Genomic DNA, 60,948 nt, shown 5'->3' with positions numbered 1-60,948 from the left:
GTCCCTTTTTTCAGAATGATTGGAAACTTTGCTTTCCCACTGTACCTTTCAAGTAATATGTTAAAGAAATTGTATGCTCTTGTATAGGCATTCCAACATATCTAGAAACTTCTTAAATTAATATTGACATAGTTTTATACAGTGGAAGCCTTGTGGGTTTGGCACACTTTAATAATTACGTGACCCACTATTCATCTTTGTACCTAACTTCATACAGATTATTTTCTTAGACTTGCACGACTTTATATTTCTTGGCTATTCCTCTTGAGGATCATTGAGCTCCACATTCTCTTAGAAAAAGTCAACATTGAATGTTCACTACATTTTATTAACCATTTAAGTTACAGATCATTTCTCACTAACACTTTGCCATACCACATTTCCTTTCATTACTTTATAAATGGTCAAATTGCCCACCTCTTACTATCATATCTCGACATTTCTTAATAACTCTTGCACTGGCAAATTACAACCAACATTGGTGTTCCACCATTTGAAAATTGTTGGAAAAATTTAACTTTTTGCTAAAATGAAACATTAGGCACTTTGGTTGCTTGTTTGTAGGAATCATGTAAACTGGGCTGGCAGCAAGAGTTTCCTCTTATTCCACTTGATCAATAAATTTCTACATCACTTTTCCTATGCTGCAGACATTATTTTTTCATACAAAAGAGGCTGCCACTGATCTAAATACATTTAGCCAAGATGAAGTTTGAGCTTGCAGAGAGAATAAATCTGTCATTGGCTGTTTACAAATTTAGGGGTGCCAGCCAGATAGACAATGACTCTTCCCACAAAACAATATTGGAAAAAATGAGTAAAAAAAAAAAAAAGTCTCTATGATCCCTTTTCATTTGCGACAATTCGAAAGACGATTTAAAATCAATCATTTTGTTCATGGCAATGTCAGCTGGATATTACGCTTACATTGTCATGAACAAAATTTTATATTTTTCCTTCTTGGACTGCCTTAAAAGACGTGTCGATTTTTCTTGGCTCCACTTTGTTTTTTCCGTTGTCATTTTGTGGAAAAATCAATTTTTTTTTTTTTTTTTTTTTTGCTTCACTAAGTACAGTATTACAACGGTTAATGGCTACTCCACAAAGCTCAAACTTATTGGTTAGTATGATCAGTGGCAGCCTGTTTTGTACAGGAAAATTTTTATTTTACTTTCTCGTTTTACAAATTTTTACCTTTACGAATTATAATTTTTCTTTAAAATAATATATTAGTTATTGCTTTTTAAATGCTTCACAGATATTTAAACTGCACCATGACAATACAGAAATGTCTTGTAAATAAATGCAAGTCTTGATTCACTGCAAATGCTATTCTAATGTCACAATGACATCCACCACTAAACAGTTTTCCTGCCCCCATCTTGCACTTAAACCTATCACAAGCTTCCTTTTATAAACTTTATAGAAACATCTTATTTAATGAAATGCACAACTAAGTACCTCCTTTACATCAAATGACAGTGTGATGGATAGATATATACAAAGGTGACCCCAGCCATCTGGACACGCTGTACTTCAAATGTTGCATCCTCAGCACATCATTACCATCAGAATCACGAAACCCCATAGTCTTCGGCATTACAGAAGACTTACACTTGGGCACTGCTTGCCTGTTTTAACTCCTACCATTTCCCTAACCTTCATCTATATGACAGTCATCAAAAATGTTCACATCTTTACAGTATCATTTAAATATCTATTGCAACTATTTTCTTGTTAACCTTATTTCTTCTGTAACAATATGACTACTGTTCAGCCTTAACACATGCTTGACATTAAGATATGATTAGAAAAGGTTGTAAACATTGCCACCCTCTCAATGTTCTCAGGGAAATACAGAAATTGGAAGTTTAAAGTGAGAGACTAAGATATACAACTATGGAAGGCATTGGGTCTTGAATACTCTTTATTCTACCTTTTGAGCTAAAACTGTCTTTGGCAGTGTTATAATTACTCTTATAATTATTAACCCCCCAAAAAAATTACATTAAAATTTTGTAAAGAAAACTCCTTGTCATTTATTAATTTTTAACCTATAAATTGACAAGCCTACACAATGGCAAAGCTTTCAAGTTTGTGTGTGCAGTGCAGCTAATTTATAAATCTATGTACTGAACAGTGCATGTACACGCATCTGAGACCAACACATTTCTATATCAATTAACATACACTTCACCAACCCTCTCATAATTACAGCCCCTGAGTTCAACATACCATTAACTTTACAGTGCTAAAGCCAGCAAGTTTCTCCTTCTGACAATTCACTAAGCTACTAACACAACTGCTACAGAAAACCAGACCAATTTCAGATGTCAAGAACATGGGTAAACAAAATAATGGAGAACTGTGCAGCAGATATATTGTTGAAGGTGCTTGGTGCTGGAGTAACTAAATGAAGCAAGTATTGCAATCAAATTAGAGAAACTTAACCAAGAGCAAAATTAGTAGTGTTTTAGATGCAAGAATCAATTTACAGTACAGTATAACCTACAGTTTTCTATAAAAATGCACTAATATAAAAATATGCATTTATTTTCATTAAACATTCAGCACAACTGGATTTCACAACTTAATTACTTACAGTTAATGCTGCAAGTATGAAAAGAAAGTAAAAAGCCAGTATGGCTGTATAGCACTGCAATATTTTAAAACAAAACCATGGACTGCAACATACAACACAAGTTAGCCAATATGCTCCAAGTGGGTGACATTAACACATGGCTCTTAACATACACAACCACCTCTGCTTCAACTCCAATATTGTGATTATTAGCTTAACGGTGCCTTTAAGTCTAAATAACATGTCGGTATATTCTCGTGTCACAAAAACTTTCTAAAAAGATTTGAGGACGGGAGAAACAGACGAACAAAAGTCAAGCACACTGACAAATTAATCAACACCTTATATATGCATAAGAATAAATTAGTAAAAAAAATTCATGAAACACTTTCATTGGGCAATTTATGCAAAAGTTAAGTTTGTTGATATGTGACAGTGTCAGCATCACAATAATACATTAAAATTACAGAGCACACATTATTTTTACATATGTAAATCACTCAAAATTAACATGCATGCAAACTTTTAACTTAAAATAAAGTTTATGCATATACTTGAGGCCAATGTGCAATTATGCATTATTATATACATCTATGTATTAGTTAAGATTTAATCTCAATAAAATTTTAAACAAGAACAAAAAATTATACCGGTATTACCTGTAATTTAACAAATATTGACAATTTGTAACTGACCATACCATACACATGGGTGTATGTTACTGATCATACCATACACAAAGGTATATGTTACTAATCATACCATACACACAGGTGTATGTTACTGATCATACCATACACACAGGTGTATGTTACTGATCATACCATACACACAGGTGTATGTTACTGATCATACCATACACACAGGTGTATGTTACTGATCATACCATACACACAGGTGTATGTTACTGATCATACCATACACACAGGTGTATGTTACTGATCATACCATACACACAGGTGTATGTTACTGACCATACCATACACACAGGTGTATGTTACTGATCATACCATACACACAGGTGTATGTTACTGATCATACCATACACACAGGTGTATGTTACTGATCATACCATACACACAGGTGTATGTTACTGATCATACCATACACACAGGTGTATGTTACTGATCATACCATACACACAGGTGTATGTTACTGATCATACCATACACACAGGTGTATGTTACTGACCATACCATACACACAGGTGTATGTTACTGATCATACCATACACACAGGTGTATGTTACTGATCATACCATACACACAGGTGTATGTAACAGTTTTGTTTCATAAAAACATGAGAATAAATAGCATTTCCATATGTATTATAAAATATTAATTAAACCAATTAGTTATTAATAGAAAATGCGATGATAATGTAAAATATGCAGTTCAAACTGTCATTATTGCTACAGAACACGACACTTAACCTTGTTACTATTGCCAGGACCGCATTTACTACCCTTAGCCACTAAAATGCAACAACACTCGTACGAGCTAACGCTACCATTCCTCACAAGCAATCTTCTCTACCTATGTTAGCTAGTACACTTCTCACAAGTAAACCAGGATAGCTAAGCATTTTATCAACTGGTTCCTCTCTAAAAATATTAACTTGTATTATACATACATTCATATTTGTACCACAATGTATGTTTGTTAAGAGATATCAAGAGTGAATGAGATACTACCGATGTTTAAATACTGGCTACTCGCACACTCAACCATTATGAAGATGGATGGCACTACCGATTACGGTGTTCCTCAAGCATTAACAAACATTTAATAAGCTGAAGGAATGGAACTTCCGACGATCACAATGCCCCTCCCGTTTGTGCAATACCAAAATTTTACATAAATAATTCCTCTTTAGTGACCTCAGATTAGCTCCCTAGTAGAAGATAAAAAGATGTGATTTATAAATTAAGGGCAATGTTATCTAAACATTTATGGATACATTACTTCAATGAACATTATTTCATTGGCCTGTTTAATACAGCATTAAAATCATTTTTTATCATTAACCACACACAAATTCCCATTACTACTGGAAGATGGTGACATTACTTTGAGGAGATGTATATGACAAATATTGGAAATCTTTAAACATCTGATTCCTTGAAAACATAAGAGTCTGAATATCTAAGGAAACGGTGAAAAGACAAACATTGTATAAATGCCACATATTGTCAAAAATCACATATGGTTATTTTAAAATAACTGCATTTCATTGCAGAAAAATAGCTTTATGCATAATTTGTTAAATATAGCAGAGTACATAGTGTATATGTACGCAACCCCTAGTTCTTCATGCAGGTCCTTACATGGTCCCATGACCAAAATTATATCTTCATAATTTTTAATAAATGTGTTACTACAAATACTACTGTCACTTTCACACACTTTTTAGTAGTGTTATAACCAGCTGAAGTGCTAAACCCTTTGTATGTTCTATATATAAATACCTTATTGCTGTACATTACAGCACAATGTGAGTGAGTAAATACTTGGAAAAATCTTACATTTCATGGCTAATTACTCTTCATAAACTTAATGTAGACAAATCAATCAGTGCTTTACCTTAGGCAAGTCTGAAAAACTTAAGTTGCCTATTATTACATTTAACTTTGTGACAGTTATGATGGAATAAACTCCAAATCCAATCTTAAAGAAAAACATTTTTTCTTTGCAAATGAGATATTCAATCATACTCAAATTTATATCTGCAGTACACATTCAGTTATCAGTGGCCCTCTTACGGCGCTTACTAAGTAGGGAATTATTAGCATGGTCTAAAGTTTTAATTTGGAGTGTGTCGTAATCAACACGCATGGTAGCAAGAGATCGAGTCATCTCGTCCTGAACTTCCTGCCACAAGTCTCCCTCCTCACGAAGAATCCTGGAGGTGTGAAGTGGTGTCTGCGGTACCTCGGAGTATTGCTACAAGGAAAGTGGAGAAAGTAAATCAGCTGGATATAGTAAAGTACAATGAGCAACACTAGAGAAAAACATAGCAAACAAGCTAAATATGTGACACTGGTAATGAAGGGGATGGATGAGAATAATGAGAGGGAAGGTTGGTGAAAGGGAAAAAAAAAGGAAATGAGGTTAGTGAGATGGGAAACTGAAGAGAGGGAAGTTAAGAGGCTGGTACAAATTGGAACTGGGAAGGTTGGTAGACACGGGGGGGGGGGGGGGGAGGGGGGGAGAGAACCAGCGTTGAATGTAATTAAATGCCAGTTTCTGGGTGAGCCCCGGAGGTTCTCTGAAGCTATTCGTAATGATGTAGTACTATATTATTGGGGTCATCAATCGACTTGAGAATGGTCCAGGATGGACCGAAACGTCGTCGTCCCTTCACCTTCTAGTGTGTGGTCTGGTCAACATACTTTAGCCACGTTATTGTGACTCATCACCTGCACACAGAGTTCTTGTTGGAACACTATCTTGGAAACAAATCATGGGCTCTATAGGCCCTCATGGATACGAGGGACTCAGTACCCATGGACAACCATGGGTACTGCATACTGTATCAACTTACAGCATTGCTGTAGCTTGTGCCCCAACATCACTTAATTATGAAGAAATAAACAAATAACTGCAATTACTTTATAATGATAGTGTCATAGAACATCCTGTGATAATGACTATGTACAAGATTCAGATAAGAGCAAACACAATGCTGGTTCTGTTGTTCACAGCACACAGCCACGGTCTCATGCATTTATGCATTATAAAATGTGACCACATGTTCATATGGAAAGTCAACGTGTAGACAATTACTCATATTCATAATTTAATGTCCAGAAATCTGATAATAATAGTAGTGTGTGTGTCTAGAATTAGCGATGTGCATAGTATATCATGATGCATTTTGCTCCATCAGGTTGTGTCGTCTGCTGGCATCGTCTGTGGTAGTGTTTGTGTGGATTTCATTATCACACCCACCAAAACTGCTTAATGGTTTATCATGGTGCATAAAAATGTAGTTATATTTGACATGTGAATATAGTGTAATAACAACATAAACTGTGGTTTATTGTTCAGAGAATATAATATGGTGCACACATTAGTGATATAAAAATATCTGTGCATACTGATGATCTATATGTTCTGTGATACAAATAACATTACTCACAACCCACTACATCATTGCACTTTTAAAAGCCATGGTAAAATGTTAGAAATACAAAGAAAATGTTGTATATTCAATGCAAGCAGTTATTATTTTGCACAAAATATGCGCAGCTAGCCTGAACTCTGATAACTTGTTATGAGGTTATCACACCCATCAGACTGGCTTAGTGGTTCATAATCGTGCATGAAAATGTAAACAGTTATATAAAAAATGTGTATATAGTGTAATAACAGCAAAGACAGTATGTTTTATTGTTCTAGGCAAATAATATAGTGCGCATCTTAGTGACACGAATATACTTGAACATTCTGATGTACCACACATTTTATTATTTAAATTCCTTAAAATACAGACTATTGAATAATATTACTGCAAAAAACAAAACAAAAATAAACAAAAAACAACACAAATTGACTACAATGAAATAAATATGTAAAAATATCTTCGCTGTAATTCCTGCCTTATGGCTGGCTTGGGGTAGCCACCCTGGGGCTGCTCAATATAAGTCATGAATCATGACATCATCACAAGACTTCACCACAGCCAAAGTAGGTCGCATACATTTGTATTATTTTTCTTGTGATCATTTTAACAATTTCAGAAAGAGAGAGTTGTTGAATTTGTTCTTGTGAATTGGGGATGTCAACTACACTAGGGGGCACAGCCTAGGGGTTAAGAACCATTAGTCTCAATACACCAAATTTTTTAAGATACATTCAGACTAATTTTAAAATTACAATGTACTGTACTGAAGAACAAAACATTGTCAACAAAAAGTAGCAACAATCCATTTGTAAACAAAACAAGACTAAATATGGATAAAAATTTTAATGTTACAACCAAGGAAGGGTATCTCTGGTCCCTATGTTAGGTACTTGTCAGAGTACACGTATTATAAGGAAGGGTATCTCTGGTCCCTGTGTTAGGTACTTGTCAGAGTACATGTATTATAAGGAAGGTAGCCCTGGTCCCTGTGTTAGGTACTTGTCAGAGTACATGTATTATAAGGAAGGTAGCCCTGGTCCCTGTGTTAGGTACTTGTCAGAGTACACGTATTATAAGGAAGGTAGCCCTGGTCCCTGTGTTAGGTACTTGTCAGAGTACACGTATTATAAGGAAGGTAGCCCTGGTCCCTGTGTTAGGTACTTGTCAGAGTACACGTATTATAAGGAAGGTAGCCCTGGTCCCTGTGTCGAGTGTCTCACAGTATGAACACTATTATAAGCAGCCATGGTGATCATGGGGAGCATTATTAAGGTAATGCAGCACACTATGATCCATCAATACAGTAACCTCCTGGGTTGATGTGGGCTTGAATGGAGAAATTCTTATCTCTGTGATGTCTTGCATCTCTCACTGCCTCAAGACAAATAGTAGGTGGAAAATATTGCATTTACACAGCATTCACATCAAATTAACCAATTCAGCCTATCCAGCATAAATACAGTACAATTAGATTAATGCAAGAATTAAAAAAAATAAGGCCTGGAAAGTTAGTGTATACAGAACAAAATCATTGCTGGGTATTAGGGAAGGGGGAAGGTCTGCTAGCTTTTGTCTTACTTTAATCAGCATATATGGGGTCGAGGGAAAGTTTGTAGAGTTCTTTTAATCATGTTACCTAAGTCATCCAACTAGACAGTCGTAATGATGGTTTGTTCAGTGTATCTCCATATATTTACATACAAAACATGTAAGAATACTGTGTGTGAGCCATACACACAATCTAAACAAGAATATACAAAAAATCAAGTTGCAATATTGCAAAAATTTAAATGAAAAAAGTAAAAAAAATGTGATGAAATTTCAATGTCCAAAAAGCTTCTGCAATCTCATCAGTACTTTCTAAAAGATGTTTAAACAGTTACACAATTCTTAAAACATTCTGTAAACTTACCACAATCCATTTGTTCTTCATAACATCAAAGATTGTGAGACGCTCCTCGGGGTCAGTACGGAGCATACCCTTAATCAGGTCTTTGGCATCTTGGCTTACATTGGCCCACTCTGGATTAGGAAATGTATATTGGCCTGTGCGAATGCGCTTCTTCATTCCTGGTGATATTGCATGACCATGATTACTGTAGAAGGGTGGGAACCCACAAAGCCTGTAAACAATGGGAAATGTATTGTAATTTGCAAACTTACTTGTTTTGCTTTAATAAGCTAATTTCTCCTGGGTGATATGAAAGTACTCGCATTATACATTGTACTAGTAGAGTTCATCATCATACAATGGAGTAACAATTCTACCTATCATCATTTCTAAAATGAAAAAGAATGTCTAAAGAAAATCCTCCAAATGGTTAAGCGCTAGCTTAATGAGCAACATAGTGGGAGCCGGTCGGCCGAGCGGACAGCACGCTGGACTTGTGATCCTGTGGTCCTGGGTTCGATCCCAGGTGCCGGCGAGAAACAATGGGCAGAGTTTCTTTCACCCTATGCCCCTGTTACCTAGCAGTAAAATAGGTACCTGGGTGTTAGTCAGCTGTCACGGGCTGCTTCCTGGGGGTGGAGGCCTGGTCGAGGACCGGGCCGCGGGGACACTAGAGCCCCGAAATCATCTCAAGATAACCTCAAGATAACATTCCTCACAAATCACAATAAACATACCACTAGTTTTAGTGAATAGAGAAATTCTAGATGTTGTTAATCAGTTTCAATATCTGAGCTGTGCAACTGACAAGACACAAACTTGTGCAAGTGGAAGGAGGAGTTTATTACAAGGAAAGTGGTACAAGATAGTTGTGGGTAGAGGGGTAGCATGAGGGTGTGGCAGTGCCTACCCTCGTGCACCATGTGTCATACTGGTGTGGTATGACCAGGACAAAATCAAGAATTAAGAGCAGTAAAAATGGATGACCTGAAAACCATCTGTGATGTGACAAAAATATAATAAGAACCTCAAATGAATGAACTCATCATCTTTAATAAGTATTCAAGTGAATTTAGAGGGACGGAGCAAAAAATAGCTATAATGATGATGGGCAGACTTGAGACGTGTTTGAAAAAATGGAGACAAATTGTGGTGAACAGTAGCAGGAAACAAGGTCAGGTAGCAACAGGAGCTGTATTGTTAAATAAAACATACATTGAGGTAAAAATATTCATATGTAATATATAACTCTTTCTCTAAACAACTTAGGTGATGAACTTCAGAGGCATCCACAGCCTGCAGCTGGTGGGTGGGTGGCATGAGTGAGTGCATAAAAGTGTGTATGTAATTATAGGATGAGAGCTATGCTAGTGGTGTTCCGTTTCTCTATAATTTTTGTCACGTGACTCGGAAATTGCTGATGGTTCTGACATCCAACACTATCTCACTTTTCATGTTTTATTTTCTTTACTTTCCAAGCTTGAATATGTGACACCTTGTTCTTGACATTGCCGATTTAAAAAATATGAACCCTGTCAACTTTGTCGTTTCCTGTCACGATTTTTAATGTGTACGTATGTATCATGCAACATAACACTTTGTATTATCTGGGGCTATAATTTTATACTCATAATTATCAGTCAATATGAAAAAAAATTATGCCATTTATGAGTTAGCCATTGCAAATATACTCACAAAATGTACATTATAACACCTAACGACCAGATGTCACAGCTCTTGTCGTACTTCTCTGGCCCCAGCACCTCAGGAGCTGAAATAATAACTCTCAATTAGAAAACAAACAAAAATAATATCAACACATTTATTAACACTATACAGTATATTAGCTTTAAATAATAGTTATGCAGTAATGAAATGCATTATTATACATAAGATAATTGTGGGTCATATGAAAGCCCTTATAACTTCGATGGCCTTGCAGTCGGGAAAGGGCGCCACATATAACAGGAGATGCCTCGACCATGCCAACGTGAAAAGGTCCACCTCTGGGAGCCTGTACGTCTGGCAGAGTCAACTGAACAAGTCAGCGTCGACCGTCCATTCCGTGGACAGGGCAATGAATCCTGACAGGCCATCTGCCAGGACATTGGACACCCCCCTGGAATGTGAATGCCCAGGAGAGCCAAACCCCGAGAACCCATCAGACGAGTCAACCGAAGTGACCAGCCCCAAAGGGCCAAGGAACACATCGAACCCCTTCGGTTCAGGCAATGAACCACCGGGAAGCAGTCCGAATGGAGCTGGATCGTTGATCCGTGAGTAACCCGAACCCTCCAAAGCGACCTCCTTAATACAGCGAACTCCCACACCGTGCTGTGGGCCCGACGGAAGGACGGACCCCACCATCCCTGGCTGGCCTGGCAAGCACTGGTCACAAAGCCCCAGCCAAGAGACGACGTATCCGTGAACACATCGAGAGGGCTCAGGTAGGGGCCAAGGTACTGAACCCAAAAAAAAACCAAAGAGGAAGTTTGCAACGCAGTAGCCTATGTAAGGGACCAAGAGGCCAAACCCAGTGATCACGAGAGGGGTGGGACATCATCGAAGGGACCAGAACTGCCGACAAAGCCAAACCCGACCCGGCGGGTAGACCACCATGGCAAAGTTCAGACTCCCGCACAAACCCTTGAGTAACCGCTCGTGACCCAGGAGCCCCCCAGAAACAGGCAAAGGCAGGCCCGCAACAACAGCAGAGCCTCCAGAGGGAGAGACAAGGAAGCTCTTCAAGAGTCCCCTCACAAGACCCAGCCAAGACCGAATCTGAGAGGGACCCAGATGGGACTACCTCTAGTTCACCAGGAATCCGACCCTGGCGAGCAGGGAAAGAACCAAATCCCTGGCACCTGAACTCCTAAGAGATGCAGACGGGCCACCACGACCCGGGTAAGGCTTGTGAACATGCGAGGCGCCAGATTCAAGCAGTGTAGAAGGCAACGAAAGAGATAAGCCTGACGCCCCACAACAAAACGGAGCCAATCCCTGAACTCCAGATGAATCGGGACATGCCAATACGCATCTCAGAAGTCCAGGGACTGGACTGGACACTGGACAGCACCTAGGGAAGGGAACCCTAGGCGCATGCATCCCGAGTACAAGTGAAAATACTTCTGGCTTGCGCACCATCACAGGACAAGATCACACCACAAGGCACAGCACTGGAACAAGTCTGGAGCCAGAGTCGCACAATTGCCAGGTCTCACATCAGCCACAGAACTGAGGGTGTGGATAGCTGGCTCAGAGGTCTGGGGGTTTCCCCTTCCCCATTCCCCCTTCCGGGGATCAGGGACCTGCAAGACAGCGGCACGGTGACGGTTGTGACGTCATGCTCGTTTGCTCGTTTTTCATTTGGGGGAGTTCTGTCCAACAGTTCGGCTTTCAGTGGCAATATTTTAACCAGATAGGGTTTGTTTTGGGGAGCCTACCTTTCTGGGTGCCTGACCCGGACGATGGCAAACATAGAATGCTTCCAACCACACCGGGGTTTCTATAGGCCATTGCTCCTTGTGCCTCTCTGAGGGGGCCCACGTTCTGTCTCATGGTCCCCGGCAGGCCTAAGAACTCAATTTGCTTTGACTGATGCCAGGGTCTAATACACATTCATATCAGCCCGGATAGCTCCGGGAAGCCGAAGGGGATCCCCCAGAAAAGGTGTTCAAAAGCTTGTACAGATGTAAAGAGTATGCTAGAAAATTTTATCATAAATTCTTAAACAAAATAGGCAGGCAGACATATCCTTACCAACATAATATGGAGTGTAACAAGGGGTCTGCAAAGATTCCTTCGAGAACGTTTCCTTGGCAAACCCAAAATCAGTTAACTTAAGTATAGCATCATTACCTGTAAAATATATATGTTTATAATCATCATAACTTTAACTATACTGTAATATCAAAAGATAAAATAAACAAGGCCTGTTTTAATGCAGCAAAAGTTATTTTTTTCAAAATGACAAAAGTTCACCAGGGATGTATGCACCAATTATCAAAATACATAGAATAAAATACTCTTCTTGGGTCTTTTGATATATACTGTACAACAAATTATTATTAGTAACCATGAAATGCTACAAATATATTAACAGAGTTTACACTTTAAAATTATGTTGCTTACTAATATTAACTTCCAGAGGTTTACTGATTTACTATGTACATTATAACTAAATATATCATCGTTACGTCATTCCCGCTTTTATGGAACCAGAAAGACTATGCTCAGAAAAAATACAGTATTCATCTATTTGTCCCATTTGTACACACTCCAGTCTCATGCAGACACACGCACCACACCACACTACACCACACCACATCCACAGCAGCAGTTCACCACTTTAAACCTTTGCATTATATATATAATCCTTTACAAACAAGTATGTTTGGAAAGTGGGGCCAGAAGCCTCTGTAATGACACCAAGGTGAATATATTCGTGCATAAGTACAGGAATCCACACACCCCCTCCCATCCCTTCACACACACATATTACAATACTGTACTGTAAATGTAAACAGCAATCAAGATGAACTTAGGTGATGAGTTTGGGAAAATCACCTCACAATACATAAAATTTTGTATATTTTTCATAATAAAGTGATTGTAAAAATGACTTCCAAGTTACTACACAGCCCATCATCAACACGAAGCTCAGTTTTATTATCAAAAGTAAATCTACAGGTCTCACAGCAATATGATGAGGCATTATTGAGTCAATGCAAATAGACTAAGAAAAGTGTAAAAGTTATGTAAGAGATTACATAAGTGTAAAGTGTAATCACCTTACCTTGTGATGGTTTCGGGACATAGGGTCCCTGTGGCCCGGTCATTGCCCAGGCCTCCTGGTTGCTGGACTGGTCAACCAGGCTGTTGGATGCGGCTCACACACACACACACATTTCCCTGGGTTCTTTTCTTGCCAGTGTGATTAGATCCACCTTCCTACTGAACGCTTCAGTCGTTCAAATTAATCAGGGACTGAACGCACAATGACCTTAGTGTTATCAGTGGCATTCTGCCAATGTGGCCTTTCCAGAGACCCAACATAGCAGACCTTATCCATAACTTAAGATTTTAGGTCTATGCAGTATGTTGCCGTACACTCTAGCTTTCCCAAGCTGATTTCCTAACCATCATGATCTCAATTTATACAACTATGTCAGCTGTGGAAATCCATTCTCTCAAAATTAAATTATGACTTGTAACATTTACAAAGATTAATTAAAGTGTCAATAAATAAATTTGACTGAAGCCAATCTCCTGGATATAGATTATACTGTATTAGCTTTTAACAGTAACCTTCATTTGCTATCACATGGGAGTAAACCTGGTAAATGCCATTTTAACAATTCCATTTACAGACACATTTCATTTATATATTTCAATTTCTAAAACAAATTATTTATTTCAATGGATACACAATAAAGAACTAGGTTAGCACAACAAGCAAATAAAGCTAACCTTGAACAGCTCTGAGTCACAAGTCACCTACCCAAACTGGTATAGAGCAGATTTTCTGGCTTAAGATCTCTGTGAGCTATATTGAGAAGATGTAGATGTTGAACTGCCACACAAATTTCTCGCATGATACAGGCTGCTTCACGTTCAGTAAATGCACCATCAGCTCGATCCTGAATTCTCTGGAATAGTTCTCCACCTTCCATGCTGAAAACAACAGTAATCCTAATGAGAATTATAATACAGTACAGGTATTAATAGTCATAACAAAAGTTACTGATTGATTGAATCAAGGCAACAGAGGGAGCTACCTGGTTTTCCAAAATACCAGCATTGAATGTAATGAAATATCAATTTCTGGGTGCTCCCTTAAGGTAGTATTCTGTATGGTGCCAGACTACATGGTGCCATCAGTCGCGGAGTTCTCATTGACCTACCGGTGACCACGAGCCAGAACCTGGACCCCCTCAGAGAGGAGCAGTGGGCAATGACACTATGAAAAATTTTATGTAAATTTATTCACATCTGCCACCACCAAGGGAAGGCACCCAGAAAGTCAGCAAAACAAAACAGACGACTGCTTGGTTGACAGCAGCCTCAAAACAGCTAAAAGAACTCCCCCAACAAATTAAACAAACTCACAAAAATTCATGAAACTAGCGCAAGCTAGTTCGCCCCACCTTTCCCCCTTGTTTGGGGGAGGAGGAAGGCAGACCGGGTCAGCCAGCTGCTCCACCAACAGTTCTTATGGTGTTGAAGACCACCCTGATGCCCTGGGGGAAGGAGTCAGGGAGCCACTGGGGCTCACGTAGCAGTAGCCAGACCCTCTTTAGGTTATCTTGAGATGATTTCGGGGCTTAGCGTTCCCGCAGCCCGCTCCTCGACCAGGCTTCCTTTTTGTTACACACCCCCCCAGGAAGCAGCTGTAGCAGCTGTCTAATCCCCATTAAAATACGTTTTGAGAGCTTTGAGACAGTTCTAATACTTTAGGTGGTTTATTGTGCCCATGTGTGTGGTATATGTTCTCTGTATTCTGTCTATTTGAGGAATTCCCCCCTGCTCTAAAAGGGAAAGTGAGTATCGAGCAGTACTCAAGGCAGGACAGCACAAGTGATTTGAACAGCATGAGCATTGTGATGGGATTCCTGGATTTGAATGTACTCATAATCCATCCCATAATTTTTCTAGCCGACACTATAGAGTATTTGCTTGGTTTTGCTATACTATATACTCATAATGGCTTGGTGCTTTCTCCTGATATTACCCTTCCCGGGTAATATCCGGTCGGCCGAGCGGACAGCACGCTGGACTTGTGATCCTGTGGTCCCGGGTTCGATCCCGGGCGCCGGCGAGAAACAATGGGCAGAGTTTCTTTCACCCTATGCCCCTGTTACCTAGCAGTAAAATAGGTACCCGAGTGTTAGCTGTCACGGGCTGCTTCCTGGGGGTGGAGGCCTGGTCGAAGACTTGGCCGCGGGGACACTAAAGCCCCGAAATCATCTCAAGATAAACTCAAGATAACCTCCCCTTCTCATCTGCCCACACACCAGTCAGCCACCACTCTGTACAAACCTGCCCGCTCACCCACCTGCCTGCCTACCAGCCAGCCAATTATCCTGCCCATCCACCTTCCATCCTGTCGCCCTCACAAATATAACTAAAAAGTTACCAATATTTTAATACTGTACCTCGGTATTTAGTGGAGCCCCAGATTTAACAATCTAGGTAGAGCCCCTTATAGGTCGTTAAATCGAATGGATACTGTACTTAAGTGCCTGGGATTTATCACTGTTAAATATTATGTTATTTCCTGCTGCCCAATCAAAATCCTTTTATAACACCAGCCTGCAGTTTTCCAATGTCTTCTACACAAGTAATTTTCATGTTGATTTGAGTGCAGTCTGCAAAAAAATGACACGAAGCTGTGAGTTGTATTTTTGTCTACATCTCATATGAGAATAAGAAAAAGCAGTAGTGCAAGGACTGTGCTTGGACTTGATTTTGACTGACTTACTTTCTGCATTGTATTTGACAGGAAATCAAATATACATTGCCCTACTTTACCTGTTATTCCTGTTGATCTGATTTTATGTGCTATCATTCCATAGTTGCATTTATCAAATGCCTTTGCAAAGTCAGTTTACACCATATCTGCATTTAACTGTTTTTCTAATGCTTCCATGATCATGCAAAAGGCACAATCTTCCCCGCTCTAAATCCATATTGACCTGGGTTGTGAAGGAGATTGTTCTCCATAAAACTGAAGATCTGACTCCTGATCACTCTTTCAAAACTTTCACTACATGTGAAGTTAATGCGGCTGGTCTATAATTTTTAGCCAACGCTTTACTCCCTCCCTTGTGTAGGAGTGCCATACCTGTTGATTTAAGTGCTACCGGTATCTCACCTGTATCCATGTGTCTCCTCCACACTAAACTGAGTGCTTATACTACTGGCCTTTTACATGTCTTTATAAATAAAGAATTCCATGAGTCTGCACCTGGGGCTGAGAGCATAGGCATAGCCTATGTACAATAAGAGATGCTAGCATTTCACATGCATAAATCAAGAATTTGTTGTGGAAATGGACAATCCAAGATGCATATGTGGTATTAGGACAGAGCAATAAATAAACATGTCATGAAGAGATGTGGGATTGTAAAAAGTATTTAAATCATAACAATGAGAAGAGTGAATCAAGATACAGTAAGTGGTGAGCATTCAAACTGAAATAGAGGGTATGAGGTGAGATTGATCAAGAGGATGGACATACATAGCAAGTGTATGAGATGAGAATTGCATGTGAACAGCATATGAGATGTAGGGGGAGAGCAAATCTAAGTCAAATCACTTGTTAAGGAATGATTATTTAACATATTTTTTTATATGACAAAAGACTAGAAGCACTCAACATCTAGTGATACAAATAAGTAGGAAACAGTTGTGGAGGCTTGGCTGGAAAGTTATTGTACTAAGTCTACATAAAACTGGTTAGTGTGGAAGATACGGTGAATGTACCAGTGTGATTTTTTATAGCTTTAACCTTTATGTCTGTACACTGTTCTACTACCTTTCTCTGGGCTATTGTCTACCCATCCCACAAAACTATTATAATAAGCCATTTATGTTAGAAGTTAATATTACACAACATTCTGCACGGAAACCTCCCATGAATGATAAAATACTTCTCAGAGATTAAATGTGCAACAATCTATGCTACTGACTAAATAAACACAACTATAGTAATGCAGTTACAAAAATAAAATAAATTAATGGGCCACATGCTCCAGTATCTCAAGACTGATCCTCACAAAATACAATTTTTTTTTTGTATTCTTTGTTTTACCAAGATACACACCAGGCAGTAGAATGCAACTATTCTTATGGTGGGTGGCATAATTTATGATGAGGGTCTGATGCATAGTTTTTTGTTGTTTTTTTGAGAAGTAAATAATCAGTGTCTTTCACAATTTTTCTTTGAAGCATTCCTCAAATAGTAACGTAAAATCAAAACATGAAAGACTTTAACTTCGTATAAAAATTTGTGAAACATTGGGTCTTAATCAGGAAATGTAGCACATCAATATTCCAGCTCCCACCTCAATAGTACTGTACAGTACTGGAAAGAGGTAATACAAGATGCTTCAAGAGCATCCCATATTTTGGCACAATACAGTCCAGGAACCTACCGATCACACTTCCTGGATAACAAACAGGATGGAAAATAATAAGACAATTATATTATATAAATATTCTCAAGAGTACCTACCACTCCATAACAACTAATAAACACTTCTGATTGTTGTAAACATTTTCATAGACATCAATTATTGCTACAACATGTGGGCAAGTTGAACCCCGACAGTGCAGGTCCACCTCTCGTCTAGACTTTGAGCTGTCACGCAGAACCTATGGAAGGATTTTAAGCCTGTTATGCCAATTGAAAATAAAGAAATACATGAACAAGAGTATAAGATTGGGGAACACTAGGCACCAATGGGATATGATCCTCTACATAATTCATACAACTCACTTTGCTTACAATTGACTATGAAAAGATGCCCATATAAATTAATGAAGAAATGAATAATGACCATAACTAATAGGGCTTGATCAGCTTACTCTTTCTCAATTAGCATTAGTAAACCACATCTTCAAACAGTGAAGATTAGCTTGATACAATGAAGCTTCCATAAGCAACTGTGCTGCCATTGCTGGTCACATGGTAACAGGGGCCTCACAGCTGAGTGGACAGCGCATCAGATTCGTAGTCCAGAGGTTCCGGGTTCGATCCCTGGTGGAGGCAGGAACAAATAGGCAGAGTTTCTTTCACTCTGATGGCCCTGTTACCTAGCAGTAAATAGGTACCTGGGAGTTAGACAGCTGCTACGGGCAGCGCCTGACAGCTGGGTGGACAACGCTTCGAATTCTTAGTCCTGAGGTTCCGGGTTCGATCCCGGGTGGAGGCGGAGACAAATGGCCAAAATGTTTCTTTCACCCTGATGCCCCTGTTACCTATCAGTAAATAGGTACCTGGAAGTTAGACAGCTGCTACAGGCTGCTTCCTGGGGGTGGAGGCCTGGTCGAAGATCAGGCCGCGGGAATGCTAATCCCCAAAATCATCTTAAGATAATCTCAAGATAACAAACTGGGAGACTAAACTTGGTAATGTGGTAAACATCATCCCAGGAGTACAAACATTTCTTCACAAAACTCTAAGCCTCTATAATACTAACTAGCTCATGCTAACTAAACAAGTCACAACTAAAAGGATTAACAATCCTTGGCTCACTAAAGGAATATTTAAATATATCAATAAAATGCATGAATATGAGAAAAAATATAGAACTGGGGTCATTTCCAAAGAATTGTTTAAGAGGTATAATAAAAAAAAAACAAAAAAAAAAACAATGTTATCTATGATAATATAAAGAGCCAAAACAAGCTACTGGCAAAATAAATGTAATCAAATAAAGGGTAGCATAAATATTTTAGGATCAAAGAACAACTAAAAAACCAGCGTTGAATGTAATGAAATGCCATTTTCTGGGCGAGTCCAGGAGGCTCCCCAGCAACTCCAACTTTCTGGGGGGAGGCGTAGGGGCTCCCCCAATAAAAAAAGCAACATTCGTAGTTGGTAACAAGTGAAATCCCATCAGCCACTGACTGGCACAGCTACTAAATTCAAGTTTCTTCTCATCCGCTGGCACATCTCTTGCAAATGATATCGTAGCATCCCAAACATTGGTTTGGGATGTTAGGATCAGGCAAGCTTTCATCGGGACCAATGGGGTTTGTCCTTTGATATGCCGTCAGCGTCCTGTCCTCATCAAGGCCACCAGAGACAGTGGCCCTCAGGTAAACTTGGTTATACTGTACTTAGTTTTTACAATTAGAAGAGTTTTGGCTGAACTTTTGTGTATGATTTGATTGTTCCCAACAGTCTGACGGTGTTGTTGTTTGAGATTTAGCTACTCAGAACAAAAGCTCCAAGTAGCACGGGCTATGGTGAGCCCGTAGTGGACTTACCAGGCACAGGAGCAGGGCTGTGGCTGGTGGAGGGTAAACCTTAGTCCTCCACCAGACACACAGCCCCGCTCCTGTGCCAGGTAAGTCAAATCTTTACAATGGTTTGTTCCTTAGGCCTACCCCAACCCTGAACAAATGCGTAGGCCTACCTTGAGGGCATACTTCTTGTGGTCTCTCTTACTGAAGCACTCGACCACCTTGCCATTGATGCCCAGACCCAGCACGGTGCTGGAGATGACATAGTCCTCCAGGATGGGTTTAGACTTGGTGTTGAGGACACACACACCAGCACGGCTCCTGCTCCCGTCCTCCGCCTCCTCCACCATCATCGGCTCTTCCATCATGGTGGGAGAGGCAACCACAACTATGAGAGGTGTATGGGGCTCACATGTCACTAGAGCTTGGTGTGGATACTGCAGGAGAGGAGATCACTGGCCAGGAGACGAGACAGGAGATGCAGCCTCCACCACCACAACATCCAATAGCTAGTTCAAAAAAGGTCCAAAAATTATCCCGTTCAACGTCACAGATTTCCTTAAAACAAATATATTCTATCCTATCCTTACCTAATCAACCTATATCTTACCTATATGCTAATCTATCCTATCCTAATATTTTGTATCTTAATCTAATCTAACCTATCTTCATAAAAATAAAATATATATTTTTGCCTTTTTATGTATATGTTGTAAGTGCGAGGAGTGTGACGTCATTGTGACGTCATCGGTTTGCCTTCCGGGGATCTTTTTGGATTTAACATCAATGGCCAGGTGATGAGTCCACCATACTATTTAGGAATCTCAACTCAATGCCCTTGATTTTTTTTCTCAAACCATTTGGCAATACAGCCATTGAGGCGGAGCTCAGTTATCTGCTTCAGTATATTGAACTCTCACTCATAATTGAGATATCTTCTTTTGATGTAAATCTAAGTAAACTCAACTCACCTCCCCACCCTCTATATATTGCAGTCAATCAGTATATTTTAACTTTATTTTAAATATAAAATAATTGCTCATATTCACATATATGCTAAATTAAAAAATAAGCAATGATAGTTAAAATAAAAGTAAACTAGATTTTTATTAACAATTCCTAGCATTGAGAATTTTCATGAATATTAAAGAGGAGGCCACACCTAAAGTTAAAATTCACATTCACCTTCATTGTTCACGTCATTAATACCATATATGTTTATTTATTTATTTATTTATATATATACAAGAAGGTACATTGAGTATGTGAGGATACATAGCATGGTGTTTACATTCTTGTAAAGCCACTAGTACGCGCAGCGTTTCGGGTCCTTAATCTACTAGATAATTTTAGATAGGTAAAGTCTAGCAAAATTTATAAAATGTTAACAGGTACATTGCAAGAATGAGAGAGATTAGTAGGTACGTCGATAGCTCTGATTGATAGCATTGACAGCTTGATTGATAATTTAACAAAGATTAATAGGCACAATACAGCATATTGATAACACATATAAGACGACAGCAATGATCACAATGGTAAAGTTGTTTGGATTAGGTAAATAAATATTGGGGGATTGGCAGTATACACGGTTCTAACAAATTGCCCGAAACCTCGTGCGTACTATAGTGGCATTACAAGAATGTAAACACATCATGCTATGTACTCTCTCAAACCCAATGTACCTTCTTGTATATAAATAAATAAATAAATGAATAAATAAATAAATAAATAAATAAATAAAACAGAAAACGAGTTTCGTCGAATCGTCTCGTATCCGAAACGACCATACCTGCCTATAGGCGGCCTTCCCCCCCCCCCCTTCCCTAATAAAAAAAAATAAAATAAAATGTTTATTCAGTTTATTGGATACTCTAAGACTGATCTCATGTAGGCAGTGTAAAGCGCCCTAAAAGCCTCCTTACTTAGGATTCGACTTTTGCCAGTGTAGAGTTCGCTACTGATGATGATGATTGATGAAGATTAAACCACCCAAAAGGTGGCACGGGCATGAATAGCCCGTAAGTGCCATCACCAGTATCAATGGATGATACTGGAGATCTGTGGAGGTGCGACTGCACCCTGCGTGACGGGAGATGTCTCCCGTGTGAGTAGTACGCTACTGTTACCTGGTACCTGGTTGATGGGGTTCTGGGAGTTCTTCTACTCCCCAAGCCCGGCCCGAGGCCAGGCTCGACTTGTGAGAGTTTGGTCCACCAGGCTGTTGCTTGGAGCGGCCCGCAGGCCCACATACCCACCACAGCCCGGTTGGTCCGGCACTCCTTGGAGGAATAAACTGTCGTTATCCTATATTTATATATGCCTCAGGAGTCAGATTAGGTGTTGCGTCCACTCCCAGGTTTCTTTCTCGAATCGTCACAGGTAGGCAGTTCCCCTTCATCGTGTACTGCCCCTTTAGTTTCCTATTACCTGATCCCATTTTCATAACTTTACATTTGTTCGTGTTGAACTCCGGTAGCCATTTCTCCGACCGTCTCTGTAACCTGTTCAAGTCCTCATGGAGGATCCTACAATCCTAATCTGTCACAACCCTCTCATTATTGTGTGTGTGTGTACTCACCTAGTTGTGATTGCAGGGGTTGAGTTCTGGCTCTTTGGTCCCGCCTCTTAACTGTCAAACAACTGGTGTACAGATTCCTGAGCCTACTGAGCTCTATTATATCTACATTTGAAACTGTGTATGGAGTTTCCTTATGTACTCTACCACATCACTGCATAATGCATTCCATCTGTTAACTACTCTGACACTGAGAAAGTTCTTTCTAACGTGCCTGTGACTCATTTGGGTACTCAGTTTCCACTTGTGTCCCCTTGTTTGCGTACCAACCGTGTTAAACAGTTTATCTTTATCTACCCTGTCAATTCCTCTGAGAATTTTGTAGGTAGTGATCATGTCTCCCCTTACTCTTCTGTCTTCCAGTGTCGTAAGGTGCATTTCATGCAGCCTTTCCTCATACCTCATGCCTCTTAGTTCTGGGACTAGCCTAGTGGCATACCTCTGAACTTTTTCCAGTTTCGTCTTGTGCTTGACAAGGTACGGGCTCCATGCTGGGGCTGCATACTCCAGGATTGGTTTTACATATGTGGTATACAAGGTTCTGAATGATTCCTTACACAGGTTCCTGAAGGCAGTTCTGATGCCAGCCTTGCATACGCCGCAGGTGTTATTATTTTTATATGGGTTTCAGGAGACTGATTTGGTGTGATATCAACTCCTAGATCCTTCTCTCTATCTGTTTCGTGAAGTACTTCATCTCCCATTCGGTATGCTGTGTCTGGCCTCTGTTTCCTCTTTTAGTTTTATTACATCATTCATGTGTGTGTGAGGGGGAGGGGGAGGGGGAGGGGGAGCGGGAGGGAATAGTTACTAGTAGTTAGTAACAGTTGATTGATTGATTGATTGACAGATGAGAGGCGAACCGAAAAAGCCGAGCGCAACCCTTGGCAACACAACTAGGTGAGTACAAGAGGGGAATTGACAGGGTGGACAAGGATGGATTATTTAACACGGGTGGCACACGCACAAGGGGACACAGGTGGAAGCTGAGTACCCAAATGAGCCACAGAGACATTAGAAAGAACTTTTTCAGTGTCAGAGTGGGTAGTAAATGGAATGCACTAGGAAGTGATGTGGTGGAGGCTGACTCCATACATGTAGATATGATAGAGCCCAGTAGGCTCAGGAATCTGTACATCAGTTGATTGACGGTTGAGAGGCGGGACCAAAGAGCCAGAGCTCAACCCTGCAAGCACATATACTGTATTGTATATAAGTGAGGTGACGCATGTGTGTGTACTGGCGTGGCTGGGTGCTCCCTCTAGCGTGTATATGGTGTGAGGTGTTCAGTACACCGTGAGGCCCCGCGGGTGGTGGTAACGTCCCTCTCTCACACACCTGTCGCACTACCCCTGCACCACCACACCTCCCTCTAGTCGGTAATCATATACCAGGCCACATTGTTGTGACTTCTCAGTTCTGTGGTGTGTTGGGAGGCAGTGGAGGCCACACTAGTGGTGGGAGGCAGTGGAGGCCACACTAGTGGTGGGAGGCAGTGGAGCCACACTAGTGGTGGGAGGCAGTGGAGGCCACACTAGTGGTGGGAGGCAGTGGAGGCCACACTAGTGGTGGGAGGCAGTGGAGGCCACACTAGTGGTGGGAGGCAGTGGAGGCCACACTAGTGGTGGGAGGCAGTGGAGGCCACACTAGTGGTGGGAGGCAGTGGAGGCCACACTAGTGGTGGGAGGCAGTGGAGGCCACACTAGTGGTGGGAGGCAGTGGAGGCCACACTAGTGGTGGGAGGCAGTGGAGGCCACACTAGTGGTGGGAGGCAGTGGAGGCCACACTAGTGGTGGGAGGCAGTGGAGGCCACACTAGTGGTGGGAGGCAGTGGAGGCCACACTAGTGGTGGGAGGCAGTGGAGGCCACACTAGTGGTGGGAGGCAGTGGAGGCCACACTAGTAGCCTCCACTGACCAGATATAGCACAATATAGACCAGACCCAGCACCACAGATTACTTGTATAACTAGCATATTTTTTGTCCTGTGTAATTAATACAATTTTGTTATGTTTATACATGTACAAAGTAACAATGTTGATGTGTAAATAACATTCTTGCATAGCCACTAACACCATTGCTTTGTTCTCTGGGCACTGTTGAGATGTGACCCATGTACAAAAGGGTCTTTTACACCATTGTTAGAGTTGGAAAGCTTGGAAGGGTTATTGTCGTTCACGTAGCCAAGTATGAGGCTATTTGGCAGCTATCCTAACTCTCTACTCCTTTAACCAGTTAGCCCAACAGACATTATATCGATCGCTTAAAAGCAAAGCTGGGAACATTAGTAAAATACCACCTATGGTATATGAGAGGGCCGATTATGCCTTTGCACCACCCATATCTCTGCTATTCAACAAATCTCTAGTGTCATATTCTTCCTGAGATCCTTAAAAAAGAAAGAGTAATGCCAGTTCATAATGGAGGTGATATAGCAGATAAACAATTGCAGACCAATATCATATACCAATACTATCACAAATAATTGAAAATGTTATTTATAAACAGCTCTATTCCTATGTTGTAAAATTCAACATATCAAATCCTTGCCAGTTTGGCTTCCATTCCCCAAAAAGTACCAATACTGCTATTATTAGTCTGCTTGATGTAATCTACACAGTAAACAGTAATTAATTCACTTTTGTAAACAGAGTGGTAGACAGTTGGAACATGTTAGGTGAGAAGGTGGTGGAGGCCAAAACTGTCGGTAATTTCAAAGTGTTATATGACAGAGTGCTGGGAAGACGGGACACCACGAGCGTAACTCTTATCCTGTAACTACACTTAGGTAATTACCAGCATTATGTACTCTCACAGCCCACTGTACTTTCTTGTATATAAATAAATAATCACCCAGTGAAACCAGTTACTGCCTATACCGAGCAGTGCTTCACTATTTTATACCCTAAACACTTTGCATACAGGTGGCTTTATGAAATACAGTATGCATTTTATGTAACCACTATTCAATCACTGTACCATGTTCTTGTGTCTATTTTTTTTTAATACAGTGGAACCTTGGTTGACGACTGGCCTAGAACACAAAATTTTTGGTACACGTCAAATTCATTGTAAAATTTGAATTGGTGCACGGCGGTTTACTTGGAAGAGGACGTCTGTTCATGCGCGTATGGGTCAAATGAGTGCTGGGGGCGAGGCACTCTGTTTACAAGTCTATCTCGCGTAGTGACGACTGAGACCATGCTTTGAATTCTTTGTTCTTGCCTGCTTTTTTTAAACATAAAAAAGTTGTTCTTATATATCATGCCATATGTCCTAAGAAAGTCATTGGTAAAGTTCAACCTAAGAAAATAGTTGTGAGAAAGATGATAGAGTAAAAAGCAAGAGATCATTCTTAGTAAATGAATGTGATGTCTCACTACAGAAGTGTTAAAACAGGGAAAACCAAGTATCTTTAGACAGATTCTTAGTAAGACAAGCAAGCAGGGAGTCACAACCAAGTCCTAGTGGTATACCTGTAAAACGTAAGAGAGAGAGAGAGTACCCCAGAAATGTCATCACTGTTGTTGTAATGGACGGGGACTCTCCTTCCAAACATTAACACCTTTCCTTCTCCCCTCCTCCTCACTGTTTTCTATATTCAATGAGAGTCCTCATTCAAGGTATGATATACTGTATTGTAGCCAGTACAAAATGAGTATTATTCAGTATAAAATGTATTTTTAAGTTAATATTTTTGCGGGTGTGGAACGGATTAATTCAATTTACATGTTGAAATGGAAATATTGTTTCATATACTGTACTGATAAAATTTTTACAATTTTTTTTTTAACTATTCTATACAGGTATTTTGTTATTGGTTTAAGCACCCAGTATACATTATTTGTCATAGTGATTTGTCATTGTCAGGGACAGGAAACTTGTTAGGTTTATCTATCAGGCCAACGACCGATCTTCCCAGGATGCAACCCACACCATTTGCTTAACTCCTGAGTACCTATTTACTGCCAGGAGAACAGATAATCAAGTGTAAGGTCCCCCATAGGTCAATTGCAATTGCTTTTTTGGCTATTTACCTGATTTCAGCAATGTAAAATTAAGCAATTAAAATCAACATTGGTGATCAATAAAATCAAAGTACTGGACAGTACTGTATTATCCAGAAAGCACTTTAATTTCAAATGATTGTTTACATTATTTTTATAAGGACTAAGAACACCAGGTTACAGGAAACATGATGGAAAATTATCACTAATTTGGGTAAATAAATGTTTTGCCTGAAACACTGCATGTCAGTGGCTTTGCAAGAATGTACCTTTATTCACCAAAATCTATATTTTCTAAACACGTACTGTCTTGTTTATACTGTATATAAATTAATTTGGATTAAAAATTTTGTTGCATATATATATATTTTCTTCAATATTATTAATAATATTGAGTAAATTGCATAAGATATGTATTTGTTCTTTCTAATATTTTAATTTTATTATACTTTGCAGGGGAATAGGTAATAGTGTCAGAAGAAGTCATTGATGGAGAGATGATAACGGAATCCTCATGTTTTCTCCCGGAGGAAATATTTGTGTTGAATCAGTCCTTACTTTGAGAGGTAACCATCAGTCATGAATTTTTTAAATGAAACAGGTATGGTAGTGTGCATATGCTAGTGATGACAATCATTGGCCAATACCGTAAATATAATTTTGATATAGAAATGATAGTGCCTGTATAGTGATAAAAAAATACCGATTCTTCTATACTGATGCCTAATATTGTCATGTGTTAGAGCAGTATTAGAAAAAGTGTTGCAAAAATAGGTCAATTCCACCAATATTGGTACAGGGGTTCAAGTAACATGTGAAGACTGCGAATGTAATAAATTTGTTTGGATAAAGTTAATAACAAGGGTGTTAATTTACTCTTTTTATCATCGAATTGCACTTGTTTACTACTGTTTTTGTCTTTGTCTTACTCAAGCAGGCTTGAGTAGGCGAGTTCATTTGGCATGATTCAACACAATGTTGTGCTCTTGCACTGGTGCATGTTTCTTCAATCACAGGTCTTCTAGAATGATCGACTCGACCCATTTAAAGAAAATTATTAATATTTAGAAAGTCACAAATTTTATAGTATTAAGGATTCTTCAAACATTTAGGGGACAGGCGATGAGTCACAATAACGTAGCTAAAGTATGTTGACCAGACCACACACTCGAAGGTGAAGGGATGATGACGTTTCGGTCCGTCCTGGACCATTCTCAAGTCGATTGTGGACCATTCTCATTCTCGCAATCGACTTGAGAATGGTCCAGGACGGACCGAAACGCCGTCGTCCCTTCACCTTCTAGTGTGTGGTCTGGTCAACATTTAGGGGACAGATTACAAAATAACATAATATGGGATTATTGGGTTGTTTCAAAGGAAGTTTATACATACAAAGTACTGTATATGAGTGCATTTGGTTGGGTATAAATGAGAGCTATATATATATGGGTAAATAGGCCTGCTGCTCTCTCATATATTTTCTTATAATATTTATACAGTATCAACAACACCAGTTGGATTGGTGTGAAGTATAAACCCTGCAAGGTTTCATGTTTGTACATTGATGCACAGAATGATCGTAATTATTGTTTGATGATAGTTGTTAGGATTTTATCGGCTGTAGATGAGGATATTTCCTACCTTTCTTGTATGTACCTATTGTATAGTTGTGTTTTAAATAAAAGAAAAAAGGGGTAGTACAAGCAGTCCCCCCTACTATGAACAGGTTATATTCTGAACCTGTGTTCGTATAGCATTTCCACATTTCCCATAGGTGCCATGCTATAAATGGGGGATACGTTTCTGGACCATGAAAAATCATCACAAAACCAACGTTTTTGGGACAAAAAACACTGCATATTATTTACCGATGAGGACCATAGTACAGTATATATACCGATGTACAGTACAACGAAATTAGAAAGTAGAAATCAGCACTTGAGTTGGACAAACCAGAAAACTATTTTCTACTTACGGTATATTGCCAAGACAAACTAAACTAACCTAACTTTCCTAGGCCTGATACATGATATCTGAGGCCTTATATAGCACAAGACCTCAGATATAGTACAAGGTCCTGCCCCCCCCCCCCCATGCAGGCCGCTACAGCATTCAATTCCTCAGCTGATGTGGACTGTGGCAGTCGTCGATTCTGGCCTCTGGCTCTTGCAGTTCTGTACCTTGTGGTGTATTCTGTATCCTTAATCGTCCTGCAATGTCTGCGAGCAGACATTGCAGGACAATTAAGGCAGTGTCTGGGATGCTCCTGGACACAGGTTCGAATCCTCGTCACGGCCCTTGTGGATTTGTTCTGCAAGCAGCTTTGTCTAGTTGTCATCCTATGTCGAGTGAATTGTCGAGTTCCTCCAGCTCCTTAAATGACAGGCAGGAACCCTGAATGCGGTGAGCATTTCCCCTCTGTATTGCCATGCTGAGGCACTGGAAAAGGAAGGTGGTAGCTTTAGGGTCTCTTGTCTCGCCAGTTCCTTGAAAAAAAAAAACTGGTGTCACTCTTACCCCAGGCGCAGTGTGTTTCAGAAGCAATAGGGATAAAATTGTAGTGGTGATCTGGATCTCTGTACTTAAAGGATTTGACCGATTCCCTGTGAGTGGTAGTGCCACCCGGTTGTGCAACACTGAGGTCAATGTAGATGTTAGCCAGGGTTGATACACATGTGTGGTCCCATACCAGCTGCTTGCCATTCTTCCAGTGGTTCATTGTGATACCATCTGTGCGACCAATAAGAGCATCAGAGTTATGGTACATTAGGTAACAGGGCTCTCTCTCGGCTGGACATCCAGCTGTGGTGAGGCTCCTCTTGATGATGATGTTAACTTCATTGTGCCTAGAGTGCCATTCCCCTGTGCTTTGGCAGAGTAGGCCATGGTGGCCGTACTTGTCGGCCATCACCTTGCCACAAATACAGTACACCTATATATTTGGTGTGGATTGAGGCAGCAAGGCAGAGGGCCACAGCAATTCGGAGGGGCGTGTGGTGTGAGACGTGTGCCGGTTGCCAACATTGGGGGTTGCTAACAGGAAGTCCCCTGCATGTGGGGCTGCTACTGTTGTGAGGCGAACAATGTCGTGTTGTGTTGTTGCAGCACCTAGGCACTCTGCAGCAACTTAGTCTATAATAGGGCCATTCCAGCTGGATTGCTTGTGGGCTTTCGAGGGTGGTGGTTGAGGTTATGAGTCTGCACAAGAGGCCCACTTGGTGGCACAGCGTATAAAATTGGGATCGTGGTGTATGCCTGCTAGCTGATCTAAGTAGGCTGGTAGAATTTACTTCACAAGGTTATCGAGGAGCCGAGATGCCAAGGATGCCAAGGAGGAAGACAGGAAGGCTGCTACAGCGATTTGCATTGCTGTTCGAACATACATACATACCTTATTTATATATATATGTTATATATATATATATATATATATTTTATATAATTTATTAATTGAAATTATAATCAGCATTATTCCTGTTTTTTTCCACCATTATTTAATCATTAATAATTAATCATTATTTCCACCCATGCACAATGTATCTTTATTTCATATATAGAACCTATTCTCAAATTACTGTTATAATTAGTTAATGTACCATTATTATGAAGATAATTCTGAACAGTTAGGTGATCTGAAAATTTATCTGCCTAATCTTGCCAGCATTATCCTTATCTGTAAATGATTGTACTGTATATTAACAACAGATTCTATATATCCTTTGTATATTGCCAATTGTGGTAATAAAAATCTACATCTCTATAAAATGTACTTAGCAGTTTCTTAACATATTATATACTCTAAATATACTGGTAATTTATGCATAACTTTAAATATTGATATATTTAATGTTCAGAAACCTTTTCCTGGCATATATACACAACTAATATTATATTTAAAAAGCAAGCTGTATGTAAAAGATAAAATTCAGAGATTGAGACATGAAACAGGACTACTGAGAACGAAGAAGAAATGTGAAATGCTAAACGAACAGTTGAACTTCACATCCCTGGAAAACAGAAGAGTAAGGGGAGACATGATAACCACCTACAAAATTCTCAGGGTAATTGATAGGGTGGACAAAGACAAACTCTTTAGCACGGGTGGAACAAGAACAAGGGGACACAGGTGGAAACTTAGTACCCAGATGAGCCACAGAGACATTGGAAAGAATTTTTTCAGTGTTAGAGGAGTTAACATATAGAATGCATTAAGCAGTGATGTGATGGAGGCAGATTCCATACACAGTTTCAAATGTAGATATGATAGAGCCCAGTAGGCTCAAGAATCTGTTCACCAGTTGATTGACAGATGAGAGGTGGGACCAAAGAACCAAAGCTCAACCCCCACAAGCACAACTTGGTGAGTACAACTAGGTGAGTACATAGACAAAATCTCATATCCTGATATCAGGTGTTGTCCAAGTGATTAGAGGTCACCGCTCCTCGGCGAGTTGTATGAGTAAACACACAATCACTAGTCATAACTACAACCAAAAGTGAGGACTGGCTCTATCATCCATTATATAATGACAACACAAGGTAAGCCTCACTTCACATAAAAGTATTAGGGCTTTGAAGCTTCAGCTCTCTGCATTGTGCTGTATAATATTTTTTTTTTGTTTTAAAATTGTTAATATTTTATATTAATAATACTAAATATTCACAAGAAGGTAGAGTGGGTTGGTGAGATTACATAAGATTGGTATATTTACATTCATGCAAAGCCACTAACATGCGTAGTGTTTCCTGCAGGTCTTTGATGTATCATACCAGGTAAGATGAAAAGGTACATTGTAGCAATGTTTTATATCAACAAATAACTTCAATATAAATTGACAGAGGTGATTACATTGGTAAAGATGTCTTTAGTCGTATGTATATTAATGTCTACTAATATTGGGGAAGTGGGTAGTACAAGATACAGTGTGAGTTTGAAGCACAAGGTAGGAAACTATGAGGAAGAAATTAGATACTTTTTGGTTTTACTTTTGAATAGGGCATCAATTGGATTTTTTTTAATTCATCAGGGAGTGAGTTCCAAAGAACGGGTCCTTTTATTTGCACGGAGTAAGAACATAAGAACAAAGGTAACTCCAGAAGGCCTATTGGCCCATACGAGGCAGCTCCTATTTATAACCACCCAATCCCACTCATGCATGTCCAACCCACGCTTGAAACAATCGAGGGACCCCACCTCTACCACGTTACGCAGGTAATTGGTTCCACAAATCAACAACCCTGTTACCGAACCTGTATTTACCCAAGTCTTTCCTAAATCTAAACTTATCTAATTTATACCCATTGTTTCGTGCTCTGTCTTGTGTTGATACTTTTAATACCTTATTAATATCCATTTTTGTCCATTCATCCACTTGTAAACCTCTATTATGTCACTCCTAACTCTTTGCCTTTCCAGTGACAGGAAAGGCAAACACTTTGCCTGAGTGTTTGCACAGATTTAGTTTGACGCTGGGGATATCAAAAGAGATATTTATTTCTGGTGTGGTGCTCATGGGTTCCATTATACCTATCAAGGAAAAGTTTCAGATCAAGATTAGCATTTAAGAACAAGATTTATTTTTACATGTAAATAGCACATGAGAATGTGTGGAGTGTGTGTGTGTGTGTGTAGCATGTTAATGGACCTAAACAGAGGTGCGGGCAGTGTGTTGTCTGAAGATAGTTTATAGTTCTGATAGCAGTTTTTTGCTGTATGATGATGGGCTTGAGGTAATTTGCAGTGGTTGAACTCTATGCACAGATACCACATGTAAGATATGGATAGATTAGCTCGTAGTATGATGAGAAGAGAGTAGAGTAGGGAACATTATTGTATCTGATTTTAGAAGTATACCAACTGTTTTTGAGACTTTTTTTTTTTTGGCCGTGTGTTGTATTTGGGTGCTGGAGTTTAGCCTCTTGTCTGTGTATAGGCCAAGGAATTTGTTGGTTGACATCCATGAGTGTACATTTTTTAATTCACCATTGACAATATTATTTAGTGTGTGGGGGTTGGGGTCAGAATAGATAAAGGTAGCATCATCAGCAAATAGTAAAGTTGGCATCTTCTTTGGTTTGTTATATACGTACTGGTATTGTTCTGTAGTATGACACCCCATTGAGCACCTGGTGGTCAACGACATTTGTTTGTGTACCAGTATATTGGTACTGGTAGTATAGGCTTATTTTTGCAATACTGTATCATTATGAGTATCTGTTAATAAAACTGTAAGAGTGTCGATATCAGTCAGAATATTGGTATTGGTACACCTCTTGTTTTGGCACTAGCCAACAAAAGTGCAACATTATCTATGAGATTGTGATGCAACTTATACATCCACAGTGTGCCTATAACCCTCTATACTTTTTTATTCATAGTAATACAGTAATATAAAATGAATTAATGTATACTGAATAGTAATGCATGAAATAATTTTTGTGCTATACGTATCAGGTATTTTACCAAATTTAATTAAAATTTTTGCAGGTTGACAAAAATGGGAGACAATGAGAGGGAGCGTGAGCAGGTGACTGTAGTAGTGCTGGGCGATCTGGGTCGTTCCCCACGCATGAATTACCATGCTCTTTCACTCTCGGAAGAAGGCTTTGAGGTCAACCTTGTGGGATTTGCAGGCTCCAAGCCTCAAATAGAAGTCCTTAAAGATGAACATATCACCCTTACATACATGAGACCATCCCCTGATGTATTTAACAAGCTTCCTAAATTACTAGCTTTTGTTGCCAAAGTTATCTGGCAAACAATAATTCTGTTTTTCACATTACTCACTGGGCCAAGAAGCAAAATCCTCCTCTTGCAAAACCCACCAGGAGTCCCAGCTATGCCTGTGTGTTGGCTGTACTGTTTACTCTCTAGAACCAAGCTTCTTGTGGACTGGCATAACTACGGTTATACTATCCTTGCTCTTTCATTAAGAAAGAATCACCCTCTCGTGTTTATCTATCGAGTTGTAGAAAGATTATTTGGTAAGCTAGCACATGGTGGATTGTGCGTTACAAAAGCTATGAAGATTGATTTAGAGCAAAACTGGGGAATTGGGAAATTATCAGTGTTGTATGATCGTCCAGCTGAAAGGTTCCATCCAATATCAATCGAGGAGAAACATAACTTCCTCATGAAGCTGTCTTCAACATACTCTTGTTTTTCTGGTTCTTCACCAGACAAGACAGTCTTTACAGAGAGATACGCAGATGGGAGAGTATCAGAATGTGAAGATCGACCAGCGCTTATTGTGTCTTCTACAAGTTGGACTGAAGATGAAGATTTTTCTATTCTTTTCTATGCTCTGCAAGATTATGAGCGTGTACGGCAGGAGTTTCCCAGTCACTACCCTCCTCTTATAGTTGCAGTTACGGGCAAAGGTCCCCTAAAGTCTTACTACACGTCAATGATGTCGGAGCAGCAATGGATGCACGTTGCAGTTATTACCCCTTGGATGTCTGCTGAAGATTATCCTACATTGCTTGCCTCTGCTGATTTTGGAGTATGTTTACACTATTCCTCATCAGGACTGGACTTACCCATGAAAGTGGTGGACATGTTTGGAAGTGGTATCCCAGTAGCAGCTATAGATTACCCTGCCCTTCCTGAATTAGTACACCACAATGAAAATGGACTTATCTTCAAAAGTAAGAAGGAACTCGCCAATCTCTTGCAGGACTGGTTTCGTGGATTTCCTCGTGAAACTGCAATAAAAGAAACTTACTATGATTTTTACAAGAGTATTGATGAATTTCGAAAACTAAAGTGGCATCCATGCTGGATGTGTAATGCTCTCCCACTTTTCAAGAACAAGAAGCAAGAGTGAAATATTTGTATTATTGATAAACTATTTTGTTGTAAAGTAGAAATCAATGAATAATTCTGCATTTCTAGAATAATGCTGCAAAAAGAACTGCAGTTTTATTTGGTTTCAGTACAAGACAATATGGGCATTGATGATCATTGTCTGATGTAATGTAATTATAATTTTTTTTATGAAATATTAGTATGCAGTTGAATGTTAAGTTTTGATATATTACAAATGATTTATGAATTTATACATGTTTTCTTTTCCACAAGTTATAAAATTGCCAGTTGGCTATACAGTATAGTCATAGTGGCTTAGCGCTTTCTCCTCATAGTTCCCTTCCCTCCTCCTGTTTTGGATTTTACCTGTAGCCAGTTATAACTTTGTTATACAGATTAACATGGAAGGTTATGGCTTGTGTCGATAGTGAAACTGTCACTGGTAGTGCCCTGCTGGCCTGTACATCCATCATAACCTGGGCAGTCACTGAAATTAGAATGTAAACAATTATTCCAACTGTACATACAAATGAGGCAAGGAATTAATTTAATAGCAACAAACCAGCACTTGTAAATGTGCACATACTCCATTTAAATCTAGATATTCATTCCTAGAAAATGGAATGCTGACTGAATTGATGCTAATACAGTATTCTGGTTCATTATAGCATGCTGTTGTTCCTTTGGTAGAGCTTTCCAAAAATCAGTTCTTATTACTGTACTTGCAACCAACATATTGAAGGTTTATTGGGTTACACAATAATTCAATTTTATTTGTGATTTATAAATCTAGTCAAATTAATAATAATGAATAAAAATTATAAGGAATAAATTATTAAACTCACTAGTGTACAACTTAACCCTGTATATGGCAAATTAGATAGCACAGAGAGGAAGTACTGGTGGGAAGATGCACCAGGTTGGTGCACAGCCTCCTTGATGATAGGCCAGTTGTTGCACAGCCTCCTCGATGATAGGCCAGTTGTTGCACAGCATTTGGTTAGGCGGGTCGTATATTCAAACTGCTTAACCTGACCAGTGGTCACTGAGGGGCCCAGGCTCCTGACCAGTGGTCACCAGCTCCTACTCACCATTCAACTACGCTACAATATGTTTAAAACTTGGACACCCGTCAAGGAGTTTGTCAAGAATTCTTAGCTTCACAGTTTCTATCCAGTTTTACCTCCTTGTAAATTTATTCTAATTTATTTATTCTAATTTACCTAATTATTTACCTAACTTATTCCAAGATAGTGCTCTTTGTAAAATAAATATATATTATATATGTCCATATAGTACTGTATACTGTATATAGTATATTGAGGGCCACTAACACTAGTGGCCTCGACGAGGACAGGAAACCGGCGGCTTGTCGAAGGTCCCCCAATTTACCTTGATCTTTTCCTATTATACTTTAAAATTTAACAGAGTTTTGGCATTTACGGCTTCGGCGGGTAGGCAGTTCCATGGGTTTATAACGCTGTGGGTGGACAAGCATCTATTCCCAGTCCTACATTTTGGCTTACATATATATAATGATGAGGTAAATTTGTGTATGGGGAGGAGATGGTAAAGTCTTCAGTACACATGGGGAGAACAGTTGTGGGGGGGGAGATTCCCTCCCCTTTGGGAGGGTGGGAACCCCTGGAGTTCTGCCCCGCACTCTCCAAGGAGCAAATTGACCTAATCAATTGTCTTCACCCAATATTCCTTTTTTGTTTCATCTGGCGGGGATCCGTCTAGGAATTAAAGCGGTATTCTTTTTCTGGGAAACTTATAAAAAGAGCCCAGTTTTAGAAGGTAAAGCTTCATGTTGCCAGACTCTCGTGTTGCTACATATTTGTTCAAAAATAGAACCTTAGTTTGAGCTTCCTGGACCGCGTCTTGGGGTGAGGTGGAGGCAGTGAGGGCGGCCCTTGGTGACGTGGGCCAGGTGCACCATCACTGATAGTAAAGACCTTATTTCACCAGTACCAACTAGTGCACATCCTGCCTGCAATCCCACCCTCCCCCACTCCCGTCAGCGTCCAGGGGGGCGTCCCAGTACCCATCCACCCCCGTCAGCGTCCAGGGGGGCGCCCCAGTACCCATCCACCCCCGTCAGCGTCCAGGGGGCGCCCCAGTACTAACCAGTACTCACCCATCCCCATCAGCGTCCAGGGGGCGCCCCAGTACTAACAAGTACTCACCCACCCCCATCAGCGCCCAGGGGGCGCCCCAGTACTAACCAGTACTCATCGGAAATCCTTCAAAGCGTTAAGCTGCGAAATTGGTATTAGAAAATTCTGGCGGCGGCGATGCCGACAGATTAAGATTAATATGATTATCTCGGCGGTGGAGACGCGGCCTTTGTTGTCAATGATATCTGGCGAAGGTTGCGAGGCGCCCCTGGGGAATGTCTGAGCGAGGCGCCCCCTGGGGAATGTCTGAGCGAGGCGCCCCCTGGGGAATGTCTGAGCGAGGCGCCCCTGGGGAATGTCTGAGCGAGGCGCCCCTGGGGAATGTCTGAGCGAGGCGCCCCTGGGGAATGTCTGAGCGAGGCGCCCCTGGGGAATGTCTGAGCGAGGCGCCCCTGGGGAATGTCTGAGCGAGGCGCTCCTAGGGAATGCCTGAGCGAGGCGCCCCTGGGGAATGTCTGAGCGAGGCGCCCCTGGGGAATGTCTGAGCGAGGCGCCCCTGGGGAATGTCTGAGCGAGGCGCCCCTGGGGAATGTCTGAGCGAGGCGCCCCTGGGGAATGTCTGAGCGAGGCGCCCCTGGGGAATGTCTGAGCGAGGCGCCCCTAGGGAATGCCTGAGCGAGGCGCCCCTAGAAAATGCCTGAGCGAGGCGCCCCTAGGGAATACCTGAGCGAGGCGCCCCTAGGGAATGCCTGAGCGAGGCGCCCCTAGGGAATACCTGAGCGAGGCGCCCCTAGGGAATACCTGAGCGAGGCGCCCCTAGGGAATACCTGAGCGAGGCGCCCCTAGGGAATGCCTGAGCGAGGCGACCCTAGGGAATACCTGAGCGAGGCGCCCCTAGGGAATGCCTGAGCGAGGCGCCCCTAGGGAATGCCTGAGCGAGGCGCCCCTAGGGAATGCCTGAGCGAGGCGCCCCTAGGGAATGCCTGAGCGAGGCGCCCCTAGGGAATGCCTGAGCGAGGCGCCCCTAGGGAATGCCTGAGCGAGGCGCACCAAAAACACAAAATAGCGCCCCCGTGCTGGGAATGGGTAATGTTTTCCTCTCATCTCCTCAGTTATCATAGCAGCATCTCTCATCTCCTCAGTTATCATAGCAGCATCTCTCATCTCCTCAGTTATCATAGCAGCATCTCTCACCTCCTCAGTTATCATAGCAGCATCTTTCATCTCAGTTATCATAGCAGCATCTCTCAAATCCTCAGTTATCATAGCAGCATCTCTCATCTCCCGGGTCAACACAGAGATAATGAACAGGACAATAAAAAGTGCAGTAGAGACAGGCCGGCGCGGGTGACCGCTTCTCCCTCCCTATTATTCTCATCTTTACCATTCCCCTTTTTATCATTCCCCCATCTACCATTTCCCCCTCTCTCTTATACCCCTCTTTATCATTCCCCCTTATAATAATAATAATAATAATAATAATAATAATAATAATAATAATACAAGGAGAAATCGCACTAAGGTGATACATATCAATAAGAAAATCAACTGGAGCTGTGAGGCGACTTGAACCCGCGACCCAGAGACTCCCAGCTGCTGACGCTAATTACTGGACTACCCTGTACGTGTTTAGTCAGGGTGGTTCAGTGGTTAGCGGCACCGGCTGCCAGTCTCTTGGTCGCGGGTTCAAGTCACATCAGAACTCCAGTTGATTTTCTCAATAATAATAATAATAATGAACAATGAAATCACATGTATCAATGAGTAATCAGTAGCTAGGTCACTTGGTACTCCCAAGCTACCATTACCATTACCGTGGACCATTACGCCACAACATAGCATAGATCGAGGCCACCCCCCCCCCAGGGGGAAATGCTGACCCCCCTCCTCCCCAGAATTCACTCGCTCAACAAGCTGATTAACTCGTCGGTACTTCGATTAACTCCTGGGTACCTAGTTACTGCTAAATAAACAGGAGCATTATGTGATAGGAACAAATTCCGTCCGGGATTCGAACCCGGAGTTCTCGACTGTGAGTGGAGAACGAGAGTGAACGAGAGTGGAGTGGCCTTTACTACCGGGACCCCTTTAAAACTGTTAGTTTACATACAGCTGTTAATTACTTGTGAGGTCATTCGACAATTAGGTAGCTTTGACTCTCATACCATGTGTGTTCTGCCTAAAGCCACTAATACGCACAGCGTTTTCCCGCAATTATTTCAACAGTAAATATGATAAGAAACAGAGGGGTCAAGATTCACTGTATTAGAAACAAACAGCTGGTGAGGCGGGACTGAGGAGCTAAGGCTCTACCCAACAAGCACGAACAAGTTAAATAATAACAAACACATAAACAAACAAATCATCTTCAGTTTATACGCCCTAAAAACACATTAATTTCCGATCGTTATGTATGACATTATTTATATTTAAGACAGGGGGAAAAAATGGTGGTTTGGTTCTCCATTTCAAAGTTTCCTAATTTCAGGAAACTGGCCGTATATTAGCAGTAACTGACCCGGCCACACGTGGCCACGCCCTCTCCATATCTCTGTCCACATGACTTCCCTTCCTCCCATGTCTCATTATAATAAAGCAATCTAACCTAACTTGCCACTGTATAGCTAACAGTTTGCATTGATCTTTATTTAATCTTGATGTGTGAGTAAATAAAATATTAAATAGAATGAGAATTTAGTATAAGTATTTGTTTAAGTCAGTCACGGAGAGAATCGGAGGTGGCGGGTATGTCAGCTTGGCGCGCGCCACTGTGGATATCTGTGAGGCAAAAAAACAACTGATCGTCCATTGGCAAGGTTCAATGATGCATGGCGAGGGGGGCCTGGCCTATCTCTCTCTCTTATTTTGTACATAAAAATGCCCACCGTATGAGCAAGAAGCTAAAATATATATAATGGAGGGGGAAGAACAGAGGAAGCAAGACGTAAAGAGCAATAATGTTTTTATTTTACCCTCACTCACGAGAAACAAAGAAAACGGGGTTGTTTATATTGTGCCATCGGATGTGACGTGATATTATTGTTATTATTATTGCTGCGGGAGACTACGGAACACTGCTACTGCAGGAGACTACGGAACACTGCTACTGCAGGAGACTACCGAACAGTGCTACTGCAGGAGACTACGGAACACTGCTACTGCAGGAGACTACGGAACACTGCTACTGCAGGAGACTACCGAACACTGCTACTGCAGGAGACTACCGAACACTGCTACTGCAGGAGACTACCGAACACTGCTACTGCAGGAGACTACGGAACACTGCTACTGCAGGAGACTACCGAACACTGCTACTGCAGGAGACTACGGAACACTGCTACTGCAGGAGACTACGGAACACTGCTACTGCAGGAGACTACGGAACACTGCTACTGCAGGAGACTACCGAACACTGCTACTGCAGGAGACTACGGAACACTGCTACTGCAGGAGACTACCGAACACTGCTACTGCAGGAGACTACGGAACACTGCTACTGCAGGAGACAACGGAACACTGCTACTGCAGGAGACTACCGAACAGTGCTACTGCAGGAGACTACGGAACACTGCTACTGCAGGAGACTACGGAACACTGCTACTGCAGGAGACTACGGAACACTGCTACTGCAGGAGACTACGGAACACTGCTACTGCAGGAGACTACGGAACACTGCTACTGCAGGAGACTACGGAATACTGCTACTGCAGGAGACTACGGAACACTGCTACTGCAGGAGACTACGGAACACTGCTACTGCAGGAGACTACGGAACACTGCTACTGCAGGAGACTACGGAATACTGCTACTGCAGGAGACTACGGAACACTGCTACTGCAGGAGACTACGGAACACTGCTACTGCGGGAGACTACGGAACACTGCTACTGCAGGAGACTACGGAATACTGCTACTGCAGGAGACTACAATGTAAGTACTGTTCCTCATCTCCTGTACTGCCGGGAACTGGATGGAGGTGTAAACACGACAGAGAGGTACAGATGAAGAATAAGTTTTGAAATCGGAAATACAGATAGCAGGCATGTTGTCCGCCTTGCTGACACGGTGTTATGATAGCAGGCAAGCTGTCCGCCTTGCTGACACGGTGTTATGATAGCAGGCAAGCTGTCCGCCTTGCTGACACAGTGTTATGATAGCAGGTGGGCTGTCTGCCTTGCTGACAGTGTTATGATTGTAGGCGGACTGCCGTCTTGCTGATACAGTGTTATGATAGCAGGCGGGCTGTCTGCCTTGCTGATACAGTGGTATGATAGCAGACGGGCTGTCTGCCTTGCTGATACAGTGGTATGATAGCAGACGGGCTGTCTGCCTTGCTGACATGGTGTTATGATAGCAGACGACCTGTTCACCTTGCTGACACGGTGTTATGATAGAAATCAGACTGTCCGCCTTGCTGACACAATCTGACATAATGTGTGGGTGTTTTTTTGCCCAAAAAATGCAATAAATGAAAACTCGTTCGATTTCAATCAAACTTTTTTGGTAAGTTGTATATGAAAAGTGTTTCATCTGGTCCAAGTTTCAACATCGTAGCATAAATAGGAAGAGAGAAAAAAAATATTGAAGTAGGTGTCAAAATTATTCCAAATGGTCAAAAACGATTATCAAACAAAAGTGTCAACTGGAATCATATCTATGACTCTTTGCTATCACAATAGCATATATTAAACAAATATTATAATTAGTTTAATTGGAAAAAAAATTAAGTTAAAAAAATTGAATTTTTTTTTTGTTTTTTTTTTTCAAAAAAATTTTGTTTTGTTTTCTTTATCGGACGATTTGCATGAAACTTATATACCTGACTGCACGTAAGCCTATCTGTAAGGGTGCCAATTTTGGAGAAAACTGGGTGATGTCAACCTCAGCCACAGATTTTAGAACCTTAGACTTTATTATTTGCTGTTTTTTTTTTAATTAACATAAACGTTCAAATAACTTTTTCATTTTTTATTCAATTTACATGAAACTTACACAGCATATGTAGAGTGCATGTCTCTAAATGTTGGAGATATTTTTTTTCTCTAAGTTCATTTATTGATTTTATAATAGCAATAAACATGCCATATTTGCATAATTTTTTGGGGGAACTTTAAAAATTTGTATTAGGAAAACTAAAGATGTTTTGGAAATTATCTATCTACAGATCCTTTATTATATGCTAATATGTCAGAAAAGTGTCACAAAATAATTATATCTGAAACGTGTGTTTATTTAAAATCTCCCTTTCTATTTACGCTGAAGTACTGAAACTTGGGACAATTGCAGCCCTTTTCATATTCAACTAGTAAAAAAATATTGGTTGACATTGAACAACTTTTCGGTAACCAACCTGTTGCCTCCTGAAGTAATGTCTTGGCATATCTGTTGTTCCTTGTTTGTGTTACATCTGACCCTTTGGAGATGTCCGGATCAGTATCCTCCGAATTGTTTAGTTATTGCAAAAGTTTGGATGGGATCAGCTGTGTTACGTCTGGCTTGCAGTGTTGCTAGGCTGTGGTCCTCAGCCGTTCATAGTATGAGACTCGACTTAGTTTTGGAATGATTTTTGTCGCGTTGGTGGCAGGTGTGGCTCTTGTGGCCGTTGGTGGCAGGTGTGGCTCTTGTGGGCGTTGGTGGCAGGTGTGGCCGTTGGTGGCAGGTGTGGCTCTTGTGGGTGTTGGTGGCAGGTGTGGCTCTTGTGCTGGCAGTGTTGTGACCCGCGGGGTCTTCATGGTGTCAAGAGAGAGACCATTGCCTGGCACCTACTCTTCCAGGACACTGTTACACCGTTACACCGTTACATTATACACTTGTTTACCCGTAAGTGGTCCCAAGTGGTCGTGGCCGGGATAAGTTGCCAGGTGGGTGTTGGTGTGATGGTACTCATTACCTGTGAGCTCCGGCACTTTTGTGCTTGCTGCACTCTCTCCCCCCCTTCCACCACACTCCCTTCCCTCCCATTTGGTCTCCTGTGCTTCTACCTTTCCCACCAGAACTTCTCCAGTCTCTGCTCCGAGTCCCGCAGCCATTAACAGGATCACAGACAATCACCACGCCCCGCGCGGTCGGCCGCGCTGCATAATTGCATAAGAGCATCAAAGATTCTCAAGAAGGGGATTACGCGAGACAAATATGGGATCAGGAGATCAGAGTGTGGGATGGTAGTCGCCTCACTGATGACGCCTCGATCCCCCTGTCCCGGGCTCACGCTGAACCTGTCTCAGTGTTGGACGGGGTTGTTGGCTTAATATGAAGTACCTTTGGCCGTCCGCATTTTGCTAGTGTATCTGTGTTATGTCACTCATATTTGTTGGTATTCATTTGTGTATAATACACACACACACACACACACACACACACACACACACACACACACACACACACACACACACACACACACACACACACACACACACACTTCGCAAATAGAGTGGTAGACGGTTGGAACAAGTTAAGTGAGAAGGTGGTGGAGGCCAAGACCGTCAGTAGTTTCAAAGCGTTATATGACAAAGAGTGCTGGGAAGACGGGACACCACGAGCGTAGCTCTCATCCTGTAACTACACTTAGGTAATTACACTTAGGTAATTACACACACACACACACACACACACACACACACACACACACACACACACACACACACACACACACACACACACACACACACACACACACACATATATATCAGCTGATTTGTTTTGTTTTGTCTTCAACAGGTACGTGAGTAACAGAGGGTCCTGGTTACTGTGAGAGGGGGTCCTGGTTACTGTGAGAGGGGGTCCCAGTTACTGTGAGAGAGGGGTCCCAGTTACTGTGAGTATTATCAGAGAGCCCTGTTTTAAAGTATTGTATACAAAGGGACTGGTGGTTCTTGTTACTGTAGTATTAGTCCTGGAATGGGTCCTAAGCATTATGAATATTGTCATGGTAGTGCCTGAGAGTCCTAATTACTGTAAGAGGTGGTCCTAGTTACTGTGGCAGGGGACTCTGCCGGACTACTGTGGGCGCTGTGGAGTAGTGTAAAGAGTCCCTATAGACCCTACGAGGTCTGGAATAGTCAACGAGCCTATTGGTCTAAGGAGGTGTTGTAAAATTGTCTAAAAGTCTTTAGACTCGGTTTAAACTGGTGTACAGATTCCTGAGCCTACTGGGCTCTATCATATCTACATTTAAAACTGTGTGTGTGGTCATTCAGACAATGTAAGGGGGTGTATCTGAAGAAAGGTATTTACCCAACACATTACTAAACATAAAAACACCATTACACTAATTTACTTCACCTGGTAAACAACTTCCAATGTTTACTACTCAATTAAATCGCAGTTTGTGGCGGCGTCATCACCTAGTACTCGAGTGTTTGTGGAAGCGTACGACGGTAGCGGCACAATCAGCTGACCTTTCATGTCAACAATGGCTGAATGAAGTAAAACACGAGTTTGTTTAATGTGTAATGTAAACACCGCACTTCCAGGCCTGCTTGGCAACCCATATACCAACCAACCTATATTATATGTATATATATATATATATATATATATATATATATATATATATATATATATATATATATATATATATATATATATATATATATATATATATATATATATATATATATATATATATATATATATAAAGTAACACTCCTGTAAACTGCCTCGAACCTTGGAAAGCCAGGGTGTTCCCTGACATAACAAGTACTCTACCTCTACACCTCTACAACACCTCTACACTATGCAGAAGGTACAAAAGAGGTTGGAAGTCGGGAGTATATGCGCGAGAGAATCACCCTCCCGACGACACTAGTCATGGCTAAGGGATCACAGTTCATTTTCATCGAACCTTCACATTACCAGAGAGAACACGAGCCTCATATATGCACGGTAACTTGCTTAAACTCACAAGTCAACTGTACAATTGGACATTTCTACATTTGACTTGGGAGTTTAAGCAAGTTACAGTGTGTATGTATGTGTGTGTGTGTATATAATCTTTGGACAACACCCACCAGTGGGACTCGAACCCAGAAAGCACAACTACCTTCCAGTAGCTGGCATAACTAGTATGCTTTAACCCACTACGCCATCAGACCTTACAAAAGAAGTAGATAGTTCGAGATATATATATCTCAAACATCTCTACCTCCCGAAGGCACCAGATGAGTGAGGGGTCAGTCTGCAATTTTCGTCAAGCCACTGTCAATGTGAGAGAACTCGTGTCCAGCTTATAAGCCTATACTTGCATAAACCACAAGTGAAGATAAACAATCTTTGGACAACACCCACCAGTGGGACTCGAACCCAGAAAGCACAACTACCTTCCAGTAGCTGGCATAACTAGTATGCTTTAACCCACTACGCCATCAGACCTTACAAAAGAAGTAGATAGTTCGAGATATATATATCTCAAACATCTCTACCTCCCGAAGGCACCAGATGAGTGAGGGGTCAGTCTGCAATTTTCGTCAAGCCACTGTCAATGTGAGAGAACTCGTGTCCAGCTTATAAGCCTATACTTGCATAAACCACAAGTGAAGATAAACAATCTTTGGACAACACCCACCAGTGGGACTCGAACCCAGAAAGCACAACTACCTTCCAGTAGCTGGCATAACTAGTATGCTTTAACCCACTACGCCATCAGACCTTACAAAAGAAGTAGATAGTTCGAGATATATATATCTCAAACATCTCTACCTCCCGAAGGCACCAGATGAGTGAGGGGTCAGTCTGCAATTTTCGTCAAGCCACTGTCAATGTGAGAGAACTCGTGTCCAGCTTATAAGCCTATACTTGCATAAACCACAAGTGAAGATAAACAATCTTTGGACAACACCCACCAGTGGGACTCGAACCCAGAAAGCACAACTACCTTCCAGTAGCTGGCATAACTAGTATGCTTTAACCCACTACGCCATCAGACCTTACAAAAGAAGTAGATAGTTCGAGATATATATATCTCAAACATCTCTACCTCCCGAAGGCACCAGATGAGTGAGGGGTCAGTCTGCAATTTTCGTCAAGCCACTGTCAATGTGAGAGAACTCGTGTCCAGCTTATAAGCCTATACTTGCATAAACCACAAGTGAAGATAAACAATCTTTGGACAACACCCACCAGTGGGACTCGAACCCAGAAAGCACAACTACCTTCCAGTAGCTGGCATAACTAGTATGCTTTAACCCACTACGCCATCAGACCTTACAAAAGAAGTAGATAGTTCGAGATATATATATCTCAAACATCTCTACCTCCCGAAGGCACCAGATGAGTGAGGGGTCAGTCTGCAATTTTCGTCAAGCCACTGTCAATGTGAGAGAACTCGTGTCCAGCTTATAAGCCTATACTTGCATAAACCACAAGTGAAGATAAACAATCTTTGGACAACACCCACCAGTGGGACTCGAACCCAGAAAGCACAACTACCTTCCAGTAGCTGGCATAACTAGTATGCTTTAACCCACTACGCCATCAGACCTTACAAAAGAAGTAGATAGTTCGAGATATATATATCTCAAACATCTCTACCTCCCGAAGGCACCAGATGAGTGAGGGGTCAGTCTGCAATTTTCGTCAAGCCACTGTCAATGTGAGAGAACTCGTGTCCAGCTTATAAGCCTATACTTGCATAAACCACAAGTGAAGATAAACAATCTTTGGACAACACCCACCAGTGGGACTCGAACCCAGAAAGCACAACTACCTTCCAGTAGCTGGCATAACTAGTATGCTTTAACCCACTACGCCATCAGACCTTACAAAAGAAGTAGATAGTTCGAGATATATATATCTCAAACATCTCTACCTCCCGAAGGCACCAGATGAGTGAGGGGTCAGTCTGCAATTTTCGTCAAGCCACTGTCAATGTGAGAGAACTCGTGTCCAGCTTATAAGCCTATACTTGCATAAACCACAAGTGAAGATAAACAATCTTTGGACAACACCCACCAGTGGGACTCGAACCCAGAAAGCACAACTACCTTCCAGTAGCTGGCATAACTAGTATGCTTTAACCCACTACGCCATCAGACCTTACAAAAGAAGTAGATAGTTCGAGATATATATATCTCAAACATCTCTACCTCCCGAAGGCACCAGATGAGTGAGGGGTCAGTCTGCAATTTTCGTCAAGCCACTGTCAATGTGAGAGAACTCGTGTCCAGCTTATAAGCCTATACTTGCATAAACCACAAGTGAAGATAAACAATCTTTGGACAACACCCACCAGTGGGACTCGAACCCAGAAAGCACAACTACCTTCCAGTAGCTGGCATAACTAGTATGCTTTAACCCACTACGCCATCAGACCTTACAAAAGAAGTAGATAGTTCGAGATATATATATCTCAAACATCTCTACCTCCCGAAGGCACCAGATGAGTGAGGGGTCAGTCTGCAATTTTCGTCAAGCCACTGTCAATGTGAGAGAACTCGTGTCCAGCTTATAAGCCTATACTTGCATAAACCACAAGTGAAGATAAACAATCTTTGGACAACACCCACCAGTGGGACTCGAACCCAGAAAGCACAACTACCTTCCAGTAGCTGGCATAACTAGTATGCTTTAACCCACTACGCCATCAGACCTTACAAAAGAAGTAGATAGTTCGAGATATATATATCTCAAACATCTCTACCTCCCGAAGGCACCAGATGAGTGAGGGGTCAGTCTGCAATTTTCGTCAAGCCACTGTCAATGTGAGAGAACTCGTGTCCAGCTTATAAGCCTATACTTGCATAAACCACAAGTGAAGATAAACAATCTTTGGACAACACCCACCAGTGGGACTCGAACCCAGAAAGCACAACTACCTTCCAGTAGCTGGCATAACTAGTATGCTTTAACCCACTACGCCATCAGACCTTACAAAAGAAGTAGATAGTTCGAGATATATATATCTCAAACATCTCTACCTCCCGAAGGCACCAGATGAGTGAGGGGTCAGTCTGCAATTTTCGTCAAGCCACTGTCAATGTGAGAGAACTCGTGTCCAGCTTATAAGCCTATACTTGCATAAACCACAAGTGAAGATAAACAATCTTTGGACAACACCCACCAGTGGGACTCGAACCCAGAAAGCACAACTACCTTCCAGTAGCTGGCATAACTAGTATGCTTTAACCCACTACGCCATCAGACCTTACAAAAGAAGTAGATAGTTCGAGATATATATATCTCAAACATCTCTACCTCCCGAAGGCACCAGATGAGTGAGGGGTCAGTCTGCAATTTTCGTCAAGCCACTGTCAATGTGAGAGAACTCGTGTCCAGCTTATAAGCCTATACTTGCATAAACCACAATGCATATATATATCTCGAACTATCTACTTCTTTTGTAAGGTCTGATGGCGTAGTGGGTTAAAGCATACTAGTTATGCCAGCTACTGGAAGGTAGTTGTGCTTTCTGGGTTCGAGTCCCACTGGTGGGTGTTGTCCAAAGATTGTTTATCTTCACTTGTGGTTTATGCAAGTATAGGCTTATAAGCTGGACACGAGTTCTCTCACATTGACAGTGGCTTGACGAAAATTGCAGACTGACCCCTCACTCATCTGGTGCCTTCGGGAGGTAGAGATGTTTGAGATATATATATCTCGAACTATCTACTTCTTTTGTAAGGTCTGATGGCGTAGTGGGTTAAAGCATACTAGTTATGCCAGCTACTGGAAGGTAGTTGTGCTTTCTGGGTTCGAGTCCCACTGGTGGGTGTTGTCCAAAGATTGTTTATCTTCACTTGTGGTTTATGCAAGTATAGGCTTATAAGCTGGACACGAGTTCTCTCACATTGACAGTGGCTTGACGAAAATTGCAGACTGACCCCTCACTCATCTGGTGCCTTCGGGAGGTAGAGATGTTTGAGATATATATATCTCGAACTATCTACTTCTTTTGTAAGGTCTGATGGCGTAGTGGGTTAAAGCATACTAGTTATGCCAGCTACTGGAAGGTAGTTGTGCTTTCTGGGTTCGAGTCCCACTGGTGGGTGTTGTCCAAAGATTGTTTATCTTCACTTGTGGTTTATGCAAGTATAGGCTTATAAGCTGGACACGAGTTCTCTCACATTGACAGTGGCTTGACGAAAATTGCAGACTGACCCCTCACTCATCTGGTGCCTTCGGGAGGTAGAGATGTTTGAGATATATATATCTCGAACTATCTACTTCTTTTGTAAGGTCTGATGGCGTAGTGGGTTAAAGCATACTAGTTATGCCAGCTACTGGAAGGTAGTTGTGCTTTCTGGGTTCGAGTCCCACTGGTGGGTGTTGTCCAAAGATTGTTTATCTTCACTTGTGGTTTATGCAAGTATAGGCTTATAAGCTGGACACGAGTTCTCTCACATTGACAGTGGCTTGACGAAAATTGCAGACTGACCCCTCACTCATCTGGTGCCTTCGGGAGGTAGAGATGTTTGAGATATATATATCTCGAACTATCTACTTCTTTTGTAAGGTCTGATGGCGTAGTGGGTTAAAGCATACTAGTTATGCCAGCTACTGGAAGGTAGTTGTGCTTTCTGGGTTCGAGTCCCACTGGTGGGTGTTGTCCAAAGATTGTTTATCTTCACTTGTGGTTTATGCAAGTATAGGCTTATAAGCTGGACACGAGTTCTCTCACATTGACAGTGGCTTGACGAAAATTGCAGACTGACCCCTCACTCATCTGGTGCCTTCGGGAGGTAGAGATGTTTGAGATATATATATCTCGAACTATCTACTTCTTTTGTAAGGTCTGATGGCGTAGTGGGTTAAAGCATACTAGTTATGCCAGCTACTGGAAGGTAGTTGTGCTTTCTGGGTTCGAGTCCCACTGGTGGGTGTTGTCCAAAGATTGTTTATCTTCACTTGTGGTTTATGCAAGTATAGGCTTATAAGCTGGACACGAGTTCTCTCACATTGACAGTGGCTTGACGAAAATTGCAGACTGACCCCTCACTCATCTGGTGCCTTCGGGAGGTAGAGATGTTTGAGATATATATATCTCGAACTATCTACTTCTTTTGTAAGGTCTGATGGCGTAGTGGGTTAAAGCATACTAGTTATGCCAGCTACTGGAAGGTAGTTGTGCTTTCTGGGTTCGAGTCCCACTGGTGGGTGTTGTCCAAAGATTGTTTATCTTCACTTGTGGTTTATGCAAGTATAGGCTTATATATATATATATATATATATATATATATATATATATATATATATATATATATATATATATATATATATATATATATATATATATATATATATATATATATATATATATATATATATATATATATATATATATATATTATATATAAACTAAACAACAGCATTGTGACTATTATTAATTTTCTTTGGGATATTTTCCATTCTACGCAAATATCTTCTACCATCTGAGGGGGGGGGGGTGAAAGAAACACTAGATCACTTCATCTTTACATTGTTAGTGTGTCGTTTGGTCACAATGTGACATCTTCACGAGTACACTCTGGACACAGGTATAGTGCGCTTATAAGGAGAAATCTAGACATTTACAGGTGTGTGGGTACACATCACTCTACGAGTCACCTAACCCCCTTATTCATGGGGAGCGGCGAAGGATAGGGTTCTTGAGATGATTTCGGGGCTTTTTTAGTGTCCCCGCGGCCCGGTCCTCGACCAGGCCTCCACCCCCAGGAAGCAGCCCGTGTCAACTGACTAACACCCAGGTACCTATTTTACTGCTAGATAAGAGGGGCATAGGGTGAAAGAAACTCTGCCCATTGTTTCTCGCCGGCGCCCGGGATCGAACCCGGGACCACAGGATCATAAATCCAGCGTGCTGTCCGCTCGGCCGACCGGCTCAATGTTTGAGGTGACTGTTGCCTGACTCCGGCCTCTAGTTGTCCGCCAGCTCTTACATCTTCCCTCTGGGTCAATGGAGGACCGTCGAACAGTTGTATGCTGGAAGTCACACACAGAGATCACACTAACGTGATGCATCAAATGAACAAATTAAGGCAGTGTCTGGGATGCTCCCGGACGCAGGTTCGAATCCTCATCACGGCCCTTGTGGATTTGTTCATATGCTGGCAGTGTAATTCATCAGGATGTTGATGACTTGTGTCAGCTCCCGGATGAACACAACTTCAAGCGTACGAAGCCTCCTACAGTCGTCGGTGGATGTGATTACTGTCGTATCTTCCACCTTGTCTTCCTCTGAGTACATTGCATTGCACGAATACTTTGAGTAGACGTCTTACACTTCATTTGCAAGAGGGAGGTATTACGCAACATCGTTCTCAACACCATCGTCAATCACCAAGACATAATCGCCAATTTCATCCGGTAAAGCGAATGATTAGAGGCCTTAAGGACGAAACGTCCTCAACCTATTCTCAAGCTTTAAATGGGTGAGATGATGAGCTTTCTGGAATGCTGAAGCTTCGACGACTAATCTGAGGATCTAGTAGGCCATTTTTGTGTAAGCTTAACTGGTGTATGAGTGTGTGTGTGTGTGTGTGTGTAAGTGAGTGCAATTGTGTTATTCAACATCCTGCTCATTCATTGTCTGTTTTTACCCAGCCAGCAGCTCCGTGTTCCCCTGACTCACTGACTCACGATTCTCATAACTAAACACACACACACACACACACACACACACACACACACACACACACACACACACACACACACACACACACACACACACACACACACACACACACATTCTTCACAGTTTCAAGTGTAGATATGATAGAGCCCAATAGGCTAAGTAAACCAGTTGATTAACAGTTGAGAGGCGGGGCCAAAGAGCCAGAGCTCAACCCCGTAAACACAACTAGGGAATTATAATTAGGCAACGAGGTAAGTACATTACATGATGGAGAAAATTGTGCAAATTGTGCGAAAAAAGCTAGTGGAACATCTGGAGCAAAAGAACTTTGTGATACAACATCAACATGGGGTTCAGGGATGGCAAGTCATGCCTCACAGGATTAATTGAATTCTATGATCAGGCAACAAAAATCAGGCAAGAAAGAGAAGGGTGGGCAGACTGCATATTTTTGGATTACCAGAAAGCCTTTGATACAGTGCCACACAAGAGACTAGTGCACAAGCTGGAGATGCAGGCAGGAGTGAAAGGGAAGGTACTCCATTGGATAAGGGAATACCTAAGTAACAAGATAGCGAGTCACCGTGAGGGGTGAGGTCTCAGATTGGCGATACGTCACCAGTGGAGTCCCGCAGGGGTCGGTCCTTGAACCTATACTGTTTCTGATATATGTAAATGATCTCCCAGAGGGTATAGAATTGTTCCTCTCATTGTTTGCTGATGATGCAAAAATTATGAGGAGGTTTAAGACGGAGGAGGATAGTATGAAGTTACAAGATGACCTAGACAAACTGAATGAATGATCCAACAAATGGCTACTAAAGTTCAACCCGAGTAAATGTGAGGTAATGAAATTAGGCAGTGGAAACAGGAGGCCAAACACAGGATACCGAATGGGAGATGAAGTCTTTTATGAGACGGGCAGAGAGAAAGATCTAGAAGTTTATATCATGCCAAACTTGTCTCCTAAAGCCACCATAAAAAGAATAACATCAGCGGCATACGCGAAGCTGGCTAACATCAGAACTACCTTCAGGAACCTGTGCAAGGAATCATTTAGAATCTTGTACATCGAATATGTAAGACCAATCCTGGAGTATGCGGCCCCAGCATGGAGCCCGTACCTTGTCCAGCACAAGACGAAGCTGGAAAAAGTTCAGAGGCATGCCACTAGACTAGTCCCAGAACTAAGATCGAAGAGTTTAACAATGATGTTTTATGAGGAAAGCGGCGGGCACCAGGCCGGCCCCACGCACTAGCAAGTCATCAGTGCGCGCCAAATACAACTCTTGCATCTGGGGTGTTCTCCACACGCTTCACACACCTCCGTATGGGTCTACACACAACATGGGTCTACACACAACATGGGTCTACACACAACATGGGTCTACACACAACATGGGTCTACACACAACATGGGTCTACACACAACATGGGTCTACACACAACATGGGTCTACACACAACATGGGTCTACACACAACATGGGTTTACACAATATATACCTGTGTTGTACGCCCACACAGGCGTCCATACAGCTGTAGCCATGATCTATGAACATACAGCCAATGCCAGGACAAAAAAAAAAAGAACAATGCATTATGGTGGCCAGAGATGTATGGCAAGGCCCGAAACTCTGGCTCACCGGCCTGAAACACAGGAAGACACCTGAACTAGGGCTTCCACACACTCATGGCCTCTATACCTGTTGATTAACAGTTGAGAGTCGGGACCCAAGAGCACGGGCTCAACACCGCATCCCTAAGCACAATTAGGTGAGTACACAGCTTATACCCCCGAGCTGAGGGGCATGAGCTACGAGGACGGACTACAGGAACTAAACCTCACGTCGCTGGAAGACAGAAGAGTTAAGGGAGACTTAATCACCACATACAAGATTCCGAGAGGACTTCAAAAGAGTTATTTCACTGTCGTTAACCGTCTCAGCGAGTTGTTTAACTGTCATTAACAGTGTCATTGAGTTGTCACTAACCGACTCAACGAATTAACTGTCATTAAACGTTTCAATGAGTTTTTTTTTACTGTCACTAACTGTCTCAAGGAGCTATGTAACTGTCATTAACCGTCTTAACGAGTTGTTTATTAACTATACCTGTCATCCAACCTCTCATGGTTGTTATATTATGCCATTAATGAGCGTTTCATCTGATCATGTAATACTTCCCCCCAAAGAATATGTCAATATACATCTTTGAGTGTGTATATATATATTTCTTAAGACATTGCGAGTGACCGTTAGAGAAGAGTTGGTAGGAGTTACTGACTCATGCAGACCACAATAGCTGAGTGAGTCTTGGGGAAGGTGTTTATCTGCGGGGAGGAAGTCAGCAGCGGCGGTCAGCAGTCGTGGCTGCTCTTGCCCTTCTTGACGGCTTTGTTTTCTGCTTGACACACACCAAACCGCCCCGGGACGATAGTTTACCTGGGAGACCATGTCGGGGTTTGCTAGGCTGTCAGGCGGTGTCAGGCGCTGGCAGGTGCTGGCAGGCCTAGGCTTTGAGTGCCTTGCGCTCCTATTTACGATCAATTCGTGGCTGTTTGTGTTGTGCAATTGATGGGAAGTGTTGGTGACAGGACGGGCAGGTTGAGGGTGAAGACAATGGTGGTGGAGGCGGCGGAGAGGTGCCTGGGTGTGGGCCGGCCAGGCAAGCACTGACAAAGCACATTATAGACATTTCCACGCTCGTAAACTACCCCCTTCTGGCGGCCATGTTTGGAGTATGTGATTACCCGCTTCCACTGTTCTTCACTTGTTCACCTTCCTTTGTTCATCTCCACTGTTCTTGGTCCCTTGTTCTTCAGCCCCCTCTCGTCGTTGTGTGAGCAGTGAACAAGTTCCTGTAGAATATTTTAATAGGCTCACAAAAAACGGGAGAGAGGCTCCTGAAAACCCTTACTGATATAAATGTGACCTTCTCCTGACACTTTGCAGCAAAGTGTCGGGGGAATGCAGCAAGACACTTTGTACTCGTTCATACTCTGCCTTTGTCAATGTTAACAAGAGTTAACTAAGTTGTTGTTGTTGTTAAAGATTCGCTACCTGGAACAAAATGTTCCAAGTAGCACGGGCTATGGTGAGCCCGTAGATAGTTATTATTAAGTACAAATCTTAGCGTCAGGCCAAATACAACTCTAAACATTAACTTTGGAGAGAAAAGTTTTCAACTTCCTTCTACAACGAAGTTGTACTGATATTGTATTTCCGTGTACTTGGTTGTTCTGTCTGTGTGTGTGTGGCTGTGGCTCCTGCTGGGGCGACACTGGGGTTGTGGATACTCTTGACCCCTGAAGGATTTGAACCCGGTCACCCAGGGTCTCCATGTGGCAGTCCAGTGCTCTTACCACTCAGCCACCGATGGTACAAAAGTAATGGAAGTCGTGAGACCTATATGCCCAACACCCGGCAACACTCGTGGCATTATTACCTGAAATATCTTTGCCTAATAATAATGCCACAGGTGCTATCGGGTGATCGGGTGTGGGGCATATATATATATATATATATATATATATATATATATATATATATATATATATATATATATATATATATATATATATATATATATATATATATATATATATATATATATATATATACAGGTTCGTGCCAATAGGCTCTGAGACTCTGGGCGCCTGGGGTAAATGTGCACTTAAGTTCCTGAAGGAGCTGGGCGAGGAACTCATTGGGAAGACTAGAGACCCAAGAGCGGCCAGTTTTATGTTCCAGCGCCTCAGTGTCGCTGTTCAGAGGGGAAATGCGTGCTGTATCTTAGGTACGCACCCGACCCCCGAGGAGCTGGACGCGGTCTTCGAACACTGATTGGTATATTGTTATATAAGTGTGTGTTTTCTGTAAACTGTAGCATTGCAATAAAATCAAATAAAAAAAATAATAGGGGTGGTAGGAGAGGAAAAGATTAAAGTATTCAGTGAGAATCCACAAGGTCTTCTCTGAACACTATTTATTTTCTTCTTCGAGGATGTGGGTCCCTTTAATTAAACCAGTGGTGGTACCCCTAAAAATATATATATATATATATATATATATATATATATATATATATATATATAATATATATATGCCCCACATATATACGATACAAGGACGATACTGTCTAGCCAGCCTTCGCCTTCCTTTTATTTCAGTACCCTTGTTATATATCTCAGTCACCCGTGTCGTGATTGTCGGCTGGTTATGTGTAAGTTGGTCGGGCGTGGGTGGGGTCGACCGTGGGTGGGTCGACCGTGGGTGGGTCCAGCGTGGGTGGGTTGACCGTGGGTGGGTCGACCGTGGGTGGGTCGACCGTGGGTGGGTCGACCGTGGGTGGGTCGACCGTGGGTGGGTCGACCGTGGGTGGGTCGACCGTGGGTGGGTCCAGCGTGGGTGGGTCCAGCGTGGGTGGGTCCAGCGTGGGTGGGTCCAGCGTGGGTGGGTCCAGCGTGGGTGGGTCCAGCGTGGGTGGGTCCAGCGTGGGTGGGTCGACCGTGGGTGGGTCCAGCGTGGGTGGGTCGACCGTGGGTGGGATTGTTTATAGTGATAGTTTAATAAGGTGGTTGAGACTGGTCCACCTACTCGGTGTTGTGACGGCTAGCATATAATTGATTGTGTTAGGGTAGGGGGGAGAGGGGGGGGGGCTGTGGCTGCTTCCCCCCCTCTTTCTTGCCCTATCACCCCCTCTCTTCCTATCTTCCTCCCTCCTCTCACACCTCTCCTGCCTTCGTTTGCCTCTCTCACAATCTCTTTTACCTCTTCCCTCTCTTCACCCGTCTCCCCCTTTCTCTCTTCCATTCTCTCACACTTTCTTTGCCCTGGTCGACCCAGTCTCTCTACAGGCCTTTTTTTGTCTGTTCTTTCTGTCTCTATCTCTGTCTATCTCTCTCTCTCTATTTGCTGACTATATCTCTGTCTATCTCATATAAAAAATATAATAGATTTTCACCGCCATGCGGGTGGTCCGCTGGAGGATAGAAGCTAGTGGTGTAGTGATGGACCACCAGACAGTACCAATATGTAGTGATGGACCACCAGACAGTACCAATATGTAGTGATGGACCACCAGACAGTACCAATATGTAGTGATGGACCACCAGACAGTACCAATATGTAGTGATGGACCACCAGACAGTACCAATATGTAGTGATGGACCACCAGACAGTACCAATATGTAGTGACGGACCACCAGACAGTACCAATATGTAGTGATGGACCACCAGACAGTACCAATATGTAGTGATGGACCACCAGAAAGTACCAATATGTAGTGATGGACCACCAGACAGTACCAATATGTAGTGATGGACCACCAGACAGTACCAATATGTAGTGATGGACCACCAGACAGTACCAATATGTAGTGATGGACCACCAGACAGTACCAATATGTAGTGATGGACCACCAGACAGTACCAATATGTAGTGATGGACCACCAGAAAGTACCAATATGTAGTGATGGACCACCAGAAAGTACCAATATGTAGTGATGGACCACCAGACAGTACCAATATGTAGTGATGGACCACCAGAAAGTACCAATATGTAGTGATGGACCACCAGACAGTACCAATATGTAGTGATGGACCACCAGACAGTACCAATATGTAGTGATGGACCACCAGAAAGTACGAGAGAACACAATGAGAGAAAACAGCTGGAGAACACAGTAAGGGAACAGTTCAGTGTAGTTCACTGTTATAGTATTGTTCTCTAGTAACATGTGTGGGAACATTTGGGTCGCAAATGGGGGGATTGAAAGATGAGAGGAGGGACCAGTGTTGTGTCTTACCTCCAGTGTCTTAACTCTGAGGACTTACGACAACACAACTGGTAATGGTGTTTGGATCGTAAGTCAGTGTGTGATCTACGTGGCCAGGGTAAGCCATCCTTCAGGAGTTCTTAGTCAGCTAAAGAGGTGGAGGATGAATAGTAGGAAGTAGAAGGATGAGGCTTACAGTAGAAGGCTTACAGGTTCCTGAAGATGAGAGGGGAATGTCAGCCCTGTGGAGAAATGCCCGACAGACCACTGGGACATTATCTAACACTGTTCACAGTTACAACCACAACAGACCAATGGAACATTATCTAACACAGTGCACACTTACAACCACAACAGACCACTGGAACATTATCTAACACAGTGCAAACTTACAACCACAATAGCCATGGACAAGTGACCTCACCTCACTGGACAAAACTATATAGACATGGACAAGTGACCTCAGATCATTTGACAAAATTACACAGCCATATACATATCACTTCAGACCATTGGACAACCCCACAAAATCATGGACAGATGACCTCACAACAATGAACAAGACCACATAGCTATGGACAGTTGACCCGAGACCACTGGACAAAACCACAGGGCCATGGACAGAGATGACAGGAGAGAGAGAGAACAGGTAAGAGATAACCTGAGAGACGCGTTGTCTCCTGGTTATCACAGGTAATGTAGTGGAAAAAACCCTCAGCAGTGATTGACCTCTCCCGGACGAGACGTAAACATGTTTGTTCAACGATAAGATACTGCCAAGTCTCCCGAGACCTTAGTTTGTCCTTACAACCTGTGGCAGGTGACGTCCCAGTACCTGTGGCAGGTGACGTCTCTTGACCCCAGTACCTGTGGCAGGTGACGTCTCTTGACCCCAGTACCTGTGGCAGGTGACGTCTCTTGACCCCAGTACCTGTGGCAGGTGACGTCTCTTGACCCCAGTACCTGTGGCAGGTGACGTCTCTCGACCCCAGTACCTGTGGCAGGTGACGTCTCTTGACCCCAGTACCTGTGGCAGGTGATATGACCCCAGTACCTGTGGCAGGTGATATGACCCCAGTACCTGTGGCAGGTGACGTCTCTTGACCCCAGTACCTGTGGCAGGTGATATGACCCCAGTACCTGTGGCAGGTGATATGACCCCAGTACCTGTGGCAGGTGATATGACCCCAGTACCTGTGGCAGGTGATATGACCCCAGTACCTGTGGCAGGTGACGTCTCTTGACTCCAGTACCTGTGGCAGGTGATATGACCCCAGTACCTGTGGCAGGTGATATGACCCCAGTACCTGTAGCAGGTGACGTCACCAGTCACCGCCGCTGCTAAGAGCTATCTGGAGTTTTATTGTGAGAAGTGTCTGTGTCTGGCGGGCTACTGGGTACGGCACCCAGCACTGCTTTTACCACTACCACCAACAACGGGACCCTCACACCAACAACGGGACCCCTCACACCAACAACGGGACCCTCACACCAACAACGGGACCCTCACACCAACAACGGGACCCTCACACCAACAACGGGACCCTCACAGCAACAACGGGACCCTCACACCAACAACGGGACCCTCACACCAACAACGGGACCCTCACACCAACAACAGGACCCTCACACCAACAACAGGACCCTCACACCAACAACGGGACCCTCACACCAACAACGGGACCCTCACACCAACAACGGGACCCTCACAGCAACAACGGGACCCTCACACCAACAACAGGACCCTCACACCAACAACGGGACCCTCACACCAACAACGGGACCCTCACACCAACAACGGGACCCTCACACCAACAACGGGACCCTCACACCAACAACGGGACCCTCACACCAACAACAGGACCCTCACACCAACAACGGGACCCTCACAGCAACAACGGGACCCTCACACCAACAACGGGACCCTCACAGCAACAACGGGACCCTCACAGCAACAACGGGACCCTCACACCAACAACAGGACCCTCACACCAACAACAGGACCCTCACACCAACAACGGGACCCTCACACCAACAACGGGACCCCTCACACCAACAACAGGACCCTCACACCAACAACGGGACCCTCACACCAACAACGGGACCCTCACACCAACAACGGGACCCTCACACCAACAACGGGACCCCTCACACCAACAACGGGACCCTCACAGCAACAACGGGACCCTCACACCAACATCGGGACCCTCACACCAACAACGGGACCCTCACACCAACAACAGGACCCTCACACCAACAACGGGACCCTCACACCAACAACGGGACCCCTCACACCAACAACGGGACCCTCACAGCAACAACGGGACCCTCACACCAACAACGGGACCCTCACAGCAACAACGGGACCCTCACACCAACAACAGGACCCTCACACCAACAACGGGACCCTCACACCAACAACAGGACCCTCACACCAACAACGGGACCCTCACACCAACAACGGGACCCTCACACCAACAACGGGACCCTCACACCAACAACGGGACCCTCACACCAACAACAGGACCCTCACACCAACAACGGGACCCTCACACCAACAACGGGACCCTCACACCAACAACGGGACCCTCACACCAACAACGGGACCCTCACACCAACAACGGGACCCTCACACCAACAACGGGACCCTCACAGCAACAACGGGACCCTCACACCAACAACGGGACCCTCACACCAACAACGGGACCCCTCACACCAACAACGGGACCCCTCACAGACGCAGGAAGTTCCTCATGCTTCTCTTCACTAAGAAATGTTTTCTCAGGAAATTAAAAATTCATGGTGGCTCTTGTGGAAACTGTCGGTGGGGTGGGGTGGGGGGATGCTGGGGTTGTTGAGGGGGTGCCGCCCCCCTCCCCTGTGGGGGTGGTGGCCCCCTTCTCCCCTCTCTGGAGGGGAGAACTGTGAGGGGAAACCCAGCGAGAAGCACCGGTTGTCTCCCTCTCTTTCCTGCTTAAAATTATTCATATCTGCATTTTATTTCTTTAATTTAGATCTTTTTCATATTTGTTTTTCTTACAAATATTTATCATAATGTCTTTGGTCTTTATTTTATCTAATATTGATAACTTGTGTCTGGCCTCCTGCTCTCACCTCCAAACTTCGTTACATTACATTTACTTGAGTTAAACTCTAGTAGCCATTTAGTGTATCATTCTTTCAGTTTGCCCGGGTCATCAGAGAGCCTCTTGCTGTCTTAATCCTCCTCATAAAATTTGCATCATTAGTCCACATTATGAGGAATGAATCTTTGGAAGAGCATTTACATATATGAGAGACACAATAGGTCCAGGAACTGTGTGTGTGTGCCACTGGTCCGCATCCCAGGCTCGTTAAAGCTGCGGCCATCCCTCAAGACGCAACTATCTATTTTAATGTGTTATAAAAATAGACTTGCTCTCATAAATTAAAATTATATATTGAAGTTTTTTGTATAGTTAGAAGTAGGATTTGTTGGCGATTATTTGTGTTTGTAACACGTGGGTGAAGCATTTTCAGACTTGCGATTCGAACAATGGTCGTGAGTGAGACAATGTTTGAACGTCACCAGTTGAGTCGTGTGTAAACCGATTTTCATTGCTAAACAGGGCGGGGGTTGGCGGCTGAATTAACGAGCATTTGGGCCGTGTTGATGAGGAGGGGTTGTCAACGAAGAGCAAATGCTCGGTAATCCTGTTTAGGAATGAAAAACGGTTTACATACGACTCAACTGGTGACGTTCGAACACTTCTCGAAGAGTCCTTTGGTGACGACCACTGTTCGAATCACAAGATTGTAAATGCTTCACCCACGTACTACAAACACAGATAATCGCCAACAGAACCTAAACACCTAACCTAACTAATGCCTAAATATACACAATATGCTAATATATACTCGGAGAAAATTCCTATTTAGAATGAAGTGCATGTTAACACTGATAAGTGTGTCTTGGGGTCGGCCGCTGGAGGGCTCAGTGACCTTGATGTTGTCACCGTATATCAGTATGGTATTATTAGTGTATGGGATCGGCTTGTAGACCCATAGACCTCTTGCTACTTATAGAGGACACACCCCTCCCGTGCGGGGGGGGGGGGGGGGAAGGTTGTTGAGACCAGGGGCCAGATTCACGAACTCAAGTACTTACGAACGTGTACATCTTTCCTCAATCTTTGACGGTTTTAATTACATTTATTAAACAGTTTACAAGCATGAAAACTTGTCAATCAACTGTTGTTATTGTTATAAACAGCCTCCTGGTGCTTCGGAGCTCATTAACTGTTTAATAATTGAAACCAAAGCCGCCAAAGATTGAAAAAAATGTACAGGGGTCAGATTCACGAAAGTACTTACGCAAGCACTTACGAACGTATACATCTTTCCTCAATCTTTGACGGTTTTAATTACATTTATTAAACAGTTTACAAGCATGAAAACTTGTCAATCAACTGTTGTTATTGTTATAAACAGCCTCCTGGTGCTTCGGAGCTCATTAACTGTTTAATAATTGGAAACAAAACCGCCGA

At 42.4% G+C, this 60,948-nt stretch overlaps 2 protein-coding genes across 4 annotated transcripts; one reads left to right on the top strand and one right to left on the bottom strand.

The window, feature by feature from the left end:
- Window positions 1-1,159: 1,159 nt before the first annotated feature.
- On the bottom strand, window positions 1,160-20,134 carry LOC123757486 (MAP kinase-activated protein kinase 2). The gene is made up of 7 exons (XM_045741158.2): window positions 19,742-20,134; window positions 17,833-17,972; window positions 14,098-14,270; window positions 12,357-12,455; window positions 10,293-10,368; window positions 8,619-8,829; window positions 1,160-5,523 (listed from the first exon to the last, which is right to left on the bottom strand). The coding sequence occupies exons 1-7, from the start codon at window positions 19,934-19,936 to the stop codon at window positions 5,320-5,322; spliced, it is 1,098 nt and encodes a 365-aa protein (XP_045597114.1). The 5' UTR covers window positions 19,937-20,134; the 3' UTR covers window positions 1,160-5,319.
- A 3,233-nt stretch (window positions 20,135-23,367) lies between these two features.
- LOC123757484 (ALG1, chitobiosyldiphosphodolichol beta-mannosyltransferase) lies at window positions 23,368-34,210 on the top strand. Of its 3 annotated transcripts, XM_069327011.1 has the most exons (4): window positions 23,368-23,525; window positions 26,609-26,718; window positions 31,180-31,364; window positions 32,640-34,210. In XM_069327011.1, the coding sequence occupies exons 3-4, from the start codon at window positions 31,309-31,311 to the stop codon at window positions 33,976-33,978; spliced, it is 1,395 nt and encodes a 464-aa protein (XP_069183112.1). In that variant the 5' UTR covers window positions 23,368-23,525; window positions 26,609-26,718; window positions 31,180-31,308; the 3' UTR covers window positions 33,979-34,210. The 3 variants fall into 3 exon arrangements, with proteins under 3 accessions (XP_069183112.1, XP_045597105.2, XP_045597104.2); XM_045741149.2 differs by lacking the exon at window positions 31,180-31,364; XM_045741148.2 differs by lacking the exons at window positions 23,368-23,525; window positions 26,609-26,718 and adding an exon at window positions 30,674-30,691.
- Window positions 34,211-60,948: the final 26,738 nt, after the last annotated feature.

The sequence above is a fragment of the Procambarus clarkii genome, chromosome 19 (assembly GCF_040958095.1).
Source record: "Procambarus clarkii isolate CNS0578487 chromosome 19, FALCON_Pclarkii_2.0, whole genome shotgun sequence".
NCBI classification, from domain to species: Eukaryota; Metazoa; Arthropoda; class Malacostraca; order Decapoda; family Cambaridae; genus Procambarus; species Procambarus clarkii.
The sequence above is the reverse complement of the archived record's forward strand: the minus strand, read 5'-3'. Positions and strand labels throughout refer to the sequence as shown.

Coding starts and splice junctions, on each gene's coding strand:
- LOC123757484 (XM_069327011.1), top strand. CDS start 31,309: ATGTCCAACCCACGCTTGAAACAATCGAGGGACCCCACCTCTACCACG. Junction 31,365..32,639: donor ACCTCTACCACGTTACGCAG/GTAATTGGTTCC, acceptor AAATTTTTGCAG/GTTGACAAAAATGGGAGACA.
- LOC123757486 (XM_045741158.2), bottom strand. CDS start 19,936: ATGATGGAAGAGCCGATGATGGTGGAGGAGGCGGAGGACGGGAGCAGG. Junction 14,271..17,832: donor TTATTAGTTGTTATGGAGTG/GTAGGTACTCTT, acceptor TGTTGTTTTCAG/CATGGAAGGTGGAGAACTAT. Junction 10,369..12,356: donor TTACACTCCATATTATGTTG/GTAAGGATATGT, acceptor TTATTATTTCAG/CTCCTGAGGTGCTGGGGCCA.